At 47.2% G+C, this 72,089-nt stretch overlaps 1 protein-coding gene and 1 non-coding gene across 3 annotated transcripts; both read right to left on the bottom strand.

Moving 5' to 3' along the window:
• Positions 1-14,759: 14,759 nt before the first annotated feature.
• PABIR2 (PABIR family member 2) lies at positions 14,760-63,421 on the bottom strand. 2 transcript variants are annotated; one of them, XM_063937469.1, is made up of 10 exons: positions 63,028-63,421; positions 60,474-60,552; positions 54,093-54,149; positions 40,882-40,925; positions 40,457-40,511; positions 38,924-39,025; positions 36,485-36,573; positions 33,895-33,956; positions 22,110-22,203; positions 14,760-15,059 (listed from the first exon to the last, which is right to left on the bottom strand). In XM_063937469.1, exons 1-10 carry the CDS (start codon positions 63,117-63,119, stop codon positions 14,915-14,917), a joined length of 819 nt encoding a protein of 272 aa, XP_063793539.1. In that variant the 5' UTR covers positions 63,120-63,421; the 3' UTR covers positions 14,760-14,914. The 2 variants fall into 2 exon arrangements, with proteins under 2 accessions (XP_063793539.1, XP_063793538.1); XM_063937468.1 differs by having other exon boundaries at positions 33,895-33,959; positions 63,028-63,418.
• LOC134953878 (small nucleolar RNA U109) lies at positions 33,720-33,860 on the bottom strand. The gene has a single exon (XR_010185841.1). It is a non-coding gene; the product is annotated as a small nucleolar RNA U109 (small nucleolar RNA).
• Positions 63,422-72,089: the final 8,668 nt, after the last annotated feature.

Genomic DNA, 72,089 nt, shown 5'->3' with positions numbered 1-72,089 from the left:
CCAAACCAAAAGTATGAAAACAGTAACACCTGGTAAAAGGTATGCACGGAAGACCAGGTTGCCGCTCTACACAGCTGCTCAACAGACACACCACCGTGAACCGCCCAAGAGGCTCCAACAGCTCTAGCCGAATGAGCCCTCAACGAGTCAGGAACAGGCAATACAGAAGAAATATAGGCCTGCCGAATAGCACTTAACCCAACGTGCCACCGTGTTTTTAGAAGCCGGCAAGCCACGTTTAGATGCATCAATTAAAACCAACAAAGTATCCGTACGACGAATAGCCTCTGTGCGGGACAAATAAATGCGCAAGGCTCGAACAACATGCAACATGCCAAATTACAATCCTGTTCAGAAGATTCAGGAACAAACGCCGGGAGTACTATGTCCTGATTCATACGGAAAACGGACACAACCTATGGTAAAAAGGAAGGTTTTGTACGAAGGACCACTTGATCGTCGTGAAAGACCAACAAAAGGCGGTCTGCAAGAAAGTGCGACCTAACTCAGAAACACGCCTGGCCGAAGCAATGGGCAAAAGAAAGACCACCTTCAGAGTAAGAAAACGTAAGTCAACAACTTCCAGTGGCTCAAACGGAGGTTTCTGGAGAGCCCGAAGAGCCAAATTTAAAACCCAGGGTGGAACCGGAGGAACAAATGGAGGTTGAATTCTGAGGACACCCTGAAGGAACTTCTGAACCTCCTCGGAATGAGAGCCAATCGTTTTTGAAAGAGAACCGACAATGCCGAAACTTAACCCTTAAGGGAGGATAAACGAAGCCCTTTAGTCAATCGCTCCTGAAGGAAGGACAACAGACGCCGTAAACGAAAAAGGTGTGTGACAATCCACGCTTTTCACACCAAGCAATGTAGATACACCATACCCTATGATAAATACGAGAAGCGACTAATTTTCTAGCCTTAATCATAGTTTTTACCACTGGTCTAGAGAACCCTTTAGCTCTCAATATACTGGATTCAAGAACCATGCCGTCAAAGCCAGACGACCTAAATCGTGGTGGCGACAATGACCTTGTAGAAGTAGGTCGGGAAGCAGAGGTAGACGGAACGGTTCTCTGGCCTCCATGCTGCGGAGGAGTACCATGGACGACGAGGCCAGTCTGGCGCCACAAGAATGACCGGAAGACCTTCTCTTTGAATGCATTGAAGCAGTCACGGTATCAGGGGAAATGGCGGAAACACATCCCAGTTAAAACTGCCACAGAGCTGTCAATGCATCGATCAGCGCTGCCTGAGGATCCAGAGTTCGAGATCCATACCGGGGCAGTTTTCGGTTGAGACGAGACGCCATGAGGTCTATGTCCGGTGTTCCTCGGAGAGAAACGAGAGTCAGAAAGACTCCAGAGTCCCTGGAAGTGGTGAGATTGAAACACTGCCGCCCCCCCCCCCCCCCCCCAACCGGTGAGGCTGGCGTCCGTGGTGATCATCATCCAAGACCAAACAGTGAATGGGGCCCCCTTGGTTAAATTCGGACTATGAAGCCACCAAGGAAGAGACTGTCGAGTCTGAGCCGACAGGCGGCACAATTGCAAGTCCAGACGTGGATCCGTTTGATTCCAAGAGCCCAAAATCTGAGACTGATGGGGCCGAGCATGAAGCCTGGCATACGGTACCGCTTCGAAGGTCGCCACCATCTTGCATACATCGGAGAATGGAAACCTGTGGTAATTGTAACAGGGAACGGACTCTCTACTGGAGATCCTGGAGCCGCATACAAGCATTAGCCGTGAAGTGCCGTCTTCAGCTTAACTCCTTTGTCACAGCCGTGCTAGATAACTCATCCTTAATTGGAGTTATTATATGGACTCTCTATAAAGAGATAATATATGGACGTATCACAAGTTCATTATTAACTGCAATCTGCAAAAAAGGAATGGGTAACTAGTACCGATACTGGAAGCCGCTACAATCAATTATATATAACTGCGTCCTCCTATACTCCTACTGATGAGATTCCTCTCTTACAGCTGCAAAGTCTACTAAACATAGAGACTCTAATCTCAGGTGGAATGCTCACAGGGTGATAAAACAAGGTGGCAGCATAAGTGTAATAACATCAGTTACAATTACTACGGAACTTTCAGCAATTGGCTTCCACTAACTGGCTATATAGCATCAGTGACAGATCCGTAATTTGGTGATTTTTAATTATTATTTTTATATACTAATTTATGAATGCATCCATTATATGCTTATATTCTTTTATATTGTAATTGTTGTTACAAATAAATCTTTGTCTATATACGACGAAATAGCGCTCTCTACATTATATAGTTGTCTTTTAGATTTAAAATGGGTCGAAACGAACCGTCCGGTTTGCTTACGAGAAAAAGACTCGAGTAAAAACCCTGACCCTGTTGTAGCCTGGGAACTGATAGAATTACTCCATCTCGCAAAAGTGTGGAAGTCGCCTGAATTATCGCTCGTCGTCTGGAGGGATCGCTTGGAAGGGGAGTGATGAAAAAAAACGGTCTGGGACAGGTTCTTCCAGATCCAAAATGTACCCTCGGGATATTACCCCTGTCACCCACCGATCCGGTCGGACAGGAGCCACACTTACCAGAACTGCAGTAACCGTGCTCCCACTACCAAGGATCCCTCCGGAGATCTCCCCGCTTCATGTGGCAGGCTTGTCGGCTGGCTTAACTGCCGGTCTGCGAGATGCCTGTGATCCTCTACCACGGTACGCACCTCTCCGTGGGAACCTGGAAAAGGCTCATAAGGACTGGAAACTGCCCCTGCCCCGAGTACGAAAGGACTGAAACTTAGTCGATTTCGGCTTTTGAGGAGCAACAGGAAGAAATGGACTCTTGCCACCCGTGGTATCGGAGATAATTTTCTTAAGTTCCGGACCAAAGAGGTATTCATCCTCAAACGGAACAGCTGTCAATGTCTGTTTGGAATCAGAATTTCAAACACGAAGCCAGAGCAAACGCTGTGCTGTAACCGCCAGAGCAGAAATACGCGACTGTAATGAAGCTGAATCCAACAAGGCCTCCCCAACATAAGTGATAGCCTCAGAAATCTGCTCCGCTAATTGGATAGCCTCCAACGGGTCATCAGACTGCATGCCCGACACCACCTGTGCTAACCAGTCATCTACAGCTTTAAGTACCCAGGCACCATAAAGAACTGGACGCAGAGAAATACCTGATAAGGTAAACATAGACTTAAGAATTGCTTCAATATTTCTATCCGTGGAATCCTTCAATGTCACTGATTGCACTGAAGGAATTACCGTAGCCTTCGCCAGGTGAGAAATAGGAGCATTCACCTTCGGAGCAGTCTCCCAGAACTTGGTATCCTGCTCCGCAAAGGGATAAAGAAACCTTAATTTCTTAGGAGCTTGAAACCGCGAATCCAGCTTAAGCCAAGGTTCCTTCAAGATATCTGTAAAATGTGTATATGAAGGAAAAACAGTTACTTGTCTCTTCTGCCATTTGAAAAAGGCCGTGAAGTCATCACCTCCACTGTATCTTGAATATTAAGTGTTTGGCGTATGGCCTCGATTAATAATCTGACACCTGAATTTACAGACAATTCTTCCTCCTCCCAAGCGGAAGAATCTTCCCACTCAGGATCCAATTCACCCGCTTCCAAAGGAGTGGCTGGATCTGCCTCCTCACCAGGAAAGGTGATAGCAGGTAGCGAGTGCTGTCGTTTTGCGGTTGCTGAGCCCGAAGTAGTCACAATTTTGTTAATAGACTGTGCTAAATCCGACAGACATTTACCCATATTTCTAGCCCAAAGTGGTTCTTCCGCAGGCTGATCTGTATGAGAAGCTGACTGAGACTGACGCAAATCTGCAACAGCATCAGCCATGTTCCTAGCCCAGAGAGGTACAGACTGATCTGTCGACCCACTAGACTGTTCAACTACAGGTGTCGCAGAGCATGTAGTGTAGAGAGAACCTGGATCCGTGCTACCCTTAGAAAGTTTGGATCCGCATTGGAACAAGCAAAACAAACAGAGCCTGTGTACACCTTAGCAGATTTGTCCGGCTTATTGGCCATCCTGCTAAGCGAAGGATAAAGGGTACCCTAAGATAGGGAGTGCTAAGTAGAACTGACAAAAGCTACTCCTATACCCCCTTTCTAACTAAAACCCACAGATAAAGAAAACAAAGGGGGGGAAACTAGTATCTGAGTAAAGCTACGGACCCAACTAAGTGTACAATATACTTGCGGTTAGCTGATCCCCTCCTGAAAGGGTGAGAAGCCGTGCTGTGTGTGTGTGATGTGAAGCGCAGCGTCCCCCGCACTATAGTTGTTGCAGTAGTGTGGAGAAAATGGCACCCGGAGAAGAAGCCCGCCCCCACAGACTGAGGTGGGTGGCGCTGTGCTGAGCGGGAGATGATCTGCTTCTGCGGTGGCTTTCGGTCTCCTGTACAGCCGTGCTGTCCAGCGGGAGCGAGCAGGCTCCCAGAAGAAACTCAAACAGTCGTGACCGGTGGTATTAGGGAAGCGGTAGACAAGAGCAGTAGAACGCCCGCTCTGTCCGGCGCCGCCACGAGCGGCCGTCTCTCCCCTTAACCGCACACACACACTGAATAAAGTTGTAAAAATAGGATTTTGGTACTTACCAGGTAAATCCTTTTCTTTGAATCCATAGGGGGCACTGGAGTACTCTAGGGATATGGACGGTTCCACAGGAACTAGGCACTGAATAGTTAAACTTTGACTATACCTCCCCTCCATATCCCAGAGTACCTCAGTGTTTTTTACTGAGCCGAACTGGAGCTATAGAGGTTGACAATGGAGAAATACATATAACCAAAAACGGACAACAATAAAGTTGACACAAAACGAAACTGACAACTAACAGTTGACACCAACCCGATAGAATTTCTAATTTGAAACAGTCGGTAAGAGTGTGTTACCATAAAATTCCCTGCACTTACCACAACCAGGTAAACAACTGCTCTGGGTGGGCGTCCAGTGCCCCCTATGGATTCAAAGAAAAGGATTTACCTGGTAAGTACCAAAATCCTATTTTCTTTTTCATCCACTAGGGGTCACTGGAGTACTCTAGGGACGTACCAAAGTTTCCCCCCTGGGCGGGAGAGCTGTTTGGCACCTGTAACACTAGACGGCCAAAGCTAGATGCTGATGCCGCAAAAGTATCAAACCTGTAAAAGCGCACAAACATGTGCACTGAAGACCATGTAGCCGCACTACAAAGCTGTGTCGTAGAACTCCACGACCAGCTGCAAATGACATTCCCGGAGAACGCGTGGAATGAGCTGTTACTGATGTAGGCGGCTGTAATCTAACATGAAGGTAAGCCTGACGAATGGTCAGTTTTATCCATCTGCATAATGTCTGCTTAGAAGGTGGCCAACCCATCTTGGCCGCATCATAGAGAATAACAACGTATCCGTCTTAGGAACTGTAGACGTTCAGAATACATAAACTCGTAATGCGCGTACCACAACCAAAATTCCAGAATCTCCTGTTAACACAGGAACTACTATTGGATGATTGATGTGAAAAGAGGACCCTACTTTTGGCAGGAAAGCGGGATTCGTCTAAAATTCCGTTCTGTCATTATGAAACACTAAATACGGTGGCTTGCATGACAAGGCACCCAAAACTGAAACCCGCCCTGCCGAAGCTAAGGCTAGGAGAGAAATTTTTTCCCAAGTGAGAAACTTAATATCCACTTGTTGTAAGGGTTCGAAACAAAAAGACTATAAGAAATCTAAACCCAGATTCAAGTCCCATGGCGCAGTAAGTGGAGTGAAATGGAGGCTGTACTTTGAGGACACCATGCATAAAGGTGTGTACCGACGGCAATAGAGCCAATCTTCTTTGAAAATAAATTGACAACGCAGATATCTGCACCTTTAGTGTGGATAAACGCCGACCTCCATCTAACCCCATCTGTAGACATAACAAAAGACGGGATAACTTGAAAGATGATGTCGGAAACTTCCGAACTTCACACCAACCTATATAGGCACGCCAAATTCTGTAATAATGAGCTGCCGTAACCGGCTTCCTAGCTCGTAACATGGTTGGTATAACCTATTCTGGAATGCCCTCTCTTTTTAAGAGGGCTGTCTCAACAGCCACTCCGTCAAACACAGCCGCGCTAAATCGGAGAAAAAGAACGGACCCTGTTGTAACAGGTCCGGACGCAGTGGGAGCAGCCAATGAACGTCCGCGAGTAGACCGCGGAGATCCGAAAACCAAGCTCTCCGAGGCCAATGAGGCACCACTAGTATGACTGTGACGGACTCTCTTTTGATTCGTTTTAGCAACAGAGGGAGCAGCGGAAAATGGTGGAAACAGATACACGAGACTGTATGGCCACTTGATTGTGAGAGCATCCACCGCCACTGCCTTTGGATCTCTCGTTCTGGACACGTACTGGGGCGTTTGATAATTGTGGCGAGATGCCATCAGGTCCACTTGCGGGTAACCCTACTTCTGGACCAGCATGTGAAACACTTCTGGATTTAATGCACATCCTGGATAAAAATCCCGGCAGCTGAGATAATCCGCCTCCCAGTTGTCCACTCCCGGAATGAATACTGCCGACAAAATCACCTCGGCCCAATTGAGGACTCGAGCTACTTCCCGCATTGCCATGCGGCTTTTCGTTCCTCCTTGTTTGTTGATGTATGCGACCACCGTCGCATTGTCTGACTGCACCTGAACAGCCTGAGCCTGCAGCATGCGCACTGCTTGTCGTAGCGCATTGTAAATTGCTCGGAGTTCCAGGACATTTATAGACAGCAATCTTTCGTGATCCGCCCAGAGACCCTGGAGCTGAAAATTTTGAACTACAGCTCCCCAACCTCTGAGACTCGCGTACGCCGTGAGAATTATCCAATTCCAGGCGCCGAACTGTTTCCCTGCGGTTAGATTCTGTACTCTGAGCCACCAGAGTAGAGACACCCTGGCCCTTGGAGACCACCTCACCCTGCGGTGAATCTGCAGAAGCGAGCCCGACCATTGTTTTTGGCATGCATTGCAGGCAGACACTGTACTCGTTAGGCCACAGCCAACCATTGCGAGCACATCCAGTTAAAAAGGACGTGAGTGAAGTCTTCCGAACTGAAGCGCTTCAAAAGCCGCCACCATTGTGTCTAATAGGCGAATGTACAAATGAACCGAGACACTGCGAGGCTTGAGCACTAATTGTACCAGATGACGAATGACCTGTACTTCTGTTCGGGTAGGTAAATTCTTTGATTTACCGTATCGAGAATCATACCTAGGAATTGAAATCGTTGAGACGGAATCATTCAGGAATTCGCGTAGACAATGGTAGGAAATCAGATTTCCCCCCCCACTCGGTCTGCGATCTATTCTCGTTTGAAACGAAGCCAAAGTGGACGTTGTGCACCACTAGCGAAGCTGAGACGCAAGAACCAACTGCCAACTTCACAGAAGCTGTAGGCAGCAAGAAGTGTAAGGTGGTCTTTATTTAGGGCAAACCTGAACTGGAGCGCCCTGCCACTACAGCCTTGTTACCTCAAACCCTTGTCAAAGCAGGGCGAAGCAACAGCCCTACTGCTGTGTAGGGTACACTCCGATAGGTAGTTAAACGCCCAATAATTGCAATTGTCTCTCATTGGAAATTGTTCAGCCTTCGCTGAGAACCTGACGTACTGGCCTGGTGCTATGAGGGCTGGCGGCGAATCGACCGCAACAATCTAGCTGAAACAGTAAATTTTTTCCTCTCAGGCAGTAAATGCGCCCGCATTCCCCCCAAAGAGGACCGGTAAGGGTCTGTCTGCGCAGTCGAATTTGTCCAACACACTGTGTGACCAACTCTGCAGCGAAGCTGCTTGTTTGATTATGCATTAGACTTAGTGATCATGTACCCCGACCAGTAAGTACACCACGGAAGTAATCTGTGTATAAACCTGCATTATAGTGCATGTGGTTTCCAGCAATAGTGAATCTTCCTGTAGAGACATGCTGTCAAAAACAATTAATAAATTAAATTCCTAACAACCCCCCGCTCCCCCAGAGGCTGAGTGTTGTAGGGCAGCAACCTCCAGCAAAGACCCAGGAAGTAACGTTAAAAATGGTGTCCTACCATGTTTTTTTATTTTTTTTATTATTATATCTATATATTACACCTGTTAAACCAGGATCTGAACCAGTGTCCATGCAATGTTTGCAGTGCTCAACAGATACTGTTTAATAAGCACTGTGTGCCGACCAACTGCGCCACTGTAGTCTTGCTTATTGCAAAATAGATTTTTAAGGTCAGCATATTATACATATATATATATATATATATATATATATATATACACACACACACACATACATACATACATACATACACACACATATACAACAATGTATATTCACACATACTCAGACCTTAAAAATATATATATATTTCATATATGCATACATACACATATATATTATATACCCATATACATATATCCTGATTCAGAGGTATAATAATTCTTAGAAGTCTGAAACTAAATGTGACCACTCACAGGCTTAAAAACCTGAGAAATCTGCTGCTTAACCGCAGCTTAGTTAATGGGTCCCGAATCCAGTGTGGTGTGGCTGTAGATTTAAAAATAACTACAGCACCTTGTATTCCCAGGTGGCTAACCAGGCCCAACACTGCTTAGCTTCTAAGATCAGATGAGATCGGGCGTATCCAATTGTGGTGTGGCTAAGTGAATTAAGCAAAGCTGCTGCAGGTGAGCCTGAACTCACAATGCTTGCAGTGCTCCACAGATACTGTTTTATAATCACCATGTGCTGACCAATTGTATAACACATCTTACTTTACAACAGTGAACAAAGCCAGTATTTGGCTGACCACAGCCATGATTCAAATGTGCAGTCTTTGGGATAATATCATTATAAACAGTTATGATAAAAATAATAGTAAGAGAAGTGAGTGTAGATCCATGTAATACACTGTTACAGACATGGTAGGAAAACTGCTTTTTAGTCTTTGCTGGTGTCTTACTCATTATGCAGACAGACAATACAAAATACAACTTGCGCGACTCAGTAAATAGCACTAAGGTGTCTCTATAAATATATATCTGGCCAAGTGCAGTGCACGCCAGTAATTCCTGATCCCAAATTCCCCTTAACACCCCTGCGCCTTCAATGGAGGAGAGATGTAATACAGGAATCTGGAAATACAACAGGAAAAACAACAGGAAGCATGGTTAAAAGTGCAGACTTATAATTATGTAAGCAGATTTAATAAACATACTATGTTGCATTCAAACCTGCACATATAACATGTACCTGTTTAACAAAGACTTAATAGCCTATTGTAACACATATGCAGCGCTGCTGTATTCTAGAAACATACTTTTTTTATCAACAAGAGTGGAACATGAGATTTTATCCAGTGACCCTGACATTTCTGTGTGCAGGGAACATCACTGTGGCAGCAAAGTTACTCACTAGGCTATGGAGCCTGCCTTTTACAAAAACTCTCATTTGTGTGCCCCCCCCCCCATATGCTCCGTGTACCGTCTCTATACACGGAGCCGGGCTATGGTGGAGAGAGAGCCGGAAGCCGCATCGAGGGCCGGGGAGCGCGCTGCATAGAGCCGTGGAGCGGCCTATGCATAAATCAACGTGGCCGCCGCGGCTCAGAGCGGCGGAGGACACAGCATAAACAGCGGCGGCGGGCGGCTGAAGGCAGCGGCCGGCGGCCACACACACACACACACACACACACAGTATCCCACACAGCGGGGCGGCAGCGTGAGCTGACCGCCCCGTTCAACATACCTGGACCCTGTGGTGAGGGCAATGACGGGGCTTCTCTGTAAGCACTGTCAGCCTTTTACTGCAGGAGTCCTGCACGTGGTAGTGAGGGAGCTCTTCTAGAGAGGTCCGACACCCACAGCTGCTTCAGCAGCTTTCACTATCCCAGACCCTCGCCTTCCTGGAAGGGGGAAAGGGATTACAATAAAAAATAATCAAAAAATTCAGTAATTGTGGATCAAGTTCCACAAGCCTAGTCTCGGTGAGCACCGAAAAAACACTGAGGTACTCTGGGATATGGAGGGGAGGTATAGTCAAAGTTTAACTATTCAGTGCCTAGTTCCTGTGGAACCGTCCATATCCCTAGAGTACTCCAGTGACCCCTAGTGGATGAAAAAGAAAACAGCCCAACACAGGGACACTGGTTGTGGATGTATAGCATACCTATATAGGAGCCTCCTTTGTAGATCAAAAAACAGATAGGGGGAGCCCCAGTGTCAGGAGTGGTGACGTCCCCGGAGGCTGCAGAGTGGGGAAGAACTCACTAACTAGACCCCATTCAATAGACACCTGTCTCCTGTAAACAGGGACTTAGGTTTTCTTTGTTTTGTTATATTTCTTTGAAGGATATCCTAACTAAAATCTAACAGAAAGGAACTGTGCCTGCACTCTCCAGGCACAAAACTTAAACTGAGGTGTTAGGCTGCCCAGGCTAGAGATGGGAGGGTTTAGAGGGGGGGGGGGGGGAGGAGTTTCTTTTGATAGGTTCTGTGCCAAAGCTCCTTCCCACACACTCTAACCCATCAGTACAGACACAGCGTCCCCCAGATGGATGACAGAGAAAAGAAAGCTGAAATACACCCAAAATATTTTTTTACTACGGTGTTATTCTTTAAAGCAAAATTCTAATAAGATATGCGAGAACCAACCTACTATACTGCTGCAGTAAATATTGCTAGAGGGGATATAGCAGCAACAAGGTTCTAAAATCTAAGTTCAGCTCCACAATGACATCTGCAGGCTGATTTCTTATGGTAAATGACCAAACAAAAAAAAAAGTGATGCTGTTTATTTAACATAACAGAAGTCATCTGAGTACACACAGGAGCTTACTCAATGCAGTGTAGGATCTGTTACTACATTGGGATTAGGCAATGCTCACAAACACAATCTTTACTATAATTCTACCAATTCACCCACCTCCTAAATAAAAACACACTAGGTCTACCCCTGTCTGAAAGTGTTGTGAGGTGTCTCTTAAGGTTTTTGGACTTGGTGGTCTAACAGGCTGCTGTTAGGGCTGCATAAGCAGAATAAAATAACCGTAGTTTATGATGGAATCCCCCTATTTAGAACATCTGCTCCCCCAAAATGCGGTCAAGCTCCATCATTGTGGAATGTATACTTTGAATAGCATCACCTCAGCGCTTTTGGCAGATAGTCAGACAACTGTTCTGTCTCCACCAGCAGGAAAGGTTATTGATGAGAGGAGAACAAGTAACTCAAAAGGGCAGGGTTCCACATATGTTCAACCTCCACATTGATCACTGGATTCCCAACAGGCAGATTATCTATAAACCTCCAGGTCTGCATGGCCGCATTTGCGGGAATATTCGCTCAATGTTCAGTACCTAAGTTACATTGGCGTGTCACAGGCCTATTTGTTGTTTAGTGTAGATGCGATCAAAATATGTGCGGCTCTGCAAGCACCAGCATTTGTGTGCACAGAATGCACAGTGCTAATTCAAGTTCGGTACATTCTGAAGAAATAAGTAGAGATGAGCGGGTTCGGTTTTACTCGGTTCTCAAAACGGCATCTTACTGGATCATGGATGTCACGCGTTTTGGATAGCCAATAGGAAAAATCTGGATAAAACCGAACTGCCGTTAATTCTGGCGTTAAATCCGAACCCGCTCATCTCTAGAAATAAGGTCAAATCTACATCAGCCTCTAACTGCCCATTATCTGTCTTATTTCATATTAACCTAATAACTATTTGAAATTACATAAAAGCGAAGTAAAACTGCAGAACACTTGTAAGAAAATACCCCCCCCCCCCAAAAAAAAAAAAAAACAACAACTATATATACAAAGACTTACATATGCAGCCATTTTTATTGTGTAAGTGGCAACACTGCCTTAACAGATCTGTACAATACAACTCATACACAATACCTCCGGATACCTTACAGTAAAGAGGCTATTAACATCATGAGTGACAGTAACCCAGAAAAACTGTACAGTAATTGAAATTAAGAAATTGCCAAAACTAGTCTAGCAATTCCTAGTAATTTGCAGAGGACCAATCCTCGCACACACATAAAAAACACAAAATAACATATATACAAAAATATTTGCACAGCTAATTGTAAAGGACTGCCACTGGGTAACAGGTTACAATGAATATTTAAAAACACACGTTACATTTTGGCACTACTAGCAGAAAAGCTAATGTGATTAAATGGCAATTGCATTTATAAAGCAGCACAAAATGCAACCATGGCACAGAGTGGTTCATGTACCTGGAAGACAATCCTGCCCACCAGATAAAACAATGAATGCAATAAGGCACCGCAGGAGTTGATTGGAAACATGCTATTGAAATGTTGATCACAGCCAGGTTAATCATATAAAAAGTACATTACCATCACTCTGTAAAAGTTCTTGCTGAGGAAATAGCTAGATGTCAATAAGGTTAGAAAAGAAATCTACGGGTGCCATCTGTGCCAGGCTACCAAAGTGGTCTCAATATCAATTTTAGCACAGAAGTATTATAAAACAGATTCATGTAACATTTTTGGATTAGCATGTGATACTACCTTATAGAGGATGCAAGAAACAGCAGTTTTCAAGCACTGGGCAGGGCTAAGAAAATTTGTTTATATTTATTTTACACACGCGAGGTTTGTGAAGGCAGCACGCACAGGTAAATAATCAAACGAAGTCCATATATAACTTCAGAAGTTATATATGGACTCCGTTTGATTATTTACCTGTGAGTGCCGCCTTCACAAACCTCTGTATGCATCTTTTAGGAAGGCACCAGGTCATTTGAATTGAAGGAAGCAAGGAGTGTGTGTATATCTCCATTTGACATCAGGGAGAAGAGCAATAAGGGTAAACCCAGACGCTCGACACTCTGTGCATGTGGTGTGCAGGCTCCTCGAGTCCATATGTATATAAATATACATTTTGAGGGAGAAATATACTTTCAGGGACTGTTTTCTTAACTACGGAGACAATTTTTGCCCCTTTTTTTCAGAAGGCATCCATGCGAGCGAAGCCACTGGCAAACGCTAGTACGTGTGTGTGTGTGTGTGTGTGTGTGTGTGTGTGTGTGTGTGTGTGTGTATGTGTGTGTGTATGTGTGTGTGTGTGTGTATGTGTGTAAAAGCAAGTACAAAACAAATCCCTCTTTATACGTCTACCATCCCACTCAAATTCAGGTTTCTATTCAAGGAATGTATCTGGTATTGTGTTAATTAATACTATTATGTATCACCCACTTCTTGGAAGACCATCCTGGTTAGAGCACCGGTTTCAGACACTGTTGAAGGCTTGCCACATAGAGAGAGCCACCTCAACTCTAGTCCCTATACAGGCTGAAGAGAATGGTTTTATAATTCGTAACCTGCATAGCTACAAATTGTATATCTCGGAGTCACTGAAAGCTCTGCAGCGTTCTAGTACAATATAATAGCATCCAGCACCAACGTACATCAGCAGGAACAGAGAAAACATCAAACACATATTATAATGCTTGTACACAAGTGAATTTTGCAGACGCTACTTAAGGACAGAAAGGTACAGATCAGTAAGGACATGTAGCCAGATTCTGCACAGGCTGAGCGATAGTGACTGCAAGCGATCGCGTCACAAAGAAAGTGACAACACTGAGGTGTACAGCTCACTCTATGGCTTACTGTTACTCCTCAGTGGCATCAATTGGTCCAGGTGAATTTAAATTAGGGTGCAGTGACATGGATATTGACTTATATAATGGATGTGATTCATTATACAGATTGCCCCCAATAACAAATATATAATAATTACACTGAGAAAATACACTCAACTATGAGCTCTGGTTAATGTCATACTATCCACCTAGCTGATTATGTTAGATAGTAACCTAGTACATCCAGTAGATGTCACTATAGCAGGTTTGGCGTATTGGGAAGTTCAGCTACGTGTAATTTACACACAGGATAATGGATTTAGAAGACCTACCTTTCTAACTGCCTCAAACGCAACAGTCCCCAATGATGGAATTTTAAAAGGAGGGTGTTACTAAAATTGTGTCAGAAGATGAACACTTACATACGTATCTGAAGAAGTAATGTTTTAACAATAAATGACCTTTTAAATCAATCTGAGGAAATGGAAGATAGTTTGTGTTTGAATCAAAACTTGTGTCTGGCTGTTAAACCACTCTTAGTTAGAAGCAATGACAGGAGGTTAAAAGACAAACAAAAAGCAGATACAAACCTTGTACATGCTATAAGGCCAGATGCTTGAAAATATCTGCCTGTTGCACACATATATAGTGGGCTGAACCAGGGACACAGATATACTGTGGCTGAATATTCAAAATGGCTACCTCCATTCTACGAAGGCTACATGTACACGATACGCTGAAAAGGCATATTTACTAAGGCAAGCCAGGATCATGCAAGAAATACTGCAGAGGCATTTAAGATGGGGGACGGGGAATGGTGGCATGTTAGACAGCCCTGTACCAAGTCACTTACCAAACAGCAAATTCAGGTTACATATTTCTTGGTAAAACTTGAATTTACCCACTAAATTAAATTACATTCTTAGTCTATGATTGCAGACCACACATATTCATCAAAAATAAATTAACAGAACAAAAGATATACTTAAAATTCATAATTTGCATAAATACCTGGAACAAGCAGGCAATAGTTACACTGGTACTGTACATACTATTCTGTACACAAAATACACAGACCCAAACCATTCATCCAGAGTCCTGTAACAGTCCTTCAGGCAGGTAGTGGGGGGGATGAAAAGGGTTATTTATTTAAAAAAGGGGGAAAAAAAAAATTGATAATACACAGGGCAAAGTAGGGAAGAGGAACCAAAGTACTGGATGATCATTCCACAGTCTTTAAATAGGGGAGGAAGGGAAATTGTGGCTGAATAACTGCAGTCACTTGGGCGATAAATCACCCAGGGATATGAATGAAGAGCAGGAGTTGGAACAGGTCACAGGAGAGTCGGTGACACAGCCCTCTTTGGATGCAGAGTCAGAGGAGGAGCAGATGCTGCTGCTGCTATCAAGGTCTGAAGAAATGCTGCAAAATCAAACCGGTCAGAAATCAGAATGAAGTACTGTTGGCTATTCCTATATGTTCTAGTAAAGGAACTCTAATGTACAACACTTATACACTCATGGGTGTAGCTATAGCGGGCGCCATAGCCATGGGGCGCAGACTTAGGGTTCCTATCTCTGTGGTCTGACAACTGCACCCAGGTCATGAATTTGTCTACCAGGTTCCCAGAAATGCTCACTGAGCAATGTGTGGCATAAAGTGAACCAATGGCACTGTGTGTCGTGTACTGGCATCAGTAAATATTATTAACTTAGGGCACTACAATGTGACCTAATACGAACTGGGAAAACTGTGTGATTTAATGTGAACTAGGGCACTACTATGGTGCATAAAGTAAACTAGAGCACTACTATGGGGCATAAAATGAACAACCTACTGTGGAGAGAGGGGTCTCTTTAGAAGGGCGAAAGGGCCCTAGGGTCCACAAAGTTCTGGTTATGCCCCTGGTTTGTATTACTAATTATGCCACAAAGTTCTGGTTATGCCCCTGGTTTGTATTACTAATTATGCCACAAAGTTCTGGTTATGCCCCTGGTTTGTATTACTAATTATGCATTCCAAATTATCTACCACTTAGAAAAACAATCTAGAACTCCAGCATTATACATATATTGGATGTTCTAATACGCAAGTGGCAGTGACATGTAACACAAAAGCAGAGGTGTAGAAGTAAACCGGCTGCATTACAGGTCACACTGCTGCTTGTAGAAGCAGGACTGAGAGGCAACTTCTCTTGCTGTCTGGTGAGAACAGACCAACTAGAATTCTTGTGACATTGCTTACTCTAGAGCAGGGGTTCTCAAACTCGGTCCTCAGGACCCCACACAGTGCATGTTTTGCAGGTAACCCAGCAGGAGCACAGGTGTATTAATTGCTCACTGACACATTTTAAAAGGTCCACAAGTGGAGCTAATTATTTCACTTGCGATTCTGTGAGGAGACCTGCAAAACATGCACTGTGTGAGGACCGAGTTTGAGAACCTGTGCTCTAGAGAAGTGGTTCTAAACATTTTTTAATTCTGGCACCCTAGAGTTTCAGAATTTTTTTTTCACAGCATCCTTAGGCCATAAGTGTCCCCAAATTCAGAAAAAAAGATATTAAAAATAAGATTTTACTCACCGGTAAATCTATTTCTCGTAGTCCGTAGTGGATGCTGGGAACTCCGTAAGGACCATGGGGAATAGCGGCTCCGCAGGAGACTGGGCACAACTAAAAAAAAGCTTTTAGACTACCTGGTGTGCACTGGCTCCTCCCACTATGACCCTCCTCCAAGCCTCAGTTAGGATACTGTGCCCGGAAGAGCTGACACAATAAGGAAGGATTTTGAATCCCAGGTAAGACTCATACCAGCCACACCAATCACACCGTATAACTTGTGATACTATACCCAGTTAACAGTATGAAATATAACTGAGCCTCTCAACAGATGGCTCAACAATAACCCTTAGTTAGGCAATAACTACATACAAGTATTGCAGACAATCCGCACTTGGGATGGGCGCCCAGCATCCACTACGGAATACGAGAAATAGATTTACCGGTGAGTAAAATCTTATTTTCTCTGACGTCCTAGTGGATGCTGGGAACTCCGTGAACTCCGTAAGGACCATGGGGATTATACCAAAGCTCCCAAACGGGCGGGAGAGTGCGGATGACTCTGCAGCACCGAATGAGAGAACTCCAGGTCCTCCTCAGCCAGGGTATCAAATTTGTATAATTTTGCAAACGTGTTTGCCCCTGACCAAGTTGCAGCTCGGCAAAGTTATAAAGCCGAGACCCCTCGGGCAGCCGCCCAAGATAAGCCCACTTTCCTCGTGGAATGGGCTTTTACTGATTTAGGATGCGGCAATCCAGCCGCAGAATGCTCCAGCTGAATTGTGCTACAAATTCAGCGAGCAATAGTCTGCTTAGAAGCAGGAGCACCTATTTTGTTGGGTGCCTACAGGATAAAAAGCGAGTCAGTTTTCCTGACTCCAGCCGTCCTGGAAATATAAATTTTTAAGGCCCTGACTACGTCCAGTAACTTGGAATCTTCCAAGTCCCTAGTAGCCGCAGGCACTACAATAGGTTGGTTTAAGTGAAAAGCTGATACCACCTTAGGGAGAAACTGGGGACGAGTCCTCAATTCTGCCCTATCCATATGGAAAATCAGATAAGGGCTTTTACATGACAAAGCCGCCAATTCTGACACACGCCTGGCTGAAGCCAAGGCCAATAACATGACCACTTTCCACGTGAGATATTTCAAATCCACAGTTTTAAGTGGCTCAAACCAATGTGATTTTAAGAAACTCAACACCACGTTGAGATCCCAAGGTGCCACAGGAGGCACAAAAGGGGGCTGAATATATAGCACTCCCTTTACAAATGTCTGAACTCCAGGCAGTGAAGCCAGTTCTTTCTGGAAGAAAATCGACAGAGCCGAAATCTGGACCTTAATGGAACCCAAGTTTAGGCCCATAGTCACTCCTGACTGTAGGAAGTGCAGAAAACGGCCCAGCTGAAATTCCTCTGTTGGGGCCTTCCTGGCCTCACACCACGCAACATATTTTCGCCAAATACGATGATAATGGTTTGCGGTTACTTCTTTCCTGGCTTTTATCAGCGTAGGAATGACTTCCTCCGGAATGCCTTTTTCCTTTAGGATCCGGAATTCAACCGCCATGCCGTCAAACGCAACCGCGGTAAGTCTTGGAACAGACAGGGCCCCTGCTGTAGCAGATCCTGTCTGAGCGGTAGAGGCCATGGGTCCTCTGATATCATTTCTTGAAGTTCTGGGTACCAAGCTCTTCTTGGCCCATCCGGAACCACGAGTATCGTTCTTACTCCTCGTTTTCTTATTATTCTCAGTACCTTTGGTATGAGAGGCAGAGGAGGGAATACATAAACCGACTGGTACACCCACGGTGTCACTAGAGCGTCCACAGCTGTTGCCTGAGGGTCCCTTGACCTGGCGCAATATCTAGTTTTTTGTTTAGGCGGGACGCCATATGTCCACCTGTGGCCTTTCCCAACGGTCTACCAACAGTTGGAAGACTTCTGGATGAAGTCCCCACTCTCCCGGGTGTAGGTCGTGTATGCTGAGGAAGTCTGCTTCCCAGTTGTCCACTCCCGGAATGAACACTGCTGACAGTGCTAAGACGTGATTCTCCGCCCATCGGAGAATCCTTGTGGCTTCTGCCATCGCCATCCTGCTTCTTGTGCCGCCCTGTCGGTTTACAAGGGCGAAATCGTGATGTTGTCTGATTGGATCAGTACCGGCTGGTTTTGAAGCAGAGGCCTTGCCAGACTTAGGGCATTGTAAATGGCCCTCAGTTCCAGAATATTTATGTGTAGGGACGACTCCTGACTTGACCAAAGTCCTTGGAAATTTCTTTCCTGTGTGACTGCCCCCCAGCCTCGAAGGCTGGCATCCGTGGTTACCAGGACCCAGTCCTGTATGCCGAATCTGCGGCCCTCTTGAAGATGAGCACTCTGCAGCCACCACAGTAGAGATACCCTGGTCCTTGGAGACAGGGTTATCAGCCGATGCATCTGAAGATGCGATCCCGACCACTTGTCCAAGAGGTCCCACTGAAAGGTTCTTGCATGGAACCTGCCGAATGGAATTTTGCTTCGTAAGAAGCTACCATTTTTCCCAGGACTCGTGTGCAGTGATGCACAGATACCTGTTTTGGTTTCAGGAGGTCTCTGACTAGAGATGACAGCTCCTTGGCTTTCTCCTGCGGAAGAAACACTTTTTTCTGTTCTGTGTCCAGAACCATCCCCAGGAACAGTAGGCGTGTGGTAGGAACCAGCTGTGACTTTGGAATGTATAGAATCCATCCGTGCTGTTGTAGCACTTCCCGAGATAGTGCTACTCCGACCAACAACTGCTCCTTGGACCTCGCCTTTATAAGGAGATCGTCCAAGTACGGGATAATTAAAACTCCCTTTTTTCGAAGGAGTATCATCATTTCTGCCATTACCTTGGTAAAGACCCTCGGTGCCGTGGACAGTCCAAACGGCAGTGTTTGGAATTGGTAATGGCAATCCTGTACCACAAATCTGAGGTACTCCTGGTGAGGATGGTAAATGGGGACATGTAGGTAAGCATCCTTGATGTCCAGGGATACCATGTAATCCCCCTCCTCCAGGCTTGCAATAACCGCCCTGAGCGATTCCATCTTGAACTTGAATTTTTTTATGTATGTGTTCAAGGATTTCAAATTTTAAAATGGGTCTCACCGAACCGTCCGGTTTCGGTACCACAAACAGTGTGGAATAGTAACCCCGTCCTTGTTGAAGTAGGGGCACCTTGACTATCACCTGCTGGGAATACAGCTTGTGAATTGCCTCTAGCACAGCCTCCCTGCCTGAGGGAGTTGTCGGCAAGGCAGATTTGAGGAAACGGCGGGGGGGAGACGCCTCGAATTCCAGCTTGTACCCCTGAGATACTACTTGAAGGATCCAGGGATCCACCTGTGAGCGAGCCCACTGATCGCTGAAATTTTTGAGGCGGCCCACCACCGTACCTGGCTACGCCTGTGGAGCCCCCGCGTCATGCGGTGGACTCAGAGGAAGCGGGGGAAGAATTTTGATTCTGGGAACTGGCTGACTGGTGCAGCTTTTTCCCTCTTCCCTCGTCTCTGTGCAGAAAGGAAGCGCCTTTGACCCGCTTGCTTTTCTGAAGCCGAAAGGACTGTACCTGATAATACAGTGCTTTCTTAGGCTGTGAGGAAACCTGAGGTAAAAATTTTTCTTCCCAGCTGTTGCTGTGGATACGAGGTCCCAGAGACCATCCCCAAACAATTCCTCACCTTTATAAGGCTCTATGTGCCTTTTAAAGTCAGCATCACCTGTCCAGTGTCGGGTCTCTAATACCCTCCTGACAGAATGGACATTAATTCTGGATGCCAGCCGGCAAAATATCCCTCTGTGCATCCCTCCTATATAAGACGACGTCTTATGTTCGCAAAATAGTATCCCTGTTTGACAGGGTTACAGACCACGCTGCAGCAGCACTATCTGCAGGTCTCAGTCTAGTACCTGAGTGTGTAAATACAGACTTCAGGATAGCCTCCTGCTTTTTATCAGCAGGTACCTTCAAAGTGGCCGTATCCTAAGACGGCAGTGCCACCTTTTTTGACAAACGTGTGAGCGCCTTATCCACCCTAGGGGATATCACCCAGCGTAACTTATCCTCTGGCGGGAAAGGGTACGCCATCAGTAACTTTTTAGAAATTACCAGTTTCTTATCGGGGGAACCCACGCTTTTTCACACTTCATTCACTCATTTGATGGAGGAACAAAACACTACCTGCTTTTTCTCCCCAAACATAAAACCCTTTTTTAGTGGTACTTGGGTTAATGTCAGAAATGTGTAACACATTTTTTATTGCCGGGATCATGTAACGGATGTTCCTAGTGGATTGTGTATATGTCTCAACCTCGTCGACACTGGAGTCAGACTCCGTGTCGACATCTGTGTCTGCCATCTGAGGGAGCGGGCGTTTTTGAGCCCCTGATGGCCTTTGAGACGCCTGGGCAGGCGCGGGCTGAGAAGCCGGCTGTCCCATAGCTGTTACGTCATCCAGCCTTTTATGTGTAAGGAGTTGACACTGTCGGTTTATACCTTCCACCTATCCATCCACTCTGGTGTCGGCCCCACAGGGGGCGACATCACATTTATCGGCATCTGCTCTGCCATCACATAAGCCTCCTCATCAAACGTGTCGACACAGCCGTACCAACACACCGCACACACACAGGGAATGCTCTGACTGAGGACAGGACCCCAAACAGCCCTTTGGGGAGACAGAGAGAGAGTATGCCAGCACACACCAGAGCGCTATATAATTTAGGGATTAACACTATATTGAGTGAATTTTTCCCAATAGCTGCTTGTATATACAATATTGCGCCTAAATTTAGTGCCCCCCCTCTCTTTTTAACCCTTTGAGCCTGCAAACTACAGGGGAGAGCCTGGGGAGCTGTCTTCCAGCTGCACTGTGAAGAGAAAATGGCGCCAGTGTGCTGAGGGAGATAGCTCCGCCCCTTTTTCGCTGACTTTTCTCCCGGTTTTTTATGGATTCTGGCAGGGGTATTTATCACATATATAGCCTCTGGGGCTATATATTGTGATATATTTGCCAGTCAAGGTGTTTTTATTGCTGCTCAGGGCGCCCCCCCCCCCCCAGCGCCCTGCACCCTCAGTGCTGTGCGCTACCTTGGTGAAGACTGATGTTTTCTGCCGCCGATTTTCCGAACCTCTCCTTGCTTCTGGCTCTGTAAGGGGGACGGCGGCGCGGCTCCGGGAACGAACACCAAGGCCAGTTCCATGCGGTCGATCCCTCTGGAGCTAATGGTGTCCAGTAGCCTAAGAAGCCCAAGCTAGCTGCAAGCAGGTAGGTTCGCTTCTTCTCCCCATAGTCCCTCGATGCAGTGAGCCTGTTGCCAGCAGGTCTCACTGTAAAATAAAAAACCTAAAATAAACTTTCTTTCTAGGAGCTCAGGAGAGCCCCTAGTGTGCATCCAGCTCGGCCGGGCACAGAAATCTAACTGAGGCTTGGAGGAGGGTCATAGTGGGAGGAGCCAGTGCACACCAGGTAGTCTAAAAGCTTTTTTTTTAGTTGTGCCCAGTCTCCTGCGGAGCCGCTATTCCCCATGGTCCTTACGGAGTTCCCAGCATCCACTAGGACGTCAGAGAAAGTAAATTATGTTTAAAGGTCATATTCCGGCACACAGGATCCAGATGGTCAGAATGCAGACAGCGGCATCCCAAAGTTCAAAATCATGACAAATTTTGGTAAGTATTTTAAGGCTAACTCTAACCGTCCCCTTCCACAGCCTAACCATGGTGAGAGACATGATTCGCTTCCATCTGTCCACATTTTATAATCGGAAACCACAAGGACTGGTTTTGCCTAGTATACGCTTGCAAATACCCTGAGCACCCCCCCCCCCCCCCCCCAAAAAAAAAAAAAATTAAGTATATATTTTTTAAACAGTTTTATATATAGTTTTCTTACCAACTGAAATCCGACATGTGCGTGATGTCCGGTGAAAGCATGTTAGTTGTTCCTTGAAACAATCTCTTTGGTTGACTTTCTATTTCCATTTCAACTGGAAAAAAGTGAAGGGAAAAAATAAGAATTTACTTACCGATAATTCTATTTCTCATAGTCCGTAGTGGATGCTGGGGACTCCGTCAGGACCATGGGGAATAGCGGCTCCGCAGGAGACAGGGCACAAAAGTAAAAGCTTTAGGATCAGGTGGTGTGCACTGGCTCCTCCCCCTATGACCCTCCTCCAAGCCTCAGTTAGGATACTGTGCCCGGACGAGCGTACACAATAAGGAAGGATTTTGAATCCCGGGTAAGACTCATACCAGCCACACCAATCACACTGTACAACCTGTGATCTGAACCCAGTTAACAGCATGATAACAGCGGAGCCTCTGAAAAGATGGCTCACAACAATAATAACCCAATTTAGTTAACAATAACTATGTACAAGTATTGCAGACAATCCGCACTTGGGATGGGCGCCCAGCATCCACTACGGACTACGAGAAATAGAATTATCGGTAAGTAAATTCTTATTTTCTCTGACGTCCTAAGTGGATGCTGGGGACTCCGTCAGGACCATGGGGATTATACCAAAGCTCCCAAACGGGCGGGAGAGTGCGGATGACTCTGCAGCACCGAGTGAGAGAACTCCAGGTCCTCCTCAGCCAGGGTGTGCCCCTGACCAAGTAGCAGCTCGGCAAAGTTGTAAAGCCGAGACCCCTCGGGCAGCCGCCCAAGATGAGCCCACCTTCCTTGTGGAATGGGCATTTACATATTTTGGCTGTGGCAGGCCTGCCACAGAATGTGCAAGCTGAATTGTACTACACATCCAACTAGCAATCGTCTGCTTAGAAGCAAGAGCACCCAGTTTGTTGGGTGCCTACAGGATAACAGCAAGTCAGTTTTCCTGACTCCAGCCGTCCTGGAAACCTATATTTTCAGGGCCCTGACAACATCTAGCAACTTGGAGTCCTCCAAGTCCCTAGTAGCCGCAGGTACCACAATAAGCTGGTTCAGGTGAAACGCTGACACCACCTTAGGGAGAAACTGGGGACGAGTCCGCAGCTCTGCCCTGTCCGAATGGACAATCAGATATGGGCTTTTGTGAGACAAAGCCGCCAATTCTGACACTCGCCTGGCCGAGGCCAGGGCCAACATCATGGTCACTTTCCATGTGAGATATTTCAAATCCACAGATTTGAACGGTTTAAACCAATGTGATTTGAGGAATCCCAGAACTACGTTGAGATCCCACAGTGCCACTGGAGGCACAAAAGGGGGTTGTATATGCAGTACTCCCTCGACAAACTTCTGGACTTCAGGAACTGAAGCCAATTCTTTCTGGAAGAAAATCGACAGGGCCGAAACTTGAACCTTAATGGACCCCAATTTGAGGCTCATAGACACTCCTGTTTGCAGGAAATGCAGGAATCGACCGAGTTGAAATTTCTTCATGGGGCCTTCCTGGCCTCACACCACGCAACATATTTTCGCCACATGTGGTGATAATGTTGTGCGGTCACCTCCTTCCTGGCTTTGACCAGGGTAGGAATGACCTCTTCCGGAATGCCTTTTTCCCTTAGGATCCGGCGTTCAACCGCCATGCCGTCAAACGCAGCCGCGGTAAGTCTTGGAACAGACATGGTACTTGCTGAAGCAAGTCCCTTCTTAGCGGCAGAGGCCATGAGTCCTCTGTGAGCATCTCTTGAAGTTCCGGGTACCAAGTCCTTCTTGGCCAATCCGGAGCCATGAGTATAGTTCTTACTCCTCTACGTCTTATAATTCTCAGTACCTTAGGTATGAGACGCAGAGGAGGGAACACATACACCGACTGGTACACCCACGGTGTTACCAGAACGTCCACAGCTATTGCCTGAGGGTCTCTTGACCTGGCGCAATACCTGTCCAGTTTTTTGTTCAGGCGGGACGCCATCATGTCCACCTTTGGTCTTTCCCAACGGTTCACAATCATGTGGAAGACTTCCCGATGAAGTCCCCACTCTCCCGGGTGGAGGTCGTGCCTGCTGAGGAAGTCTGCTTCCCAGTTGTCCACTCCCGGAATGAACACTGCTGACAGTGCTATCACATGATTTTCCGCCCAGCGAAAAATCCTTGCAGTTTTTTCCATTGCCCTCCTGCTTCTTGTGCCGCCCTGTTTACGTGGGCGACTGCCGTGATGTTGTCCCACTGGATCAATACCGGCTGACCTTGAAGCAGAGGTCTTGCTAAGCTTAGAGCATTTAAATTGCCCTTGGCTCCAGTATATTTATGTGGAGAAAAGTCTCCAGACTTGATCACACTCCCTGGAAATTTTTTCCCTGTGTGACTGCTCCCCAGCCTCTCAGGCTGGCCTCCGTGGTCACCAACATCCAATCCTGAATGCCGAATCTGCGGCCCTCTAGAAGATGAGCACTCTGTAACCACCACAGGAGAGACACCCTTGTCCTTGGAGATAGGGTTATCCGCTGATGCATCTGAAGATGCGATCCGGACCATTTGTCCAGCAGATCCCACTGAAAAGTTCTTGCGTGGAATCTGCCGAATGGAATTGCTTCGTAATAAGCCACCATTTTTCCCAGGACTCTTGTGCAATGATGCACTGACACTTTTCCTGGTTTTAGGAGGTTCCTGACTAGCTCGGATAACTCCCTGGCTTTCTCCTCCGGGAGAAACACCTTTTTCTGGACTGTGTCCAGAACCATCCCTAGGAACAGCAGACGTGTCGTCGGAAACAACTGCGGTTTTGGAATATTTAGAATCCACCCGTGCTGTCGTAGAACTACTTGAGATAGTGCTACTCCGACCTCCAACTGTTCTCTGGACCTTGCTCTTATCAGGAGGTCGTCCATTTTCTTTGAAGAAAAATCATCATTTCAGCCATTACCTTGGTAAAGACCCGGGGTGCCGTGGACAATCCAAACGGCAGCGTCTGAAACTGATAGTGACAGTTCTGTACCACGAACCTGAGATACCCTTGGTGAGAAGGGAAAATTGGGACATGGAGGTAAGCATCCCTGATGTCCCGGGACACCATATAGTCCCCTTCTTCCTGGTTCGCTATCACTGCTCTGAGTGACTCCATCTTGATTTGAACCTTTGTAAGTGTTCAAATATTTTAGATTTAGAACAGGTCTCACCGAGCCGTCCTGCTTCAGTACCACAATATAGTGTGGAATAATACCCCTTTCCTTGTTGTAGGAGGGGTACTTTGAATATCACCTGCTGGGAATACAGCTTGTGAATTGTTTCCAATACTGCCTCCCTGTCAGAGGGAGACATTGGTAAAGCAAACTTCAGGAACCTGCGAGGGGGAGACGTCTCGAATTTCCAATCTGTACCCCTGGGATACTACTTGTAGGATCCAGGGGTCCACTTGCGAGTAAGCCCACTGCGTGCTGAAACTCTTGAGACGACCCCCCACCGCACCTGTTTGTACGGCCCCAGCGTCATGCTGAGGACTTGGCAGAAGCGGTGGAAGGCTTCTGTTCCTGGGAATGGGCTGCCTGCTGCAGTCTTCTTCCCTTATGGGGACGAAAGGACTGAGGCTGAAAAGACGATGTCTTTTTCTGCTGAGATGTGACTTGGGGTAAAAAAAAGGTGGATTTTCCAGCTGTTGCCGTGGCCACCAGATCCGATGGACCGACCCCAAATAACTCCTCCCCTTTATACGGCAATACTTCCATGTGCCGTTTGGAATCTGCATCACCTGACCACTGTCGTGTCCATAAACATCTTCTGGCAGATATGGACATCGCACTTACTCTTGATGCCAGAGTGCACATATCCCTCTGTGCATCTCGCATATATAGAAATGCATCCTTTAAATGCTCTATAGTCAATAAAATACTGTCCCTGTCAAGGGAAACAATATTTCCAGTCAGGGAATCTGACCAAGCCACCCCAGCGCTGCCCATCCAGGCTGAGGCGATCGCTGGTCGCAGTATAACACCAGTATGTGTGTATATACTTTTTAGGATATTTTCCAGCCTCCTATCAGTTGGCTCCTTGAGGGCGGCCGTATCTGGAGACGGTAACGCCACTTGTTTTGATAAGCGTGTGAGCGCCTTATCCACCCTAAGGGGTGTTTCCCAACGCGCCATAACTTCTGGCGGGAAAGGGTATACCGCCAATAATTTTCTATCGGGGGAAACCCACGCATCATCACACACTTCATTTAATTTATCTGATTCAGGAAAAACCACATGTAGTTTTTTCACACTCCACATAATACCCTTTTTTGTGGTACTTGTAGTATCAGAAATATGTAACATCTCCTTCATTGCCCTTAACAAGTAACGTGTGGCCCTAAAGGAAAATACGTTTGTTTCTTCACCGTCGACACTGGAGTCAGTGTCCGTGTCTGTGTCGACCGACTGAGGTAAAAGGACGTTTTAACGCCCCTGACGGTGTTTGAGACGCCTGGACAGGTACTAATTGGTTTGCCGGCCGTCTCATGTCGTCAACCGACCTTGCAGCGTGTTGACATTATCACGTAATTCCTTAAATAAGCCATCCATTCCGGTGTCGACTCCCTAGAGAGTGACATCACCATTACAGGCAATTGCTCCGCCTCCTCACCAACATCGTCCTCATACATGTCGACACACACGTACCGACACACAGCACACACACAGGGAATGCTCTGATAGAGGACAGGACCCCACTAGCCCTTTGGGGAGACAGAGGGAGAGTTTGCCAGCACACACCAAAAACGCTATAATTATACAGGGACAACCTTTATATAAGTGTTTTTCCCTTATAGCATTTTAATATATATAGTCATATCGCCAAATAAGTGCCCCCCCTCTCTGTTTTAACCCTGTTTCTGTAGTGCAGTGCAGGGGAGAGCCTGGGAGCCTTCCCACCAGCATTTCTGTGAGGGAAAATGGCGCTGTGTGCTGAGGAGAATAGGCCCCGCCCCCTTTTCGGCGGGCTTCTTCTCCCGTTTTTCTGAGACCTGGCAGGGGTTAAATACATCCATATAGCCCCCAGGGGCTATATGTGATGTATTTTTAGCCAGAATAAGGTACTATCATTGCTGCCCAGGGCGCCCCCCCCAACGCCCTGCACCCTCAGTGACCGCTGCTATGAAGTGTGCTGACAACAATGGCGCACAGCTGCAGTGCTGTGCGCTACCTTATGAAGACTGAAAAGTCTTCTGCCGCCGGTTTCTGGACCTCTTCACTTTTCGGCATCTGCAAGGGGGTCGGCGGCGCGGCTCCGGGACGAACCCCAGGGTGAGACCTGTGTTCCGACTCCCTCTGGAGCTAATGGTGTCCAGTAGCCTAAGAAGCCAATCCATCCTGCACGCAGGTGAGTTCACTTCTCTCCCCTAAGTCCCTCGATGCAGTGAGCCTGTTGCCAGCAGGACTCACTGAAAATAAAAAAAACCTAACAAAACTTTTACTCTAAGCAGCTCTTTAGGAGAGCCACCTAGATTGCACCCTTCTCGGCCGGGCACAAAAATCTAACTGAGGCTTGGAGGAGGGTCATAGGGGGAGGAGCCAGTGCACACCACCTGATCCTAAAGCTTTTACTTTTGTGCCCTGTCTCCTGCGGAGCCGCTATTCCCCATGGTCCTGACGGAGTCCCCAGCATCCACTTAGGACGTCAGAGAAAAGAAAAGCGGATTACGCTAATACTGAGAACTAAGAACATTTAATAAGCAGTATATAGAATCGTACACAGAAACTGCAAAGAGTGAAAGCTGGATACATCACAGTATGACCGACTACAGTCAAGCAGTATTTACTTGTATGCTAAGCCGCCACTTTCTTTACAAAGTTCTATGAATTCTAGTTTCAGTACAGCTGAAGATAAATAGGATTTTGGTTACCTACCGGTAAATCCTTTTCTCGTAGTCTGTAGAGGATGCTGGGTTCCATATTAGTACCATGGGGGTATAGATGGGTCCGCCAGGAGCCATTGGCACTTTAATAGTTTAAGTGTGGGTCGGCTCCTCCCTCTATGCCCCTCCTACCAGACTCAGTCTAGAAACTGTGCCCGAGGAGACAACATACTTCAAGAGAAGGAATTTACACAGATAGTGGCGAGATTCATACCAGCTCACACAACAGGCAAATCCGGCTAACATGCCGGAACAACTCAGCAGCAGCTGAAACAGTAAATAACGCAGAACTTACCTAGGAACCAGGCAGTACTGAACTATAAAACCAATGCAGGAAAACGCAGCGCTGGGCAGGCGCCCAGCATCCTCGACGGACTACGAGAAAAGGATTTACCGGTAGGTAACCAAAATCCTATTTTCTCTTACGTCCTAGAGGATGCTGGGGTCCATATTAGTACCATGGGGATGTACCAAAGCTCCCAGTACGGGAGGAAGAGTGCGGAGGCTCCTGCAACACTGCTTGACCAAACTTGAGGTCATCAGAGGCCAAAGTGTCGAACTTGTAAAACTTGGCAAACGTGTTCGACCCAGACAAAGTAGCTGCTCGGCAGAGTTGTACAGCCGAGACACCCCGGGCAGCCACCCAGGAAGAGCTCACTTTACGAGTAGAGTGGGCCTTTACAGATCTTGGACACGGCAATCCTGCCGTGGAATAAGCATGCTGGATAGTGAACCTGATCCAGCGTAAAATCGACTGCTTAGAAGCAGGACACCCAATTTTCTTGGGATCATAGATGACAAACAGAGAGTCACTTTTCCTAAGACGAGCCGTCCTCTGCACATAAATCTTCAAAGTCCTCACTACATCCAAGGACTTTGAAGCAATTGAGGAGTCAGTAGCCACTGGCACCACAATAGGTTGGTTGATATGGAAAGCAGATACAACCTTAGGCAGGAACTGTGGACGAGTCCCAAGTTCCGCCCTGTCTTCATGGAAGATCAGATAGGGGCTATTACAAGATAAAGCCCCCAATTCCGACACGTGTCGTGCAGAAGCCAACGCCAACAAAGTGACCGCCTTCCACGTGAGATACTTGAGATCAGCCTCCTGCAGAGGCTCAAACCAAGCAGATTGCAGGAACTGCAACACCACATCAAGATCCCAGGGTGCCGTTGGCGCCACAAAGTGAGGCTGGATGTGCAGAACCCCTTTCAAAAAGGTCTGAACTTCAGGGAGGACAGCCAATTGTTTTTGAAAGAAGATGGACAAAGCAGAGATCTGGACCTTGATTGAGCCCAATCTTAGTCCCATATCCACCCCTGCTTGCAGGAAAAGGAGAAAACGTCCAAGTTGAAACTCCACCGCAGGAAACTTCTTGAACTCACACCAAGAAACATATTTTTTCCAAAGGCGATGGTAAATGTTTAGACGTTACGCCCTTCCTAGCCTGTATCAGGGTAGGAATGACTTCACTCGGGATACCCTTCCGAGCTAAGATCTGGCGTTCCACCGCCATGCCATCAAACGTAGCCGTGGTAAGTCTTGATAAGCGAATGGCCCCTGCAGTAGCAGATCCTCCCGAAGAGGTAACGGCCTTGGATCTTCCAGCAGAAGATCCAGTAGATCCACGTACCAAGCCCTCCTTGGCCAGTCCGGAGCAATGAGGATTGCCAGAACCTTTGATCTTCTTACCAGGAAGTGGAGGGAACACATACAATGACGTGAACACCCACGGTGATACCAGTGCGTCCACCGCTACTGCCTGTGGGTCTCTCGACCTGGAACAGTACCTCCGCAGCTTCTTGTTGAGGCGGGAGGCCATCATGTCTATGTGAGGAACCCCCCACCAACCGGTTACCTCCTTGAACACCTCCAGATGGAGGCCCCACTCTCCTGGATGGAGGAGATCGTGTCTGCTGAGGAAGTCTGCTTCCCAGTCAGTCTACACCCGGAATGAAGATTGCTGACATCGCCACCGCGTGCCTTTCTGCCCAAAGGAGGATTATCGACACCTCTGACATGGCAGCCCTGCTTTCGTTCCGCCTTGTCGGTTTATGTAGGCCACTGTGGTCACGTTGTCCGACTGCACCTGAACATCCCGATCCTGTAGAAGGTGTGCTGCTTGCAGAGGGCCGTTGTACACGGCTCTTAGCTCCAGAATGTTTATCGGGAGAAGGGATTCTTGATCCGACCACCGTCCTTGGAAGATTTCCCCCTGAGCGACTGCTCCCCAACCTCTTAGACTTGCATCTGTGGTTAGAAGGATCCAGTCCTGAATGCCGAACCTTCGGCATTCCAGAAGGTGAGGCAGTTGTATCCACCAGAGGAGCGAAATCCTGGCCTTCGGAGACAGACGGATCCTCTGGTGCATGTGTAGGGGAGATCCCGACCACTGGTCCAAGAGATCCAGCTGAAAGGATCGAGCATGAAACCTTCCGTATTGTTGAGCCTCGTAGGAGGCAACCATCTTCCCCAGAAGGCGGATGCACTGATGAACCGAGACCCGGGTAGGCTTTAAGACATCCCGGACCATTGATTGAATCACCAATGCTTTCTCCACCGGCAGAAACACCCTCTGCACTTCCATGTCTAGGATCATTCCCAGGAAAGACAGCCTCCTTGTCGGCTCCAGATGAGACTTCGGAAGGTTCAGGATCTAACTGTGCTCCTTGAGCAGATGTGTCGTGAGAGCAATGGATCGCAACAACTTCTCCCTGGACGACGCCTTGATCAGGAGATCATCCAGATATGGAATTATGTTCACCCCTTGTTTGCGCAGGAGAACCATCATCTCCGCCATCACCTTGATGAAGACCCTCGGTGCTGTGGAGAGGCCAAACGGCAGCGCCTGAAACTGAGAGTGATCTTCCAACAGTGCAAACCGGAGATATGCCTGATGCGGAGACCAGATGGGAATATGGAGGTACGCATCCTTGATGTCCAGGGACACTAGGAACTCCCCCTCCGTCAGACCTGAGATGACAGCTCTCAGAGACTCCATTTTGAATCTGAACTCCCTGAGGTAGGGGTTCAAAGATTTTAAGTTCAGGATTGGCTGCACCGAACCATCCGGCTTCGGTACCACAAAAAGGTTCGAATAGTAACCTTTGTTTCACTGATGAGGTGGAACTGGAACAATGACCCTGGACACCACCAATTTTTAGATAGCTTCCAGAAGAATTGTTCTGTCTGCCAGCAGGGCTGGCAAGCCTGACTTGAAGAAACGGTGAGGCAGGGGATCTTGAAACTCCAGCCTGTACCCTCTGGACACAATATCCAGTATCCAGGGGTCCAGGCCCGACGACATCCAGACGTGACAGAAATGCCGGAGTCTTGCCCCCACCTGACCATCCTCCAGGCCTAGCTGTCCACAGTCATGCGGAGGACTTTGGGGTATCAGAAGCGGGCTTCTGGTTCTAGGAGCCAGCGGGAGCAGGCTTCTTTCCTTTAGCACGACCACCTCTGAAGAAGGTGTTCGAAGGCTTGTTCTTTCTAGGCCTCGCTGGCCGAAAGGGCGGTGACGTGGCTGGTGTAAAAGGCTTCTTCGTAGCCGGTGCAGCTGAGGGGAGAAAAGGAGACTTACCCGCTGTAGCCGTGGCAATCCACGCATCTAGCACCTCCCCAAAGAGAGCCTGACCTGTATAAGGTAGACCCTCCACACTTTTCCTGGATTCCGCGTCCGCAGACCATTGGCGCAGCTAGAGACATCTGCGAGCCGAGACGGACATGGAGAAGATCCCCACAGCCATGGAACCGAGGTCCTTCATGGAATCTACAGGAAACCTGCAGAATCCTGAATATGGCGTAAAAATAAATCAACGTCACCTTTATCCATCGTAGTCGATTCCTCCTGCAGAGTGATTGACCACCTGGTGGTCAATCCAAACACAGGCTATAGTAGGCCACAGTATGGCCCCTGAAGCCGTGTAAATGGATTTTAGCGTAGCATCCACCTTGCGATCTGCCGGGTCTTTCAACGCGGTAGATCCAGGGACTGGTAATACCACCTGTTTGGACAGCCTGGAGACAGAGGCGTCAACTATCGGCGGAGACTCCCACTTTTTTCTATCTTGTTCTGGGAAGGGAAAAGCAACCAAGACCCTCTTAGGGATCTGGAATTTCTTTTCCGGATTTTCCCAGGCTTTTTTCAAAGATAGCATTCAATTCTTTAGATGCCGGGAAGGTGAGGGTTTTTTTTTTACTGTCTGTGAAAAAGGCGGCCTCCTCCACCTGCTCAGGAGCCGTGTCAGCAATGTGTAACACATCAGTTACGCCTTCAATCATCAACTGCACCCCCTTAGCAAGTGATGCCGTCCCCCTCGACACATCCCCGTCACTGTCTGCAGTGTCAGAATCGGTGTCCGTGTCATCCTGCATAAGTTTGGCAAGTGCACGTTTGTGAGAATGTACCGCAGGGGACCCAGAGGAAGTAGTATCAGACCATACAACCATAGAGGATTGTAAGACCTGAGTGGCATGCTCAGTCCTAGCAACCCTATCAGAAATCTGAGAAATAGTCCCCCTCAGAGAGACTAACCATTCTGGCTCTCTAGCTGGGATCTGCGCTACAACAGTGCAATCCTGATTACATGGTATGGAGTCTTCCTGGGAAGATAAATCCTCTGCAGCATATGAAACAGAGTCTCTAGATATGTTGTCACATACACACCAAACACCCCACAAACACACAGGGTACTCGGTAGACAGAGTTTCCCCCCCAAGAACGGCAGAGAGACACAGAGGTTGGAGCCAACCCACACACAGCGCTATTATAGGTATAGGGAGACTCCAACCAGCGCTGACTGTGTCCCTTAATAGGTGACACAGCCTACCCTCCCTTCTACAACCCCCTGGTACCGTACAGATAGCTGGAGTTGCTCTGGAGGGACCTGTTCATCCACTGGCAGTGAGCTGCAGGCAGGAAAATGGCGCTGAACGCTGCTGGGTCTGCTCTGAGGAGCTCCGCCCCTTCAATGGCGCTGTCTTCCCGCTCCTGTAAAATTATACTGGCCTGAGGATTAGTTTGCTGGCTGAAATCCGCGGACCCAGACAGGATGGAAATGGTCAGTGTAGGGTTAGGTGCTGGCTCAGGGCGCCCCTCACCGCAGTAACGCTGAGCCGTCCGGGAGCGCGGTACACTGACCCCCCGCTTGTAAGGGGGGACAGTGACTCACTCACCACTTTCAGCTCTGTAAGGGGGTGGCGGCTGGCTGCCGGGGTGTGCGTTCCCCTGTGGCGGGGCGCGATCTGAGCCCTCTGGAGCTCAATGTCCAGTCAGCGGAGTCAGTGGCTCAAGACCCCGCAGGGCGGACACTGCTCCCCCCCTCAGTCCCTCGATGCAGTCAGGCTGTTGCCAGCAGCCTCCTGTAAAAAAATAAACTCTAAGAAAAACTTTTACCAGGAAAGCTCTGTAGAGCTCCCCTAGCTGTGACCGGCTCCTTCGGGCACATTTTCTAAACTGAGTCTGGTATGAGGGGCATAGAGGGAGGAGCCAGCCCATACTATTAAACTCTTAAAGTGCCAATGGCTCCTGGTGGACTCGTCTATACCCCATGGTACTACTACGGACCCCAGCATCCTCTAGGACGAAAGAGAAACTAGTATTAGCAAAAATGAACATTTACTGTTTTATAGGTTTTTTTTTCAATTCTTCAGTAAGTGAGACATGAACTGACAGCAAGTTTCAATCCTCCTGTACAATTGTGTTGGCACAGAGTCAGGATAGTGTGGGAGTAATATACTACCACTCAGTCCGTGCTTCATAACTGGCAGCCCTGATAACTCCTCATATAATTTCTCTAGCATGATCTAGAAACACCGATGCACCATGGAGCAGGGCACAAGAGTAACATCTGGCATGCACAATTAAAACAGTCTACACTGGAATAATGGCGTACCTTTTCTCTTTATGGGACCAAATGCACTTGGACGTATACAGTTGATAGGACTCTGGCTCCTCCTGCTAAATGAGAGCGGCATAAAGTTTTATATAAATAAAACAAAAAATAATATAATTTGCCATAATATCCATTTAATCATGGACACCTATGATTTTACGCACAACTTCAAAATGAAAGAGCTATTAAATCTACAGTGGATTCTCAAATGTATTAATACATATAATCATACAAATGGTAGGAACTTAGCAGAACATTCCCTACTTGTGTGTCATCTTGAGTAACTCCACAGGCCTATACAGGAGTGTGTGCCAACTTATTTATTATCTTGTTAATTAGCGCTAAACATATCATTATGTACTCTGGAAAAACCCATGCAATCACTGACACATTTTTATAGCAGTAATATACATAAATTAGTAGCAACTACGAAAAATAGTAAATTGGTTACTTTGCCGGACTCATTCATAACTAAAGTGGAGGACGGCCCGATTACAATTCAGAACATATGACGGGAGAATTTATAGAAGCATCTTGAGAAAAATACATGATACAGAATGTTACATTTTATAACCCATGAGAAGCGGAACAACAGACTACAACAGTGAGGTGATCACTGACGGTTTACCAGTGATATTTAAATCTTTGTACTAATGTAAATAGTAGGATGTCATCATTCCAAACTTTCACAGTAATTGTAATAACTTGTCCTAAGAAAGTATGTATTACTGATATGGTGGCAGGAATTGTTATTGGTGGAAATAATATTCTATGGAATGCAGTATATTACATCACTTATGCATAACATGAGTATTGCCTCTGCTAACACAATGGCTGCCAAAATGGTGCCACCTAGACAAGCGACACAAATTCTATGTAATATGGAAGTTATACACCTGAAAGGATCCTACAATACACAGACAGTTCAGTGAAATTAACAGTGCTACTATAAAACTGGCTAAATTGTAAGCTCTGCAGGTTAGATATGTGGATAACAGTGTTTTATAGAGGGTGATAAAGATTTCTGAAAGTAGTTTTGGGGGCCCTAATCATAAGGAATTACAGGGTATATTCAATTGAAGTTGAAAACTGCCGTCTGTAGAAAAAACAGCAGTTTTCGACTTTTTTGGTCGAATCCTGATTCGACATATTCAATATTTTGCAACATTTTTCGACAAGTCAATAAATCTGACTTGTCGAAAAGCACGTGGATCAGCGGAATAGCTGCCGATCCACGTGTTAATGTCGAAAACGGGCCCAAATCTGACAGTTTTGGCCCCCTTTTCGACCATCTCCGTCCGACATCAAAATGATGTCGGACTAAGATGCGGACCTGGAGGAGGCGAGGGGGGGGGGGGGGGGGGGTGAGCCGCAGGGACAGCCGGCAGGCATACAGGGAGATCAGCGCTACAGTAGCGCTGCAGCTGGATGTCACTCACCCGCCCGACCTCACGGCAGCTTCCACCCGGCTCCAGCACGCTGCTGGAGCCGGGTGGAAGCTGCCGTGAGGTCGGACGGTTGAGTGACATCCTGCTGCTCCCCCCGTGGCTCGCCCCCCCCTCTCCTCTTCAGGGTCCCATCTAAATTTGACTTGAAAAAGTCGAATTTTAGATGGGATTGAATAGGGGTTGTCGGATCCATTCCGAGAAATACATGTCGGAATGGATCCAACTTTAATTGAATATACCCCTACATCTCTACAAATAAAAAAAGGAAGACAAAAGGTTCTGCAAGAGGAGGCTACGGAAGTACGGGAGGGACTAATTAACATAACTTGAGATACAGAGAGATTTAAAATAAATAAATAAACAAACAAACAAACAAACAACCACATCCCTTACCATGCATGGCAACCGAACCTAAGCTGGATTCACACAATCAAACCTCATTGATTGTGGCGGGCAACACGTACTGCAGATTTTCATACAGAAATATTCAGCATGCGCAATAGAAGTCTGAAGGCACCTTGGCACAAGCCGCTGGAGAAGGTACGCAGTGAAACAGGCAACACCAGAGAGGGTGATATAGTAATAAAGCGCATTGGACACAAAAAGACATTGGGGGTGATTCAGACCTGATCGTAGATGTGCTAAATTTAGCACATCTACGATCAGTTTCTCTGACATGCAGGGGGACGTCCAGCACAGTGACGTCACGCAGCTGCCGCGGCCTGCCACCGCAACGGTCCGTACACACCTGCGTCGCGACCGGCTCTGCCTGTCAATCAGGTAGAGGCGATCGCACCAGTGACATGCTTTTGAATCTCACTGGATGCGCAAGCGCAGTACGTCCGCTGGGCGTGTGCACTAGGCAAAGGGCTTCAGACTGCGATCGTTGCAATGATCGGATCTGAATTAGGCCCATTGTCAACATGTTGACAACGTACTACACCCATTGTGATCCCTCTTGTCCAACATCTCAGCCTGTGTTTGGTTACCATGCTCGCCTCTGTAAAAAAGGAAAGATATAGTGGAGATGCCTTTTAAGCCCAACTCCACCAAGCTATTACTCCTTACAAGGGGTAGAAATTCACATTAACGAAATCCACATCTCCCTGTACTGTTTCACCAAGCAAATCTATTATACTTACGTAGTGAAGCGCCGTGTAGGGCTTGGGATAGGACTTGGAGGCAAGCCATTACTACTGACAAACATCTGTAGAGATGGTGAAAAGCACTGCTGTGGGTGGCAAGGAGAAACATAAGAGATGATATGTGCTGTACAAAAATTACCATATAAGACGGTCACAATTCCCATCTCCTCAAATATCTCCTGAGAGGTGTCCTATGGAACAGACTTGGTGCTTTGTAGTTGTGAAGAATGCGCAATGCAGAAATGAATAGGAACCCAGTATTTTTAGTATTACTCTAGGACAGCGGTCGCCAACCCGTCATGTAGCTCGCCGCTATAATCAGCGTAGCTCGCCCGGCATATTAACATGGAAGAGGACTCGAGGAGTGTGCGCATGCGTGGCTTTGCACGGCCAAACACTGGAGAGCTGACGGCGCCATTACAGTACCTCCTCCACCCCTGAGCAGCCGCACGGAGCCCGCACCCCACCCATTTACTCTGGGTTAGTCCCCTGTGATAATACATGGCTTCTGTGTGATGTGTGTATGAGGTGACAGCCGCAATAATCAGCACAAATGTACATGTATATTACCGATGAAGCATAATGTGGCCGTGCCACAACCTCATTATGCTCCATCAGTAATATACATCTGCATTGTGCCGATTATTGCTGCTATCACCACACCAAATAAACGGACAGTCAAATTATGCTCCAATATGCTCCATCAGTATACACATGCATTGTGATGATTTTTGCAGCCATCACCACACTTAAAGTGAGGTGATGGCTGCAAAAATCAGCACAATGCATGTGTATACTGATGGAGCATATTGGAGCATAATTTGACTGTCAGTTTATTTGGCTCTAACTAGGTATGGTGATAGCAGCAATAAATCAGCACAATGCAGGCGTATATTACTGATGGAGCATATTGGAGCACAATGTAACTTTACAGTTTGTGTTGGCTCTAAATAGGTGCGGCTGTGCGCGGGAGAGCTGATGGCGCCAATACCTCCATCTTTGCCCCTGAGCAGCTGCATGGAGTGTGACGGAGCCCGCACCCAACGCTATACGGACCCTCCAAACGGGCGTGATAGCAGCATTTAGTCTGGGTTAGTCTCAGCAGTGATATTACAAGACTTCTGTGTGCATGAAACCCCTGGCAATGAGCACAAGATCCCTGACAACGAGCAGGTAATTTAAAATGAATTAGAAGCCTTACTGTCGGGCATAATGTGTAATGGGTATTACGGTGTGTGGCATAATGTATCACAGGCATTGCAGTAGATGGCATAATGTGTCAGGCATTACAGTGTGTGGCATAATGTATCACGGGCATTGTGGTGTGTGGCATAATGTATCACGGGCATTACGGGGTGTAGAATAATGTGTCAGGGGCATTGCGGTGTGTGGAATAATGTGTCAGGGGCATAGCGGTGTGTGAAATAATGTGTCAGGGGCATTGCGGTTTGTGAAATAATGTGCCAGCGGCACTGCTGTGTGTGGCATAATGTGTAACGGGCATTACGGTGTGTGGCATAATGTGTAAGAGGCATTACTATAAGGAGAAAAAACAACAAATAACATTAGGGGCATGATTTAGGTTTTTTTTCCTTGTGGTGGTCAATGTCTGGGCAAGCAGGTTGCAAAACTGCGGTATAAGGTAGTAATTTCCTGCAATAACATGGCCCTTGCAGTGAGGACACACCCTCTTTTTGGAGCGTGCGCGCTGCTAATTCTTTACTTTTAATATAGCAATGGGAGGGGTGCCAGAAACTGTTTTTTGCAGAAGAGTGCAAAATTCATAGCTACGCCACTGGCCACGAGTCCAGTCTTAACACTGAGAGAGCGCCAGCAACCATTTAAGTACAGCATTTTTTTTTCAAAAACTTTGGTAGCTCCTCAGGAGATTTAATTTTTCTCGAGTAGCTCACACCCCAATTAAGGTTGGAGACCACTGCTCTAGGAGTACTACGCCACTACTTAGCCTGCACTTAAAGTCTGGAAGCCATGGCACCAGCCTCATAATTATATTCCATATTCAAAGGGGGGTACTCTAGGAAGATAAAGGAACACACTGATAAGGTCCCAACATGCACAACAGTGTGTCAAGATTTAGGGGGACATTTACGAAGCAGTAATAAGAGCAGAGAAGTGAGCCAGCGGAGAAGTTGCCCCATCAACCAATCAGCAGCTCTGCATAATTTTATAGTATGCAAATTATAGATGTTACTTCAGTGCTGATTGGTTGCCATGGGCAACTTCTCCACTAGCTCACTTCTCTGCTCTTATCACTGCTTAGTAAATGTCCCCCTAACTCCGCTAAAAACCACATGACATCAGGCTGCCAATGACAAGCCTGCATAACAAGAGATGTATCTGCAAAGACTAAAGGAGTAGAAAGGTGGAAAAATGGGAGGTTTTATCACAGGGCTAGAACTCCTATATATAGTTTACCTTCCCTATTCCTCTGGTAGGTGAGGGAGCTGGCGACACTGGGGCAAAATCAATACGTTTTGGTGAAGACGATTTCTCCGATTTGTCAAAATCATTATCACTCTGTAAAACAAAGAGACACAATGAAAACAGAAAATAGAAAAAGGCAAGGCTTCAGGGGGAGATGTACTAAGCAGTGAAAACAGTGGCGAAATGAGCCAGTGGAGGAGATGCCCATACCAACCAATCAGCATTGACGTAATATTTATAATTTGCATACTATAAAAGTATGCAAAGCAGCTGATTGGTTGCCATGGACAGCTTCTCCACTTTTATCACTGCTTAGTACATCTCCCTTAAGGGCCGAACACACAGGGAGATTTCTCCTAGAGATTTGTGCTGAGCGATCTAGCACAGAACGCTCAGCACACATCTCTCCCCCGCTCAGCACACAGCGCAAAGTGTGCTGAGCAAGAGGGGGCGGGGACGCTCATTTCACCCATCGGTGAAATGAGCTAACTGACTAAATTGTCAATCTAGTACCGGCGATAGCGACGCGCGGGGCCACGCATCGCTATGGGGCATACACACGGACAGATCCTTGCTTCATTTCTAAGCAATCTAGTCAGATTGCTTAGAAATTAAGCACAGATCTCTCCGTGGGTGTAGTATGGCTGACCGGCGGTCTCCTGACCGCCGGTCAGCTTACCGACGCCGGGATCCCGGCAGCATACCGACGCCGGGATCCTGGCGGGGAGGGGCGAGTGGACACCCACGAGTGGAAATAGTCCCTGTTGGTCGGCATGCCGACCACCGGGAAAGTGAGCCGTCGGGCTCGTGGAGGAGGTCATGTGACTGTCGGTCAGCTGACCGGCGGTCACATGAATACCACCCCTCTCCGTCTATACCCCCCTTTAGTCTTTAACAATAATCAAGATATTTCCTATCATTCATGCAGCTTGATTCAATAATGAGAACTGTTTAGTGATGTGTAGAGCTCATGGGGCACAGAGTTTGACCGATGTAAATCTGAAGCATACACTCGGCCACACATTGCAACTGCACATCACTTAGTCCTGATCAATTCCCCAAATAGTGTATTTTCTTGTAAAAAGGACATCAGCGTGAAACATTAATTACTTTTGAACAATGCTTCACCTAATCTCCTCCCACCGAGAAAAAAAACAAACAAAGGACAATGTTCTACTATGATATGGATACACATGACAGCGTTGCGTCAGCCAGCAGCGACTTAGGCTGATTCCTATTGGCTGCTACGCCAGATTATTATTGGCTGCTGCTAGACTTACAAGGCAATCGATCGGTCTAGTGTTGGCTTTGGCCACTCCTGCTATAAGGAACAGCTGAATGATGCACATAAACATTAGCTGTGACTAGGTTATATTTATCCCCACAGGTCTGCCAGGGAGTTTCAGAATGAAGCTAAAATACTGCAATTTTATTAAATGACTGCAATCCAATGGGCAGTTTACTATGAAAACTAGTTACTGATATATAGAATTTTTTACATATTCAAAATAATTAGTATCTTACCAGGCTAAAGTTCTCTTCCCAGGACAGGCTCATCTGCATAGCAGCCTGGATCTCTCTAAATAAATCACAAAACGCAAGTAAAAAAAAACACTAAGTAGAAACACTAATAAACATTTAAACATAGGTAGTAATAATAATTTTATTTATATAGCGCGCTTTCTCCAACAGGACTCAAGGTGCTTAGGTGAACCAAATGACATACAAACTATTTCCCAGCCTTCAATAATTTGGAATAATTGCACTAGCCATTATTATTTTATCATCCCATGGATGCTACTACAGCTCCTATAAGATTTATAACTACCTTTAAATATTTTTCTATGCTATATTTCTAGAAAATGAACACACAGAAGAGTCAAACGTATAAATCCAGTATATCATCATTCAAGGGCGGTGAGGGACACAAACATACGGAAGACACTCACCGCTCACGTGCGGTTTCACGATCTATCAAGTCCACTCCTTCCTCCTGTAAAAACATAAATGAGGATGAGGAGTTAGAAAACACCGTCATATAAGGCATCAGTATCTGCTAACATGGCTGGAACGCAAGGCCTTTAGGGAAAGATTTACATGACATACAAATTAGACTTAAAATGTAAGTATGCAGATAACATGTCTCATATACTGTAGAGATAAATACAAAACAAAACACAATGAGATATTTTCTCCCCTACCCTTGTAGAAATTAAAACAAAAAGTGAGTGGCCTACAGAAAGTAAACACAAAGACAATAGAAAAGGTAATTAAAGAGTTTCTATAAAAAAAACAAAATGTGCCAGGAGCAATGTTTTTTTTACATTACATTACACCCTCATTGCATACATATGCCACATGCAAAGACAATGCAGCAGGAGAGGCGTGAGGTTATACATTTTAAAGCAACTAAAGGGGGTATTCAATTAATGCCGATTTTTTCGACAAGTCGAAAAAAAACGTCCCTTTTGCCGTTTTTAGTGCAAATTTGGATTCGCACTATTCAATTACAGTGCCGTTTTTTCAACTTTCAAAAAACACATAGACTGGCGAATCCACTGTCGATCCACGTGTTTTGCCGAATTTACAGGGGGATTCCGATGGTTTTCGGGTACATTTTTGCCCATGCCAATTCGACCAAAAAAAAAAGTGAAATGGCATGGGCGAAATTGTAACCAAAAACGGGTGAAAACGCCCACAAATGAATACGGTGGGTCGAATTAGTGGCGTTTTTTCATCTAGCTGAAAAAAAAAAAAGATTTTACTCACCGGTAAATCTATTTCTCGTAGTCCGTAGTGGATGCTGGGGACTCCGTAAGGACCATGGGGAATAGACGGGCTCCGCAGGAGACTGGGCACTCTAAGAAAGATTTAGTACTACTGGTGTGCACTGGTTCCTCCCTCTATGCCCCTCCTCCAGACCTCAGTTAAAGAAACTGTGCCCGGAAGAGCTGACATTACAAGGAAAGGATTTTGGAATCCAGGGTAAGACTCATACCAACCACACCAATCACACCGTATAATTTGTGATAACATACCCAGTCAACAGTATGAACAACAACAGAGCATCAGACAAACCTGATGCAATCATAACATAACCCTTATTTAAGCAATAACTATATACAAGTATTGCAGAAGAAGTCCGCACTTGGGACGGGCGCCCAGCATCCACTACGGACTACGAGAAATAGATTTACCGGTGAGTAAAATCTTATTTTCTCTAACGTCCTAGTGGATGCAAAAGTGTTTGAACCCGACCAAGTAGCTGCTCGGCAAAGCTGTAATGCCGAGACCCCTCGGGCAGCTGCCCAAGAAGAGCCCACCTTCCTTGTGGAATGGGCTTTTACTGATTTTGGAGGCGGCAAGCCAGCCGCAGAATGAGCCTGCTGAATCGTGTTACAGATCCAGCGAGCAATAGTCTGCTTTGAAGCAGGAGCACCCAGCTTGTTGGATGCATACAGGATAAACAGCGAGTCAGTTTTCCTGACTCCAGCCGTTCTGGCTACACAAATCTTCAAAGCTCCGACTACATCTAGTAACTTGGAATCCTCCAAGTCACGAGTAGCCGCAGGCACCACAATAGGTTGGTTCAAATTAAAAGATGACACCACCTTTGGCAGAAATCGCGGACGAGTCCGTAATTCTGGCCTGTCCATATGGAAAACCAGATAGGGGCTTTTACATGACAAAGCCGCCAATTCTGACACACGCCTAGCCGAAGCTAAGGCCAATAGCATGACCACTTTCCACGTGAGATATTTTAACTCCACGGTCTTAAGTGGCTCAAACCAGTGAGATTTCAGGAAACTCAACACCACGTTAAGATCCCAAGGTGCCACTGGTGGCACAAAAGGGGGCTGAATATGCAGCACTCCCTTTACAAACGTCTGAACTTCAGGTAGAGAAGCCAATTTTTTTTTTTTTTTTTAAAGAAAATGGATAGGGCCGAAATCTGGACCTTAATGGACCCCAATTTTAGGCCCAAAGTCACTCCCGACTGTAGGAAGTGAAGGAAACGGCCCAGCTGGAATTCCTCTGTAGAGGCATTCCTGGCCTCACACCAAGCAAAATATTTTCGCCGTATACGGTGATAATGTTTAGCCGTCACGTCCTTCCTAGCCTTTATCAGCGTAGGAATAACCTCATCCGGAATCCCTTTTTTTTTTTTTTTTTACTAGGATCCGGCGTTCGACCGCCATGCCGTCAAACGCAGCTGCGGTAAGTCTTGGAACAGACAAGGTCCCTGCTGCAACAGATCCTGCCCTAGAGGCAGAGGCCATGGGTCCTCTGTGAGCATTTCTTGCAGCTCTGGATACCAAGTCCTTCTTGGCCAATCCGGAACAATGAGTATTGTTCTCACTCCTCTTTTCCTTATGATTCTCAGCACCTTGGGTAAGAGAGGAAGAGGAGGAAACACATAAACCGACTGGAACATCCACGGTGTCACCAGTGCGTCTACAGCTATCGCCTGAGAGTCTCTTGACCTGGCGCAATACCTCTGTAGCTTTTTGTTGAGGCGGGATGCCATCATGTCCACCTGTGGCAGTTCGCACCGACCTACAATCTGCACGAAGACTTATTGATGAAGTCCCCCCTCTCGCGGGTGGAGGTCGTGCCTGCTGAGGAAGTCTGCTTCCCAGTTGTCCACTCCTGGAATGAACACTGCTGACAGTGCTCGTACGTGATTCTCCGCCCATCGAAGAATTCTGGTGGCTTCCGCCATCGCCACCCTGCTCCTTGTGCCGCCTTGGCGGTTTACATGAGCCACTGCGGTGATGTTGTCTAATTGAATCAGCACCGATTGGTTGCGAAGCAGGGTCTCCGCTTGACTTAGGGCGTTGTATATGGCCCTTAGTTCCAGGATATTGATGTGAAGGCAAGTCTCCTGACTTGACCACAGCCCTTGGAAACTTTTTCCCCGAGTGACTGCCCCCCACCCTCGGAGGCTTGCATCCGTGGTCACCAGGACCCAGTCCTGAATGCCGAACCTGCGGCCCTCGAGAAGGTGAGTACTCTGCAGCCACCACAGGAGAGACACCCTGGCCCCGGGGGATAGGGTGATTAACCGATGCATCTAAAGATGTGATCCGGACCACTTTATCCAGTAAGTCCCATTAGAAGGTCCTCTCATGGAACCTGCCGAAAGGAATGGCCTCGTATGATGCCACCATCCTTCCCAGGACTCGAGTGCAGTGATGCACTGACACCTGTTTTGGTTTTAATAGATTCCTGACCAGTGTCACGAGCTCCTGAGCTCTCTCTATCGGGAGATAAACCCTTTTCTGGTCTGTGTCTAGGATAATGCCTAGGAGAGGCAGATGAGCTGTAGGAACCAACTGCGACTTTGGAATATATAGAATCCAGCCGTGTTGCCGTTACACTTCCAGAGAAAGTGATATGCTGTTCAGCCACTGCTCTCTTGATCTCGCTTTTATGAGGAGATCGTCCAAGTACGTGATAATAGTGACACCTTGCTTCCGCAGGAGCACCAACATTTCCTCTGAAATTGGTAATGACAATCCCGTACCGCAATTCTGAGGTACGCCTGATGAGGTGGATAAATGGGGACATGAAGGTATGCCTACTTTATGTCCCGAGTCACTATAAAATCTCCCCCTTTCAGGTTTGTAACGACCGCTCTTAGCGATTCCATCTTGAACTTGAACCTTTTCAGGTATATGTTCAGGGATTTTAAATTCAATATGGGTCTGACCGAACCGTCTGGTTTCGGGACTACCACATGGTCGAATAATAACCCCCTCCTTGTCGAAGGAGGGGAACCTTGACCACCACCTGTTGAAGATACAATTTGTGAATTGCAGTTAACCCTGTTTCCCTCTCGTGGGGGGAAGCTGGCAGGGCCGTCAGTGAGGAGGCCTCTTCTCAAAGTCCAGCTTGTATCCCTGAGACACAATATCTATTGCCCAGGGATCTAACAGGGAGTGAACCCACTTGTTGCAGAACTTACGAAAGCGTGCCCCCACCGGGCCTAGCTCCGTCTGTGGAGCCCCAGCGACATGCGGTGGATTTTCATAGAGGCCGGGGAGGACTTCTGTTCCTGGGAACTAGCTGTGTTGTGCAGCTTCTTTCCTCTGGCAAGAAAGGACGCACCTCGGACTTTCTTGTTTCTTTGTTCGAAAAGTTGCATTTGATAATGACGTGCTTTCCTAGGCTGTGCAGGAATATAAGGCAAAATATCAGAATTACCAGCTATAGCCGTGGAGACCAGGTCCGAGAACCCTTCTCCACACAATCCTCAGCCTTCCATATGCCACTTAAGTTGGCATCATCTGTCCATTGCATATTCTACAGGACACGTCAAGCAGAAATCGACATAGCTTTGACTCTAGGACCCAGTATACTCATGTCTCTTTGGGCATGTTTGATTTTTTATATATATATATATATATATATATATATATATATATATATATATATATATATATATATATATATATATATATAGAATTTACTTACCGATAATTCTATTTCTCGGAGTCCGTAGTGGATGCTGGGGTTCCTGAAAGGACCATGGGGAATAGCGGCTCCGCAGGAGACAGGGCACAAAAAAGTAAAGCTTTACTAGGTCAGGTGGTGTGCACTGGCTCCTCCCCCTATGACCCTCCTCCAGACTCCAGTTAGGTACTGTGCCCGGACGAGCATACACAATAAGGGAGGCATTTTGAATCCCGGGTAAGACTCATACCAGCCACACCAATCACACCGTACAACTTGTGATCTAAACCCAGTTAACAGTATGATAACAGAAAGGGCCTCTTAAAGATGGCTCCTTAACAATAACCCGAATTAGTTAACAATAACTATGTACAAGTATTGCAGATAATCCGCACTTGGGATGGGCGCCCAGCATCCACTACGGACTCCGAGAAATAGAATTATCGGTAAGTAAATTCTTATTTTCTCTATCGTCCTAAGTGGATGCTGGGGTTCCTGAAAGGACCATGGGGATTATACCAAAGCTCCCAAACGGGCGGGAGAGTGCGGATGACTCTGCAGCACCGAATGAGAGAACTCCAGGTCCTCCTTTGCCAGGGTATCAAATTTGTAAAATTTTACAAACGTGTTCTCCCCCGACCACGTAGCTGCTCGGCAGAGTTGTAATGCCGAGACCCCTCGGGCAGCCGCCCAAGATGAGCCCACCTTCCTTGTGGAGTGGGCTTTTACAGTTTTAGGCTGTGGCAGGCCTGCCACAGAATGTGCAAGTTGAATTGTGTTACAAATCCAACGAGCAATCGACTGCTTAGAAGCAGGTGCGCCCAACTTGTTGGGTGCATACAATATAAACAGCGAGTCAGATTTTCTGACTCCAGCCGTCCTTGAAATGTATATTTTTAAGGCTCTGACAACGTCCAACAACTTGGAGTCCTCCAAGTCGCTAGTGGCCGCAGGCACCACAATAGGTTGGTTCAGATGAAATGCTGATACCACTTTAGGGAGAAAATGCGGACGAGTCCGCAGTTCTGCCCTATCCGAATGGAAGATTAGATAAGGACTTTTATAAGATAAAGCCGCCAATTCAGATACTCTCCTGGCAGAGGCCAGGGCTAGTAACATAGTCACTTTCAATGTGAGATATTTCAAATCCACCTTTTTCAATGGTTCAAACCAATGGGATTTGAGGAAATCTAAAACTACATTTAGATCCCACGGTGCCACCGGAGGCACCACAGGAGGCTGTATATGCAGTACTCCCTTGACAAAAGTCTGGACCTCAGGGACAGAGGCCAATTCTTTTTGGAAGAATATTGACAGGGCCGAAATTTGAACCTTAATGGATCCCAATTTGAGACCCATAGATAATCCTGATTGCAGGAAATGTAGGAAACGACCCAGTTGGAATTCCTCCGTCGGAACACTCCGATCCTCGCACCACGCTACATATTTTCGCCAAATGCGGTGATAATGTTTCACGGTGACTTCCTTCCGTGCCTTAATCAAGGTAGGAATGACTTCTTCTGGAATGCCTTTCCCTTTTAGGATCTGGCGTTCAACCGCCATGCCGTCAAACGCAGCCGCGGTAAGTCTTGAAAAAGACAGGGACCCTGCTGTAGCAGGTCCCTTCTCAGAGGTAGAGGCCACGGTTCGTCCGTGAGCATCTCTTGAAGTTCCGGATACCAAGTCCTTCTCGGCCAATCCGGAACCACTAGTATTGTTCTTACTCTTCTTTGCCGTATGATCTTCAATACCTTTGGTATGAGCGGCAGAGGAGGAAACACATACACTGACTGGTACACCCAAAGAGTTACCAGTGCGTCCACAGCTATTGCCTGTGGATCTCTTGACCTGGCGCAATATTTGTCCAGTTTCTTGTTGAGGCGAGACGCCATCATGTCTACAATTGGTCTTTCCCAACGGTCTATTAACATGTTGAAGACTTCTGGATGTAGACCCCACTCTCCCGGATGAAGATCGTGTCTGCTGAGGAAGTCTGCTTCCCAGTTGTCCACGCCCGGGATGAACACTGCTGACAGTGCTATCACGTGATTCTCCGCCCAGCGAAGAATCTTGGCAGCTTCTGCCATTGCACTCCTGCTTCTTGTGCCGCCCTGCCTGTTTACATGGGCGACCGCCGTGATGTTGTCCGACTGAATCAACACCGGCTTTCCTTGCAGGAGAAGTTCCGCCTGGCTTAGAGCATTGTAGATTGCTCTTAGTTCCAGAATGTTTATGTGAAGAGACTTTTCCAGACTCGTCCATACTCCCTGGAAGTTTCTTCCTTGTGTGACTGCTCCCCAGCCTCTCAGGCTGGCGTCCGTGGTCACCAGGATCCAATCCTGAATGCCGAATCTGCGGCCTTCTAATAGGTGAGCCTTCTGCAACCACCACAGAAGTGACACCCTTGTCTTTGGTGACAGGGTTATTCGCAGGTGCATCTGCAGATGCGACCCTGACCATTTGTCCAACAGATCCCTTTGGAATATTCTTGCATGGAATCTGCCGAATGGAATTGCTTCGTAAGAAGCCACCATTTTTCCCAGGACTCTTGTGCATTGATGTACTGACACTTTTCCTGGTTTTAGGAGGTTCCTGACCAGATCGGATAACTCCTTGGCTTTTTCCTCTGGAAGGAAAACCTTTTTCTGAACCGTGTCCAGAATCATTCCTAGGAACAGCAGACGAGTTGTCGGGATTAAATGGGATTTTGGAATATTCAGAATCCACCCGTGTTGTCTTAGCACCTCTTGAGATAGTGCTAAAGCTGTCTCCAGCTGTTCTCTGGACCTTGCCCTTATTAGGAGATCGTCCAAGTATGGGATAACTAATACGCCTTTTCTTCGAAGAAGAATCATCATCTCGGCCATTACCTTGGTAAAGACCCGAGGCGCCGTGGACAATCCGAACGGCAGCGTCTGAAACTGATAGTGACAGTTTTGAACAATGAACCTGAGGTACCCCTGGTGTGCGGGGTAAATCGGAACGTGTAGATACGCATCCTTGATGTCCAAGGATACCATAAAGTCCCCTTCTTCCAGGTTCGCTATCACTGCTCTGAGTGACTCCATCTTGAACTTGAACTTTTTTATGTAGAGGTTCAAGGACTTCAGATTTAGAATAGGCCTTACCGAGCCATCCGGCTTCGGTACCACAAATAGAGTGGAATAATACCCCTTTCCTTGTTGTAATAGGGGTACTTTGACTATCACCTGCTGAGCGTACAGCTTGTGAATGGCTTCCAACACCCTCTCCCTTTCGGAAGAGACGGTTGGTAAGGCAGACTTCAGGAAACGATGAGGAGGATCCGTCTCTAATTCCAACCTGTACCCCTGAGATATTATCTGCAGGATCCAGGGGTCTACCTGCGAGTGAGCCCACTGCGCGCTGTAATTTTTGAGACGGCCCCCCACTGTCCCCGAGTCCGCTTGAGAGGCCCCAGCGTCATGCTGAGGTTTTTGCAGGAGCCGGGGAGGGCTTCTGTTCCTGGGAAGGAGCTGCCTGTTGGTGTCTCTTCCCTCTTCCTCTGCCTCGTGGCAGGTACGACAAGCCCTTTGCTCTCTTATTTTTGTAGGAGCGAAAAGGCTGCGGTTGAAAGGTCGGTGCCTTTCTCTGTTGGGGAGTGACTTGAGGTAAAAAAGTGGATTTCCCGGCAGTAGCCGTGGCCACCAAGTCTGATAGACCAACTCCAAATAACTCCTCCCCTTTATACGGCAAAACCTCCATGTGACGTTTTGAATCCGCATCGCCTGTCCACTGTCGTGTCCATAAGGCTCTTCTGGCTGAAATGGACATAGCACTCACCCGAGATGCCAGTGTGCAAATATCCCTCTGTGCATCACGCATATAGATAAATGCATCCTTTATTTGTTCTAACGACAGTAAAACATTGTCCCTATCTAGGGTATCAATATTTTCAATCAGGGATTCTGACCAAACTACTCCAGCACTGCACATCCAGGCAGTTGCTATAGCTGGTCGTAGTATAACACCTGCATGTGTGTATATATTCTTTTGAATAACTTCCATCTTTCTATCTGATGGATCCTTAAGTGCGGCCGTCTCAGGAGAGGGTAACGCCACTTGTTTGGATAAGCGTGTGAGCGCCTTGTCCACCTTAGGGGGTGTTTCCCAGCGCGCCCTAACCTCTGGCGGGAAAGGGTATAATGCCAATAATTTTTTTGAAATTATCAACTTTTTATCAGGAGCAACCCACGCTTCATCACACACGTCATTTAATTCTTCTGATTCAGGAAAAACTGTTTGTAGTTTTTTCACACCATACATAATACCCTGTTTTACGGTATCTGTAGTATCAGCTAAATGTAACGTCTCCTTCATTGCCAAAATCATATAACGTGTGGCCCTACTGGAAAATACGTTTGAATTTCTACCGTCGTCACTGGAATCAGTGCCCGTGTCTGGGTCTGTGTCGACCGACTGAGGCAAAGGGCGTTTTACAGCCCCTGACGGTGTTTGAGGCGCCTGGACAGGCATTAATTGATTGTCCGGCCGCCTCATGTCCTCAACTGACTGTTTAAGGGAAGATAAACCATCACGTAATTCCACAAATAAAGGCATCCATTCTGGTGTCGACCCCCTGGGGGGTGACATCTGCATATTTGGCAATTGCTCCGCCTCCACACCAATATCGTCCTCATACATGTCGACACCACGTACCGACACACACCGCAAACTCACAGGGAATGCTCTAATGAAGACAGGACCCACTAGCCCTTTTGGGGAGACAGAGGGAGAGTCTGCCAGCACACACCACAAAGCGCTATATATACAAGGGATATCCTTATATTAAGTGCTCCCTTATAGCTGCTTTAATATATATATATATAGCCATTAATGTGCCCCCCCTCTCTGTTTTACCCTGTTTCTGTAGTGCAGTGCAGGGGAGAGACCTGGGAGCCGTTCTGACCAGCGGAGCTGTGACAGAAAATGGCGCCGTGTGCTGAGGAGATAGGCCCCGCCCCTTTTTCGGCGGGTTCTTCTCCCGCTATTTTTCCAGTCAGGCAGGGGTTAAATATCTCCATATAGCCCCTATGGGCTATATGTGAGGTATTTTTAGCCTTGTATAAGGTTTATATTTGCCTCTCAGAGCGCCCCCCCCCAGCGCTCTGCACCCTCAGTGACTGCCCAGTGAAGTGTGCTGAGAGGAAAATGGCGCACAGCTGCAGTGCTGTGCGCTACCTTATGAAGACTGAGGAGTCTTCAGCCGCCGGTTTCCGGACCTCTTCACGCTTCAGCATCTGCAAGGGGGTCGGCGGCGCGGCTCCGGGACCGGACTCCACGGCTGGGCCTGTGTTCGATCCCTCTGGAGCTAATGGTGTCCAGTAGCCAAGCAGCAAATCCACTCTGCATGCAGGTGAGTTTACTACTTTCCCCCTAAGTCCCACGTTGCAGTGATCCTGTTGCCAGCAGGACTCACTGTAAAGAAAAAAACCTAAACTAAACTTTCTCTAAGCAGCTCTTTAGGAGAGCCACCTAGATTGCACCCTTCTCGTTCGGGCACAAAATCTAACTGGAGTCTGGAGGAGGGTCATAGGGGGAGGAGCCAGTGCACACCACCTGACCTAGTAAAGCTTTACTTTTTTGTGCCCTGTCTCCTGCGGAGCCGCTATTCCCCATGGTCCTTTCAGGAACCCCAGCATCCACTTAGGACGATAGAGAAATATATATATATATATATCTCTTAAGACAGCATCTTTAATATATACATATCTCTCTCTCTCTGTGTATATATATATATATATATATATATATATATATATATATATATATATATATATATATATATATAATACTAGGGTCTCAATTTCTGCTGATAAGGTACCTGTCCACGCCGCCCCAGCGCTATAAACCCATGCCGACACAATCGCCGGTCTGAGTAGTGTACCAGAATGTGCACGCTATCTGCAGGATCCCTGAGAATAGCTAGGGCTACCTTCTGGGCAAACGTGACACCCTAGGGGAAGATTCCCATCACATCCTGGCCCTAGTGGGGAAAGGATACTGCCTGAGAATTCTTTGTGGGAAGCTGCAGTTTCTTGTCTGGAGATTCCCGCTATTTTTCCTCATGAGAGGAGGGAAATTTACCTCAGCTTTCTTCCCCTTAAACATGTGTACCCTTGTGTCAGGGACAAATGAGTCATCAGTGATATGCAAATCATCTTTTATTACAATAATCATATATTGAATACTTTTCTGCCATTTTGGCTGTAACTTTGCATTATCGTAGTCGACACTGGAGTCAAACTCTGTGTCGATATCAGTGTTTATTATCTTGGATAGTGAGCATTGTGAGACTCTGAAGGTCTCTGCGACATAGGGACAGACATGGGTAGATTTCCTGTCTGTTCTCTAATCTTTTGTGCAATAAATTCACCTTAGCACTTACACATATCCAAACAGGTGTCGGCGTTGTCGACGGAGACACCCTCTCACACACATATTAGCTCCATCTCCTCCTTAGGGGAGCCTTTTCTCAGACATGTCGACACACACGAACCGACACACACAGGGGATGCTCTATTTGAAGACAGTTCCCCCACAAGGCCCTTTGGAGAGACAGAGAGAGAGAGTATGCCAGCACACACCCCAGCGCTATATGACCCAGGAATCACACAGTAACTTAGTGTTAACCCAGTAGCTGCTGTATATATTTTTTTTACGACAAATTTATGTGCCCCCCCCCCTCTCTTTTTCACCCTCTCTATCGTGCTTCTGCAGGGGAGAGCCTGGGGAGCTTCCTCTCAGCGGAGCTGTGGAGAGAAAATGGCGCTGGTGAGTGCTGAGGAAGAAGGCCCCGCCCCCTCAGCGGCAGGCTTCTGTCCCGCGATTTTGTGTAAAATTAATGGCGGGGGCTCATGCATATTACAGTGCCCAGCTGTATATATGCTGCTTTTTGCCAGGAGGTAATCAATTGCTGCCCAGGGAGCCCCCCCCCCCTGCGCCCTGCACCCTACAGTGACCGGAGTGTGTGGGTTAGTGTGGGCGCAATGGCGCACAGCTGCAGTGCTGTGCGCTACCTCATATAAAGACAGGAGTCTTCTGCCGCCGATTTTGACGTCTTCTTGCTTCAACCCGCCGGCTTCTGTCTTCTGGCTCTGCGAGGGGGACGGCGGCGCGGCTCCGGGAACGGACGACCAAGGTTAGGTTCCTGTGTTCGATCCCTCTGGAGCTAATGGTGTCCAATAGCCTAAGAAGCGCAACCTAGCCGCAGTTAGTAGGTTTGCTTCTTTCCCCTCAGTCCCACGTAGCAGAGAGTCTGTTGCCAGCAGAAGCTCTCTGAAAATAAAAAACCTAACTAAAATACTTTCTTATTAGCAAGCTCAGGAGAGCTCACTAAAATGCACCCAGCTCTACCTGGGCACAGATTCTAACTGAGGATCGGAGGAGGGGCATAGAGGGAGGAGCCAGTGCACACCAGTAGTACTAAATCTTTCTTAGAGTGCCCAGTCTCCTGCGGAGCCCGTCTATTCCCCATGGTCCTTACGGAGTCCCCAGCATCCACTAGGACGTTAGAGAAATTGGCATTAATTAAATAACCCCCTTAACCACTTGCGTGGCACGGTCGCATCATTTTAGATTAGGTTACATACACATTCTTCACCTAATTGACCAATAATAAAAAAAACGATACTTCTGTCACCATTAACCACTTAACTGCCTAATATTTTTTCCAAAAAGTCCCCCATTTAAATTTTTTAAAAAAATTTAAATTAGGTAAAAATATAGCTATTTAAACTCTATTCAATCTATCTTTTTTTCTTCAAAAATCACTAACTTTTGTGGACATTTAAAAAAAAATAGTTTATAGTTTAAACAAACAAATAAAAAACAGAGCTACAGCGACAATACTTCACTGATGACAGCAGGACGGGGTGCAGATGGTCTAGCCGATCACTGTGGCCAGCGGTAATCGGGACACACTGGGGGCTGCTGGAAGATTAGCTTTTAGCAGCCGCCCAATGGGGGTTTCTGACTGGTCACATCAGATGCGATCACACAAGGCAAGTGGTAAATAAGGACGTTATACTTTTTTTTTTTTTTTTTTATATCACAATTTAATCAAATCAGAATACTCTACATGTGAACTTAAGAGTAGGTGTGCTTTGTTTCTGGAATGTTTTTCACGGGTGTAGTAGAGTATGCCGGCGGCCGGGCTCCCGGCGGCCAGCATACCGGCGCCAGAATCCCAACCGCCGGCATACCGACAGCTGGGCGAGCGCAAATGATCCCCTTGCATGCTCAACTGCGCTCGCCACGCTGCGGGCACAGTGGCGCGCTACGCTATCTATTCTCACTCCAGGGGGGTCGTGGACCCCCAAGTGGGAGAAAAGATGTCGGTATGCCAGCTGTCGGGATTCCGGCGCCGGTATACTGTGCCCCGGGATCCCGACAGCTGGCAAACTGAAGACCACCCGTTTTGCACTTGTGCATTAAATCTGAAAACATTTTCAAATTACATATTTGGTTTCAGTAAAGATATCACTACAGTATGTTAGAGAACTCTACAGTAAGGTATTTTTCAAAGATTTAAGGACTTTACACTAAGAAAACTATATATACAGTATATGCAACAAATATTAATTTGCCATACTAGAATCATTTTTAGGATTCAGACAAATATTAATTTTGCTTGGCATTCTTAACAATTTGATCTAAACAGTCCTTTCTAAACTCCAATTCCTACCCTTTTCAGTTGAACCAGTCTACTGCTTGGAATCCTGATAGGAGAGGAGGAAGGTATCTGTGGGCATAAGATGGACGTTAGCAATAGTAATTAACCAATAATAGCAGTATTATTTTACCCCACACACATACTAAATAGTACAATCTGGGGAGAGAGATCATTGCTTATTATACCCATGCATGTAGCTATTAGGACGGACAAATATAGGAGTGTGCGGGTCCAAAACCCAATCAAGATTTCATACGGATCACTCCGCCATGGTGAAAAAAGGCGCTGGAACATGACTGATCTCATCAGGCTACTGTATGAATTGAACCTCGCGTAACCCCCTGAGCCTAAACGCCAAGTAACTCTATGTCAATTTGTCATCCTGTGTGAGGGGGTCATATTGGATGGAGTGTTGAAAGCAGCCCAGCTATGTGCAGCTTTAAAAACAATAATTGATTACCAATGTAGCCATCTTTATATAAAGCAAGTTGTAACATCCACAAATATATAGGTACAGGTTGTCCGACCTGAAGGAATTCAAGAAAGTTAGATCACTTCTCTTTTAGAAGATACAAACTGCATAAAAATAAGAATTTACTCACCGGTAATTCTATTTCTCGTAGTCCGTAGTGGATGCTGGGGACTCCGTCAGGACCATGGGGAATAGCGGCTCCGCAGGAGACAGGGCACAAAATTTAAAAGTTTGACCACTAGGTGGTGTGTACTGGCTCCTCCCCCTATGACCCTCCTCCAAGCCTCAGTTAAGATACTGTGCCCGGACGAGCGTACACAATAAGGAAGGATTTTGAATCCCGGGTAAGACTCATACCAGCCACACCAATCACACCGTACAACTTGTGATCTGAACCCAGTTAACAGTATGATAACGTAGGAGCCTCTGAAAAGGTGGCTCACAACAATAAACAACCCGATTTTTTTGTAACAATAACTATGTACAAGTATTGCAGACAATCCGCACTTGGGATGGGCGCCCAGCATCCACTACGGACTACGAGAAATAGAATTACCGGTGAGTAAATTCTTATTTTCTCTGACGTCCTAGTGGATGCTGGGGACTCCGTCAGGACCATGGGGATTATACCAAAGCTCCCAAACGGGCGGGAGAGTGCGGATGACTCTGCAGCACCGAATGAGAGAACTCCAGGTCCTCCTTAGCCAGGGTATCAAATTTGTAGAATTTTACAAACGTGTTCTCCCCTGACCACGTAGCTGCTCGGCAGAGTTGTAATGCCGAGACCCCTCGGGCAGCCGCCCAAGATGAGCCCACCTTCCTTGTGGAGTGGGCATTGACAGATTTAGGCTGTGGCAGGCCTGCCACAGAATGTGCCAGTTGAATTGTGCTACAAATCCAACGAGCAATCGTCTGCTTAGAAGCAGGAGCACCCAGCTTGTTGGGTGTATACAGTATAAACAGCGAATCAGATTTTCTGACTCCAGCCGTCCTTGAAATATATATTTTCAATGCTCTGACAACGTCCAGCAACTTGGAATCCTCCAAATCGCTAGTAGCCGCAGGCACCACAATAGGCTGGTTCAGGTGAAACGCTGATACCACCTTAGGCAGAAAATGAGGACGCGTCCTCAATTCTGCCCTGTCCGAATGGAAAATCAGATATGGGCTTTTATACGATAAAGCCGCCAATTCCGACACTCTCCTGGCTGAAGCCAGGGCCAGTAGCATGGTTACTTTCCATGTAAGATATTTCAAATCTACCGATTTGAGTGGCTCAAACCAATGGGATTTGAGAAAATCCAAAACTACATTGAGATCCCACGGTGCCACAACCGGGGGCTGTATATGTAGTACTCCTTTTACAAAAGTCTGGACTTCAGGAACTGAAGCCAATTCTTTCTGGAAGAAAATCGACAGGGCCGAAATTTGAACCTTAATGGACCCTAATTTGAGGCCCATAGATAATCCTGTTTGCAGGAAATGTAGGAATCGACCCAGTTGAAATTCCTCTGTCGGGGCCTTCCTGCCCTCACACCATGCAACATATTTTCTCCAAATGCGGTGATAATGTTGTGCAGTCACCTCCTTCCTGGCTTTGACCAGGGTAGGGATGACCTCCTCCGGAATGCCTTTTTCCCTTAGGATCCGGCGTTCAACCGCCATGCCGTCAAACGCAGCCGCGGTAAGTCTTGGAATAGACACGGTCCTTGCTGAAGCAGATCCCTTCTTAGAGGTAGAGGCCACGGATCTTCCGTGAGCATCTCCTGAAGTTCCGGGTACCAAGTCCTTCTTGGCCAGTCCGGAGCCACTAGTATCGTTCTTACTCCCCTTTGCCGTATAATTCTCAGTACCTTGGGTATGAGAGGCAGAGGAGGAAACACATACACTGACTGGTACACCCATGGTGTTACCAGAGCGTCCATAGCTATTGCCTGAGGGTCTCTTGACCTGGCGCAATACCTGTCCAGTTTTTTGTTGAGGCGGGACGCCATCATGTCCACCATTGGTCTTTCCCAATGGACTACAATCATGTGGAAGACTTCTGGATGAAGTCCCCACTCTCCCGGGTGAAGATCGTGTCTGCTGAGGAAGTCTGCTTCCCAGTTGTCCACTCCCGGGATGAACACTGCTGACAGTGCTATCACATGATTTTCCGCCCAGCGAAGAATCCTTGCAGCCTCTGCCATTGCCCTCCTGCTTCTTGTGCCGCCCTGTCTGTTTACGTGGGCGACTGCCGTGATGTTGTCCGACTGGATCAACACCGGCTGACCCTGAAGCAGAGGGTTTGCCAGGCTTAGAGTATTGTAGATTGCTCTTAGTTCCAGTATATTTATGTGAAGAGACGTTTCCAGGCTTGACCACACGCCCTGGAAGTTTCTTCCTTGTGTGACCGCTCCCCAGCCTCTCAGGCTGGCATCCGTGGTCACTAGGACCCAGTTCTGTATGCCGAATCTGCGGCCCTCTAACAGATGAGCACTCTGCAACCACCATAGCAGAGAGACCCTTTTTTCCAGGACTCTTGTGCATTGATGCACAGACACTGTCCCTGGTTTTAGGAGGTTCCTGACGAGTTCGGATAACTCCCTGGCTTTCTCCTCCGGAAGAAATACCTTTTTCTGAACAGTGTCCAGAATCATCCCTAGGAACAGCAGACGTGTCGTCGGGATCAGTTGGGATTTTGGAAAATTCAGAATCCACCCGTGCTGTTGGAGCACTACTTGAGTTAGTGCTACTCCGACCTCCAGCTGTTCTCTGGATCTTGCCCTTATCAGGAGATCGTCCAAGTAAGGGATAATTAATACGCCTTCTCTTCGAAGAAGGATCATCATTTCGGCCATTACCTTGGTAAAGACCCTGGGTGCCGTGGACAATCCAAACGGCAGCGTCTGAAACTGATAATGACAGTTTTGTACCACGAACCTGAGGTACCCTTGGTGTGAAGGGCAAATTGGGACATGAAGGTAAGCATCCTTGATGTCCAAGGACACCATAAAATCCCCTTCTTCCAGATTCGCTATCACTGCTCTGAGTGACTCCATCTTGAACTTGAATTTTTGTATGTACAGGTTCAGAGATTTCAGATTTAGAATAGGTCTTACCGAGCCGTCCGGCTTCGGTACCACAAATAGCGTGGAGTAATACCCCTTTCCCTGTTGTAGAAGGGGTACCTTGATTATCACCTGCTGAGAATACAGCTTGTGAATGGCTTCCAATACTGTCGCCCTGTCTGAGGGAGACGTTGGCAAAGCAGATTTTAGGAACCGGCGAGGGGGAGACTTCTCGAATTCCAACCTGTAACCCTGAGATACTACCTGCAGGATCCAGGGGTCCACCTGCGAGTGAGCCCACTGTGCGCTGAAATTCTTGAGGCGACCCCCCACCGCCCCTGAGTCCGCTTGTAAGGTCCCAGCGTCATGCTGAGGCCTTTGCAGAAGCCGGGGAGGACTTCTGCTCCTGGGAAGGGGCTGCTTGCTGCAGTCTCTTACCCTTTCCTTTGCCTCGGGGCAAATATGAATGTCCTTTTGCTCGCTTGTTCTTATAGGAACGAAAGGACTGCGGCTGAAAAGACTGCGTCTTTTTCTGCTGGGAGGGGACTTGAGGTAAAAAGGTGGACTTCCCGGCTGTTGCCGTGGCTACCAAATCCGATAGACCGACCCCAAATAATTCCTCCCCTTTATACGGCAATACTTCCATATGCCGTTTGCAATCCGCATCGCCTGACCACTGTCGTGTCCATAGACTTCTTCTGGCAGATATGGACATCGCACTTACTCTTGATGCCAGAGTGCAGATATCCCTCTGTGCATCTCGCATATAAAGGAATGCATCCTTTAATTGCTCTATAGTCAATAAAATACTGTCCCTATCCAGGGTATCAATATTTTCAGTCAGGGAATCCGACCAAGCCACCCCAGCACTGCACATCCAGGCTGAGGCGATTGCTGGTCGCAGTATAACACCAGTATGTGTGTATATACTTTTTAGAGTATTTTCCAGCCTCCTATCAGCTGGATCCTTGAGGGCGGCCGTATCAGGAGACGGTAACGCCACTTGTTTGGATAAACGTGTGAGCGCCTTGTCCACCCTAGGGGGTGTTTCCCAGCGCGCCCTAACCTCTGGCGGGAAAGGGTATAACGCCAATAACTTCTTTGAAATTAGCAGTTTTTTATCAGGGGTAACCCACGCTTCATCACACACGTCATTCAATTCCTCCGATTCAGGAAAAACTACAGGTAGTTTTTTCAGACCCCACATAATACCCCTTTTTGTGGTACTTGCAGTATCAGAGATATGCAAAGCCTCCTTCATTGCCGTGATCATATAACGTGTGGCCCTACTGGAAAATACGTTCGTTTCTTCACCATCGACACTAGATTCGGTGTCCGTGTCTGGGTCTGTGTCGACCGACTGAGGCAAAGGGCGTTTTACAGCCCCTGACGGTGTTTGAGACGCCTGTACAGGTACTAACTGGTTTGCCGGTCGTCTCATGTCGTCAACCGACTTTTGCAGCGTGCTGACATTATCACGTAATTCCATAAACAAAGCCATCCATTCCGGTGTCGACTCCCTAGGGGGTGACATCACCATTACCGGCAATTGCTCCGCCTCCACACCAACATCGTCCTCATACATGTCGACACACACGTACCGACACAGCAGACACACAGGGAATGCTCTGATAGAAGACAGGACCCCACTAGCCCTTTGGGGAGACAGAGGGAGAGTTTGCCAGCACACACCAAAGCGCTATAATTATATAGGAACAACCTTATATAAGTGTTGTTTCCTTATAGCTGCTTAAATATATATAATATCGCCAAAAAATGCCCCCCCTCTCTGTTTTTTACCCTGTTTCTGTAGTGCAGTGCCGGGGAGAGCCTGGGAGCCTTCCTAGCAGCGGAGCTGTGTAGGAAAATGGCGCTGTGTGCTGAGGAGATAGGCCCCGCCCCCTATTCCGGCGGGCTCTTCTCCCGGTTTTTCTGAGACCTGGCAGGGGTGAAATACATCCATATAGCCTCATGGACTATATGTGATGTATTCTTTTTAGCCAGAAAGGTATTAACATTGCTGCCCAGGGCGCCCCCCCCAGCGCCCTGCACCCTCAGTGACCGCCGGTGTGAAGTGTGCCTGAGCGCAATGGCGCACAGCTGCAGTGCTGTGCGCTACCTCATGAAGACTGAAAAGCCTTCAGCCGCCGGTTTCTGGACCTCTTCTTACTTCGGCATCTGCAAGGGGGTCGGCGGCGCGGCTCCGGTGACCCATCCAGGCTGTACCTGTGATCGTCCCTCTGGAGCTAGTGTCCAGTAGCCTAAGAAGCAAATCCATCCTGCACGCAGGTGAGTTCACTTCTTCTCCCCTAGGTCCCTCGTTGCAGTGAGCCTGTTGCCAGCAGGACTCACTGAAAATAATAAAACTATCAAAACTTTTACTCTAAGCAGCTCTTTATGAGAGCCACCTAGATTGCACCCTGCTCGGACGGGCACAAAAACCTAACTGAGGCTTGGAGGAGGGTCATAGGGGGAGGAGCCAGTACACACCACCTAGTGGTCAAACTTTTAAATTTTGTGCCCTGTCTCCTGCGGAGCCGCTATTCCCCATGGTCCTGACGGAGTCCCCAGCATCCACTAGGACGTCCGAGAAATAAAATATCACCTCTAAATAATGGGCGTCTTCTAGAACGGTTGTGCAACTGTATTTATGGCGAGTTTAATATTGTGTGTCTTCTTAATCTTTTTTATTTCAATAAACTTAAAAAAATAAATAATAATAATCAAATGAAACCCAGAGGAATATGAAAGAAAGATGGTGCACTAAACAAAGCTGGGTAACTCACAACAACCAATCACATTCTGCCACCGATGCAACCATCTTATTGCTAGGAGTTATACCCAGTATGTACATTATACAGGTAATATTACCAGACTTTGGCGATGAACTACAGTAGTACTGTTCCTGCGTGCTCGGACGCCATATGGTTGAAACACTTGTGCATGGTCACTAAGAAAGAGATAGTTATAATAAGTTATATTACAGTACACTTTAATATCTTCATTCAACATCTTAGTACTCTGCGGCAAGCATTTTATTGTTCAAGGGCGCAACAGAGAGCCTATATTTACACTAGAGTGACATGGTTGTAGCTCACATGTAGACACACACCCAGACATGCTGTAATGAAAGGTCCTTATGAATAGAATAGAAGCAATTTCAATGTGTGAACTATAGGACAACAAAACAGCATGGCGATTCACTGTGCCTTATTTGGGAGAACAATACCTTTTTGAGTTTCTGGAATATGATAAAATATTTTTACTTCACTAAGGGGTATATTCAATTGAAGTCGAAAGCTGCAGTCTGTCGAAAAGACGGCAGTTTTAGACTTTTTTTAGGTCGGAAGGTGTTCCGACCTATTCAATCTAACCCCAAATTATTCGACAAGTCGAGGAATTCGACTTGTCGAAAAGCACGTGGATCGGCAGAATAGCTGCCGATCCGTGTGCTTGTGTCGAAAACAGTCGGTTTTGGTCCCCTTTTCGACCATCTCAATTCGACTTTAAAAAAAGGTGAAGTGAGATGCGGGAGCAGAGACGAAGAGAGCCGCGGGCAGAGCAGCGCCGGAGGATGTATCACAGCCACCGCTCACAACAGCGTCCACCCGGCTCCAGCAAGCAAGACCTCGCTGGCAGGCTGGCAGGAGCCGGGTGGACGCTGCTGTGAGCTGTGGCTGTGATGCGGGGACGGGGAGAGGAAGAGACGGGGTGGGGGGGGGGGGAAGAGAAGCAGCACTATATAGCCGCTGCTGTAGCACTGGTCACCCCTGTCTGCCCGCGGCTCTCCTCCGTCAAAGCTGCAGCATCTCAATTTGACTTTTTTTAAAGTTGAATTGAGAATGCATTGAATAGCCCAGGTCGGATCCATTCTGACAAATTAATTTCGGAATGGATCCGACTTCAATTGAATATACCCCCTAAATCTGTGCAGCACCTGCCCCATCGTACTGCAGAAGAGTAAATATATTTATATATTTATTTAGCATCTGTCATATAATGCATGTCCCTCTATTTCCATTAGACACGTGTGTGTGTGTGTGTGTGTGTGTGTGTGTGTGTGTGCGCGCGAGCGATAGATATATATATATATATATATATATATATATATATATATATATATATACACACACACACACACACATACACATATATACATATATATATATACATATACACACACACACACATATATACGAGAGAGAGAGAAACACTTTTGTATAATGGATATAGTAAAGGCACGTGCATTAATTAAATGGGGTGTGGTATGTTAGATAGACAAGACTTAGGTCGACAGGGTCTAGGTTAACCACTATTGGTCAACAGTAAGTAGGTCGACATGAGTATTTTTTTGGGGCATCAATTCTTCGTAGAATGACCGGGAACCCCAATTAGTACATCGTGTCCCCTCGCATGGCTCGCCATGCTTCGGGCAAGGTGCCGAGCGCAGGTTACCGTTCCCATTTGTAGTCCACGTGGATTGTAAAGTATGAAAAAGTTAAAAAAATTAAAGAATTTTTTTGGGGGGAAAACTCATGTCGACCTAGAGTCCCTGTCAACCTAGAAACCATGTCGACCAATAGTGGCCGGAGACTGGACCCCAATTAAATGATATAAGAGCACACATTGGCCCTCATTCCGAGTTGATCGGTCGCAAGGCGAATTTAGCAGAGTTACACACGCTAAGCCGCCGCCTACTGGGAGTGAATCTTAGCTTCTTAAAATTGCGACCGATGTATTCGCAATATTGCGATTACTAACTACTTAGCAGTTTCAGAGTAGCTTCAGACTTACTCTGCCTGTGCGATCAGTTCAGTGCTTGTCGTTCCTGGTTGACGTCACAAACACACCCAGCGTTCGCCCAGGCACTCCCACCGTTTCTCCGGCCACTCCTGCGTTTTTTCCGGAAACGGTAGCGTTTTCAGCCACACACCCCTGAAACGCCGTGTTTCCGCCCAGTAACACCCATTTCCTGTCAATCACATTACGATCGCCGGAGCGATGAAAAAGCCGTGAGTAAAATTACTTTCTACATAGCAAAGTTACTTGGCGCAGTCGCAGTGCGAACATTGCGCATGCGTACTAAGCGGATTTTCATTGCGATGCGATGAAAAATACCGAGCGAACAACTCGGAATGAGGGCCATAGTTTCCCCATCCAGGCTACCTGTCAGCAGAGATATTATTGCACACAGCAGGCAGAGTGCAGGGAGGGTGTGTGCACGGTGCAGAGCTATCACTATACACCCACTTCTAGTCCACCCAGAACCTGCCAGGAGTTACAGAGGCTAGTAGAGTAGATACAGATGTATGTTACACCAGGCTCTGCCCCCACACATGAGCGCAGCACCCCATGTTCTGCACTGGGGATCCCCTTCCACTCTGCACCCCAGCTACAGTGCACCACAAGCAGGCCCCCCTCTCACCTCAGCACGTTTATATGGGGGGCGCTGTTGGATCTCCTCAGGCTCCCATCCCCCGGGACCTCCACGTCCAGCTCCATCTTCTCCTGAGCCATGGTCGGTGCTAGTGCTGCGCCCCCGGAGATGTGATCCGGGCTCCTCAGCCCTCAATGGCTCATCCCTGCTTCAGGCCACGGCAGGCAGACACCCCGCTCTGCGCTCATAGCTACATGGCCTGTACGAAGGAAGACGATGCGTCTTCTCCGTGCCCACCCCCTGCTGCCCCGTTCGGTGTGTGTGAGGCAGTGGCGGGCCAGCAGCCCCGGCACAGCTCAGGCCCAGCTCACAGCGCTGCCCTGCAGAGACCCAGCTGCTTGCACGCATGCGCAGTCAGGAGCCTGTGTGTCTGACTGTGTGAGCTCCGGGGGAATATATGGAATAAGTGTCTGCAGATCACAGCGACACCTCCCAGGCCCAGCACACAGGAATATTAGCATCCCAATATTACTACACATCATGGGATGTGTTACAAGAGGTAACCTCAGACAGTAACACACCCGTCACCTTATTATTATCATTCTAAAAATACAATTCTGGTCAAATACACATTATAATGTGTCTGCAGGACAAATAGACTCTTGTATTCTTGTAGAGTGGAACACTAAAATGTAATTATATATGTTTGCAAAATAGGGACTACATTTATATTTTTTTATAATACATACTATATATACAGTATATATAGTGGTAAACTAAGCTCACCACTGTTTGTTAATTACTGAACAGAGGACATAACCGCTTTAGCGAATGCTAAAATGTTATGACTTTTTGTTTAAATGGAGCCCTTATTGTAGCTTCCATAACTTCAAGGCTACATAGATAGTGGACAGGCCCGTACGCTGGTGATTGGGGCCCCCTCGTCATGTACCTATGGTGTGAACAACTGCAAAACACAGACACGTCCCCAGGGCAGCATGATCATGGCATTGGAGGGGGACAGTTACACCTCCCCTGCACTCCCAGGACTCTACAGAGGCCCAAGCCTGGGTAATCCATACCCCCTCTCTGCATTCCAGCCAGGGGTTAAAGTGACCCGGAACGGGGTGGAACTGCGTTCCACCAGTTCCATTTGTAGACAGAGCAAGGTACGCCTCCTCCAGCTCACCTAACCCGATGTCAGCTCAGCCTCAGAAGTATGCGGGACGCCCGCTGAGATTATGTTGCCAATGGGCGCCCGGCTCCTTTCCCACATCTGCAGCTGGAGGTAGGAGTTCACTCCTAAGCTCCGTCTTCCGGACGGCCCTCGCAGTGTGCACTATGCACTATGGGAGAGACGTCATGATGTAACATAGTAACATAGTATCTAAGGTTGAAAAAAGACAATGGGGTAAATTTACTAAGATGGGAGTTCTATTTAAGATGGGATGTTGCCCGTAGCAACCAATCAGATTCCAGGTATTATCTTCTAGAAGGTGCTAGATAAATAAGAAATAGAATCTAATTGGTTGCTATAGGCAACATCCCATCTTGAATAGAACTCCCATCTTAGTAAATTTACCCCAATTTGTCCATCGAGTTAAACCTATTTTTGGTCTCCTATGCAGTTTTATTTTAGGACTAATTTTGCCTGATGCTGATGTCAGCCGTTGTGTTTTAATGTCAGCAATTGTGTTTAATAACTATAGTGCGTGACTACGCTCCATAACCCTGACCATAACCCATTCTTAAAGGTGCTGACTGAGTCCGCCGTTACTACTTTCCCAGGCAGGGAATTCCAAACACGTATTGTCCTTACTGTGATAAAACCTTTTCACCGCATTGTGCGGAATCTCCTCTCCTCTAACCTAAGCGAGTGTCCACGTGTCCTCTGTGCTGATCTTGTCAAATACAGGTCCCGGGAGCAGGGCCGGATTGGCCATAGAAGTCACCGGGAGTTTCCCCGGGGGGCCGATTGGGCCGTGGGGCCGCCTGTCCTACGCGGCCCCGCCCCCCTCTGCGTTACCAGGCAGGCACAATACCTGCATAATGTAATACAGTCGGCGGCCGCTGTCAGGAGAGCCGGCCCCGCAAATCACCATCTCATGCTGCCCCCCCCTTCCCCTCAACAGCTTATGCCTGTGTGCGGCCACGCCCCCCCCACCCCCCGCACGGCACGTCACCTAGTCACCAGTCACCTAGCTGCTTCGGCCAATGGCCGCTATCAGGGGAGCCGGCCACACCCCCCCATGTCATCTGCTTATGCCTTGCTGCAGCGGCCGCAATCAGGAGAGCCGGCCATGCCCCCCTCCACATACTCTGCTTATGCCTTGCTGCGGCCACAGAACCGGCCCCGCCCCCCTCTATGTCACTTGCTTCATTGTGGGCAATGCAGCGGCCGTTTTCTAGTCAGCGGCCCCGCCCCCAACCGGCTGACCTGAAGAGGAGGTCCGCGCGCCAAGCGCCACAGACGTAATCAGTGCGGACCTTGCAGGAAGAGAAGGTGTGGCCGCGGTGGGTGCACACATTCTACAGTAGGAGAGGTGAGGTAGTATGACTCGTGTACAGTGCTCTAGAGGTGTGAGGTGTAATTTTATGGGTGAGGTGTAATTTTGTGTTTGGGGGATAAGGTGTAATTTTGTGTAGGGGGGGTGAGATGTAATTTTGTGTAGGGGGGGTGAGGTGTAATTTTGTGTAGGGGGGTGAGGTGTAATTTTATGTTTGGGGGTGTGAGATGTCATTTTATGGGTGCAAGGTGTAATTTTGTGTCTTGGGAGTGAGGTGTAATTTTGTGTCTTGGGGAGTGAGGTGTAATTTTATGTCTTGGGGTGTCGGGTGTAATTTTATAGGTGTCGGGTGTAATTTAGTGTCTTGGGGTGTGAGGTGTAATTTAGTATCTTGGGGTGTGAGGTGTAATTTAGTGTCCTGGGGTGTGAGGTGTAATTTTGTGTCTTGGGGTGTGAGGTGTAGTTTTATGAGTGTTGGGTGTAATTTTATGTCTGGGGGTGTGAGGTGTAATTTTATGTCTGGGGGTGTGAGGTAGAGATGTGCACTTGAAATTTTTCGGGTTTTGTGTTTTGGTTTTGGGTTCGGTTCCGCGGCCGTGTTTTGGGTTCGACCGCGTTTTGGCAAAACCTCGCCGAATTTTTTTTGTCGGATTCGGGTGTGTTTTGGATTCGGGTGTTTTTTTCAAAAAACACTAAAAAACAGCTTAAATCATAGAATTTGGGGGTCATTTTGATCCCAAAGTATTATTAACCTCAAAAACCATAATTTCCACTCATTTTCAGCCTATTCTGAACACCTCACACCTCACAATATTATTTTTAGTCCTAAAATTTGCACCGAGGTCGCTGGATGACTAAGCTAAGCGACCCTAGTGGCCGACACAAACACCTGGCCCATCTAGGAGTGTCACTGCAGTGTCACGCAGGATGGCCCTACCAAAAAACACTCCCCAAACAGCACATGACGCAAAGAAAAAAAGAGGCGCAATGAGGTAGCTGTGTGAGTAAGCTAAGCGACCCTAGTGGCCGACACAAACACCTGGCCCATCTAGGAGTGGCACTGCAGTGTCACGCAGGATGGCCCTTCCAAAAAACACTCCCCAAACAGCACATGACGCAAAGAAAAAAAGAGGCGCAATGAGGTAGCTGTGTGAGTAAGCTAAGCGACCCTAGTGGCCGACACAAACACCTGGCCCATCTAGGAGTGGCACTGCAGTGTCACGCAGGATGGCCCTTCCAAAAAACACTCCCCAAACAGCACATGACGCAAAGAAAAAAAGAGGCGCAATGAGGTAGCTGTGTGAGTAAGATAAGCGACCCTAGTGGCCGACACAAACACCTGGCCCATCTAGGAGTGGCACTGCAGTGTCACGCAGGATGGCCCTTCAAAAAAATACTCCCCAAACAGCACATGACGCAAAGAAAAATTAAAGAAAAAAGAGGTGCAAGATGGAATTGTCCTTGGGCCCTCCCACCCACCCTTATGTTGTATAAACAGGACATGCACACTTTAACCAACCCATCATTTCAGTGACAGGGTCTGCCACACGACTGTGACTGAAATGACGGGTTGGTTTGGACCCACCAAAAAAGAAGCAATTAATCTCTCCTTGCACAAACTGGCTCTACAGAGGCAAGATGTCCACCTCATCATCATCCTCCGATATATCACCGTGTACATCCCCCTCCTCACAGATTATCAATTCGTCCCCACTGGAATCCACCATCTCAGCTCCCTGTGTACTTTGTGGAGGCAATTGCTGCTGGTCAATGTCTCCACGGAGGAATTGATTATAATTCATTTTAATGAACATCATCTTCTCCACATTTTCTGGAAGTAACCTCGTACGCCGATTGCTGACAAGGTGAGCGGCGGCACTAAACACTCTTTCGGAGTACACACTTGTGGGAGGGCAACTTAGGTAGAATAAAGCCAGTTTGTGCAAGGGCCTCCAAATTGCCTCTTTTTCCTGCCAGTATAAGTACGGACTGTCTGACGTGCCTACTTGGATGCGGTCACTCATATAATCCTCCACCATTCTTTCAATGGGGAGAGAATCATATGCAGTGCCAGTAGACGACATGTCCGTAATCGTTGTCAGGTCCTTCAGTCCGGACCAGATGTCAGCATCAGCAATCGCTCCAGACTGCCCTGCATCACCGCCAGCGGGTGGGCTCGGAATTCTGAGCCTTTTCCTCGCACCCCCAGTTGCGGGAGAATGTGAAGGAGGAGATGTTGACAGGTCGCGTTCCGCTTGACTTGACAATTTTCTCACCAGCAGGTCTTTGAACCCCAGCAGACTTGTGTGTGCCGGAAAGAGAGATCCAAGGTAGGTTTTAAATCTAGGATCGAGCACGGTGGCCAAAATGTAGTGCTCTGATTTCAACAGATTGACCACCCGTGAATCCTTGTTAAGCGAATTAAGGGCTCCATCCACAAGTCCCACATGCCTAGCGGAATCGCTCTGTGTTAGCTCCTCCTTCAATGTCTCCAGCTTCTTCTGCAAAAGCCTGATGAGGGGAATGACCTGACTCAGGCTGGCAGTGTCTGAACTGACTTCACGTGTGGCAAGTTCAAAGGGCAGCAGAACCTTGCACAACGTTGAAATCATTCTCCACTGCGCTTGAGACAGGTGCATTCCACCTCCTATATCGTGCTCAATTGTATAGGCTTGAATGGCCTTTTGCTGCTCCTCCAACCTCTGAAGCATATATAGGGTTGAATTCCACCTCGTTACCACTCCTTGCTTCAGATGATGGCAGGGCAGGTTCAGGCGTTTTTGGTGGTGCTCCAGTCTTCTGTACGTGGTGCCTGTACGCCGAAAGTGTCCCGCAATTCTTCTGGCCACCGACAGCATCTCTTGCACGCCCCTCTCGTTTTTTAAATAATTCTGCACCACCAAATTCAAGGTATGTGCAAAACATGGGACGTGCTGGAATTTGCCCATATTTAATGCACACACAATATTGCTGGCGTTGTCCGATGCCACAAATCCACAGGAGAGTCCAATTGGGGTAAGCCATTCCGCGATGATCTTCCTCAGTTGCCGTAAGAGGTTTTCAGCTGTGTGCGTATTCTGGAAACCGGTGATACAAAGCGTAGCCTACCTAGGAAAGAGTTGGCGTTTGCGAGATGCTGCTACTAGTGCCGCCGCTGCTGTTCTTGCGGCGGGAGTCCATACATCTACCCAGTGGGCTGTCACAGTCATATAGTCCTGACCCTGCCCTGCTCCACTTGTCCACATGTCCGTGGTTAAGTGGACATTGGGTACAACTGCATTTTTTAGGACACTGGTGAGTCTTTTTCTGACGTCCGTGTACATTCTCGGTATCGCCTGCCTAGAGAAGTGGAACCTAGATGGTATTTGGTAACGGGGGCACACTACCTCAAGAAATTATCTAGTTCCCTGTGAACTAACGGCTGATACCGGACGCACGTCTAACACCAACATAGTTGTCAAGGCCTCAGTTATCCGCTTTGCAACAGGATGACTGCTGTGATATTTCATCTTCCTCGCAAAGGACTGTTGGACAGTCAATTGCTTGGTGGAAGTAGTAAAAGTGGGCTTACGACTTCCCCTCTGGGATGACCATCGACTCCCAGCAGCAACAACAGCAGCGCCAGCAGCAGTAGGCGTTACACGCAAGGATGCATCGGAGGAATCCCAGGCAGGAGAGGACTCGTCAGAATTGCCAGTGACATGGCCTGCAGGACTATTGGCATTCCTGGGGAAGGAGGAAATTGACACTGAGGGAGTTGGTGGGGTGGTTTGCGTGAGCTTGGTTACAAGAGGAAGGGATTTACTGGTCAGTGGACTGCTTCCGCTGTCGCCCAAAGTTTTTGAACTTGTCACTGACTTATTATGAATGCGCTGCAGGTGACGTATAAGGGAGGATGTTCCGAGGTGGTTAACGTCCTTACCCCTACTTATTACAGCTTGACAAAGGCAACACACGGCTTGACAAATGTTGTCCGCATTTCTGTTGAAATACTTCCACACCGAAGAGCTGATTTTTTTGGTATTTTCACCAGGCATGTCAATGGCCATATTCCTCCCACGGACAACAGGTGTCTCCCCGGGTGCCTGACTTAAACAAACCACCTCACCATCAGAATCCTCCTTGTCAATTTCCTCCCCAGCGCCAGCAACACCCATATCCTCCTCATCCTGGTGTACTTCAACACTGACATCTTCAATCTGACTATCAGGAACTGGACTGCGGGTGCTCCTTCCAGCACTTGCAGGGGGCGTGCAAATGGTGGAAGGTGCATGCTCTTCACGTCCAGTGTTGGGAAGGTCAGGCATCGCAACCGACACAATTGGACTCTCCTTGTGGATTTGGGATTTCGAAGAACGCACAGTTCTTTGCTGTGCTTTTGCCAGCTTGAGTCTTTTCATTTTTCTAGCGATAGGCTGAGTGCTTCCATCCTCATGTGAAGCTGAACCACTAGCCATGAACATAGGCCAGGGCCTCAGCCGTTCCTTGCCACTCCGTGTGGTAAATGGCATATTGGCAAGTTTACGCTTCTCCTCCGACAATTTTTGAGTCCTTTTTTTACTGATATTTGGTGTTTTGGATTTTACATGCTCTGTACTATGACATTGGGCATCGGCCTTGGCAGACGACGTTGCTGGCATTTCATCGTCTCGGCCATGACTAGTGGCAGCAGCTTCAGCACGAGGTGGAAGTCGATCTTGATCTTTCCCTATTTTTGGAACCTCAACATTTTTGTTCTCCATATTTTAATAGGCACAACTAAAAGGCACCTCAGGTAAACAATGGAGATGGATGGATACTAGTATACTTATGGATGACGAGCGACTGCCGACACAGAGGTAGCTACAGCCGTGGACTACCGTACTGTGTCTGCTGCTAATATAGACTGGATGATAATGAGATAAAATTAAAATATATATATATATCACACTAGTACTGCAGCCGGACAGGTATATATTATGTAATGACGGACCTGCTGGACACTGTCTGTCAGCACTGCAGACTCCTAAAGTAAGCTACTAGTATCAAGAAGATAGAAAAAAAAAAAAACCACGGGTAGGTGGTATACAATTATGGATGGACGAGCGACTGCCGACACAGAGGTAGCTACAGCCGTGGACTACCGTACTGTGTCTGCTGCTAATATAGACTGGATGATAATGAGATAAAATTAAAATATATATATATATATATCACACTAGTACTGCAGCCAGACAGGTATATATTATGTAATGACGGACCTGCTGGACACTGTCTGTCAGACTCAGCACTGCAGACTCCTAAAGTAAGCTACTAGTATCAAGAAGATAGAAAAAAAAAAACCACGGGTAGGTGGTATACAATTATGGATGGACGAGCGACTGCCGACACAGAGGTAGCTACAGCCGTGGACTACCGTACTGTGTCTGCTGCTAATATAGACTGGATGATAATGAGATAAAATTAAAATATATATATATATCACACTAGTACTGCAGCCGGACAGGTATATATTATGTAATGACGGACCTGCTGGACACTGTCTGTCAGCACTGCAGACTCCTAAAGTAAGCTACTAGTATCAAGAAGATAGAAAAAAAAAAACCACGGGTAGGTGGTATACAATTATGGATGGACGAGCGACTGCCGACACAGAGGTAGCTACAGCCGTGGACTACCGTACTGTGTCTGCTGCTAATATAGACTGGATGATAATGAGATAAAATTAAAATATATATATATATCACACTAGTACTGCAGCCGGACAGGTATATATTATGTAATGACGGACCTGCTGGACACTGTCTGTCAGACTCAGCACTGCAGACTCCTAAAGTAAGCTACTAGTATCAAGAAGATAGAAAAAAAAAAAAACCACGGGTAGGTGGTATACAATTATGGATGGACGAGCGACTGCCGACACAGAGGTAGCTACAGCCGTGGACTACCGTACTGTGTCTGCTGCTAATATAGACTGGATGATAATGAGATAAAATTAAAATATATATATATCACACTAGTACTGCAGCCGGACAGGTATATATTATGTAATGACGGACCTGCTGGACACTGTCTGCAGAATGCGTTTATAAAAACACCACACGACGAGTGTTTAACTTTTTCAGGCAGACAATCACAATATACTGGTGGTCAGCAGACAATCACAATACTGGTGGTCAGTGGTCACTGGTCAGTCACACTGGCAGTGGCACTCTGGCAGCAAAAGTGTGCACTGTACTTAAAATATGTACTCCTGCTATAACTGCTCCCCAGTCTCCCCCACAATTAAGCTGTGTGAGCAGTGAGCACTCAGCACAGTCAGATAATGATATACAGTATTACATATGATGCAGCACACTGGGCTGAGCACAGATATGGTATGTGACTGTGTCACACTGTGTATCGTTTTTTTTCAGGCAGAGAACGGATTAATTAAACTGGTGGTCACTGGTCACACTATCAGCAGCAAGTAGTACTCCTCCTAATAATATGCTCCCCAAAATTTGTGTCTCTCTCTAGTACTCTAGTCTAAACGGAGAGGACGCCAGCCACGTCCTCTCCCTATCAATCTCAATGCACGTGTGAAAATGGCGGCGACGCGCGGCTCCTTATATAGAATCCGAG

Source organism: Pseudophryne corroboree, chromosome 8, assembly GCF_028390025.1.
Source record: "Pseudophryne corroboree isolate aPseCor3 chromosome 8, aPseCor3.hap2, whole genome shotgun sequence".
NCBI classification, from domain to species: Eukaryota; Metazoa; Chordata; class Amphibia; order Anura; family Myobatrachidae; genus Pseudophryne; species Pseudophryne corroboree.
Note: the sequence above shows the minus strand (reverse complement) of the source record. Positions and strands in the feature narration are given on the sequence as shown.

Coding starts and splice junctions, on each gene's coding strand:
- PABIR2 (XM_063937468.1), bottom strand. CDS start 63,119: ATGGCTCAGGAGAAGATGGAGCTGGACGTGGAGGTCCCGGGGGATGGG. Junction 36,574..38,923: donor CTACCAGAGGAATAGGGAAG/GTAAACTATATA, acceptor TGCCACCCACAG/CAGTGCTTTTCACCATCTCT. Junction 15,060..22,109: donor CACATGTCGGATTTCAGTTG/GTAAGAAAACTA, acceptor TTGATTTTGCAG/CATTTCTTCAGACCTTGATA.